General features: G+C 46.2%; 1 protein-coding gene across 1 annotated transcript; it reads left to right on the forward strand.

The window, feature by feature from the left end:
* The first annotated feature begins 18,134 nt into the window (after positions 1-18,134).
* On the forward strand, positions 18,135-60,609 carry LOC138520839 (interleukin-20-like). Its single transcript, XM_069633192.1, has 6 exons — positions 18,135-18,214; positions 22,959-23,138; positions 40,089-40,151; positions 41,257-41,409; positions 56,370-56,444; positions 57,256-60,609. Exons 2-6 carry the CDS (start codon positions 22,980-22,982, stop codon positions 57,328-57,330), a joined length of 525 nt encoding a protein of 174 aa, XP_069489293.1. The 5' UTR covers positions 18,135-18,214; positions 22,959-22,979; the 3' UTR covers positions 57,331-60,609.
* Positions 60,610-72,089: the final 11,480 nt, after the last annotated feature.

Raw genomic sequence — 72,089 nt, forward strand, 5'->3', positions numbered from 1 at the left:
TCAGCACATTGGGAAACTCAGGACCGGCTTATATATTATAAGAGAAGGAAATTACCATGCCATACAAAATGGCATTATGGGTGATATGGCATTATGGGGAGATCAAAGGGAACGTGCTGAGTTACGCCGGTCCTAAGTTTCCCAATGCGCTGAATTTCAAGGGTTTTGTTGCGTTAAGTTTACTCACCTTAACTGCATTCCTTTTTTTTTTTTTTTTTCAACTTTGTTTTATTAGCATTTTCATAATATAACAAAAGGGCGCAAAACATTTTCACAAATTGTGCAAGTAACAGGCCCAAACCCCCCCTCACCCACCCCAAACGCACCCACCCCCCTCCCCCCCCAAAAAGGGAAAAACCAAAAAACTTAGTTCTCATAGAAACGTTTTGCTGGGGAGCCGCTATGTAAGCTCCGAAAGTCTGGAGCTCTAGGAAGAGCGGAGAGCGTTGACTATTAGAATGGCTGATGAACTACCATCGTCCCCCGGGCCAAGGGCCCTGTCCACTCCTTGTCCCCTCTGAGGATCAATGCACATCCCAGCCCCATGTCTGCTGTGCCCCGTACCAGTTTGCATGGAAAGAGTCCAACTCATTGTTCATCATTGCCGTCAGTTTATCCATCAGGTACATGTTTTTTACCTTTTTTAGCCAGTCCTCCTTCGATGGGGTCTCCAGGCTCTTCCATTTCTGGGCCAGTGCAACCCTTCCCGCCCTTAACATTGTCTCCCACATCCTAGGGTATCGGGGTATGTCCGTGTCCTCTGGGGGGAGGCATTGTCAGGGGGTTATGGGGGAGAAGCTCATCAGAAACTTCGGCGATCCAGCCCCTCACCTTCTCCCAGTATGCCTGGGCTTTCGGGCAGTGCCACCACATGTGCCCTCTCATACCGACCTGGCCACATCCCCTTGGGCATGCGGGGGACACTCCTGTGTACATTTTAGCCAACTTCACTGGATCTCTGTGCCACCCCTGTAAGATCTTGAAGTTGTGTTCCATGTCCGCCGTGAATAAGTTGCCATGGAAGGCTATTTTAAATATTCTCGACCAGGCGTCCTCCGAGATCTCATCCCCCGCTAAGTCATTCCAGAACGAGCGGAACCCCCTTCTCTCCCCTAGGTTAACCATGTTCAGTAGCTTGTACATCCCTGATACCGCACCCTTCCTGGAGGTTGCCGAGTCCAGTAGTTTCTCGAAGGGGGTCAGCTGTCTTTTCAGGTTCTGGCCCCAGGCCTGGTCACATAGAATTCCCTTCAGGCGGATGTATTCAAATATGGAGAGGGACCCCTGTCCGAGGGCGTCCCTCAGTTCCTCATATGGCCGGAATTCTCCTTCCCTGAACATCTGCCCCGCCCACTCCATTCCCAAGTCAGACCACGACTGGGCATTGCGGAACCCCCTGCTTCCCAATTTGAGGGGGTGACCCCAAAGGGAGGACATCGGTGATGGCCACGATGTTAGGTGTGCCTTCTGGGGGCCCTCCCTCCAGATCGTCCAGAGGACTCCCAGGGTTGGGTGGGATTTGAGTCTGTTCGGAATAAACTTGCTAGGGGCCCAAAGGAGGTCTCAAATCTTCAGTGGGTGAGCGTCAATGTCCTCCAGGTATGACCAGTAAGTGCCCATCCCCTCTTTCATGTGTTCTAGGAGGATGCGTAGCTGGACGGCCCGGAAATAGAGTTGAAAGTCTGGTAACCCAAACCCTCCCTCCTCCCTCGGTAAGGTCAGGACCCTATTGGCAGTTCTCGGGATCTTACCCTGCCATATGAACTCCTGCACCGCATTCTGAAGGACTCTGAAGGTCCGGTCAGGGACTACAGATGGGAGGGCGGTGAAAAGATATAGTAGTCGCGGGAGAATGTTCATTTTCACCGCCATCATGCGGCCGTACCAAGACAGAATCATCGACCTCCACCTCCTCAAATCTGCAGTGATTCCTGACACAACGGGGTCATAGTTAGCAGGGGCTAGATTGGTTAGGTCCCGAGTGAGGAGGGCTCCCAGGTATCGAATGGAGGCCTTCCCCACCGTTATTCCTTCCAGGCTGGCGAGAGCGTCCAAGCCCGGGTCCCGGGTTCTCATAGGGAGCAGGACTGATTTGGACGCATTGATCCTGAGACCAGAGAAACGCCCGAAGGTAGCCATCAGGGAGAGGAGCGGGGGGAGCGAGGATCTCGGGTCTACTAAGTAACCCAGGATGTCATCTGCGAACAGGGAGAGCTTAAATTCCACCTCCCCCCTCTTAATCCCCTTAATCTCTGAGTGAGCTCTGACTGCTATGGCTAGGGGTTCCATGGAGAGGACATAGATTAGAGGGGAGAGTGGGCATCCCTGTCTTGTCCCCCGCGACAGGGGGAAGGGCTCCGACAACCCGCCATTGACCTGGACCCTGGCCCTAGGGGCCCTGTATAAAGCCGCCACCCAGTCCCTGATGTGTGGACCAAAGCCCATTTTCTGGAGGGTAAGTTCCATGAATCTCCACTCCACCGTGTCGAACGCCTTTTCCAAATCTAGGGACAGGACGCTCGCGTCCAAGTCTGACCTCTGGGCATAGTGCATCAGGTCTATAGTCTTCCGGATGTTGTCTGAGCCCTGTCTCCCCCTAATGAATCCTACCTGGTCGCCGTGGACCAGCTTCGGCAAAACCTCCTCCAACCGTCCCCCAAGCACCTTGGCCAAAATCTTCACAATAACATTCAACAGGGAGATGGGTCGGTAGGAGGAGCAATCCCTAGGGTCCCTGCCGTCCTTGGGGAGCACCATAATAATTGCCTCCATCATGAAGTCCGGAAGGGACCCCCCCTCCAGCACCGCGTTGAACACTTTTACCAAGTGGGGGGAAAGGGTCGAGCGGAACCTTTTGTAAAAGTAGACCGAGTACCCGTCCTCGCCCGGGGAAGTGCCCACCTTCATCCCTCCAATCGCACGCTCTACCTCGTTCTCGGTCACCGGGCCCTCCAACCCCTCTGCCATCTCCCTGGTCAGGGCCGGGATCTGGATTGAATTCAGGAACCCCACCATATCTGCCTCCTCCCCATTGTACTCGGACGAATATAGATTCTCATAATATCGGCGGAAGGCATCGCCAATGTGGGGTGTGTCGTAGCCTACCTTTCCCACCTCGTTCTTGACCTCTTTCACTAATCGGCTTCTCTGCACCTCCCTCAGTTTCCAAGCCAGAATCCTATCCGCCCTGTCCCCTTTTTCATAGTACTTTTGTTTGACCAGTTGGAGACTCCTCTCCGTCTTGTGGAGAAGGAGATCCTTCAATTGGAGTCTGTAGTCGTCCAATGCGGTCACCTGATCGCGGTCTAGGAGAACCGTGGGGGGACCCCCAGGTTGGAGTAGGGCGATTTTCTCCCTGAGGTACCTTTCCTGGCCCTCCCTTTGCCTTTTTCTCTGGGCTCCCATTTTAATCAGGGTTCCCCGTAAGGTCGCCTTAAAGGCGTCCCAGAGGGTATGTGAACCCACCTCCCCGTTGTCATTAAGTTCAAAGAATTCCGTGATGGCCTCGAGGACCTCCTGGGATAGGACTTCGTCCTTTAACAGGGAGTCGTTGCACTTCCATCTCCCTCTGCGTTCGTGTAGACCTCCCCTTGCTATTGTAACTCGGACCAAGTCGTGGTCCGACCAGGGGACGGGGTCTACCCTGTGGCCCGAGGCAAATGGACGTAGGGTCTCGTCTACCAGGATGTAGTCTATCCTGGAGAACGACGTGTGGATGGCTGAATAATATGTAAAGGAGGGGGAGTCTGTTCTGGGGACGGGGATCGTGTCCGACAGGCCCAGTTCTAGGTTGACTTTTTGGAAGGTGCGCGCCATGATCTCGTCCGCAGCCCTGGAGGACTGCGGGCCTGCACGTTTCCTGTCCAGGATGGGGTCCAGAACCATGTTGAAGTCCCCCCCCACCACCACCGTGCCATGGATGAAGTATTTGAGTTTGTCCCCCACCTCCTCCCAGAATTGGGCTTGGCCTTCGTTTGGGGCATAGATGGCAGCTAGGGTCAATGGGGCCCCCTGCAGGGACCCCCGCACCAGCAGGTAACGGCCCCCAGGGTCTTTCAGCGTGGCTTCATTCTCAAAGCCCACATGTTTTGCTACTAGGATGGCGACCCCTCTCTTTTTGAACTTGTGGGATGCACTGTGGACCTCGCCAATTCCCCCTCCCCACATTTTGGGCTCCTTCCCCAGTGGCCAGTGAGTCTCTTGAACGAAGAGAAAATCCAGGTGTGCCCTTCTAAATTCCCTGCAAAGCAGGGACCTCTTGGTGGGGGTATTTAAGCCACGGACATTAAGTGAGCCCACCCCCAGGGCGGGCAGCCCGTCAGCCATGGTCACTGTGTTCCTCTCTCTCGGTCAACTTCTCCCCTGCGCTCCTCCCCGTGTGCTCCGTTGTATCAACTCTGTGTTCCCCTTTTCCCCCCACCCCCTCCCCCCGGGTGGGCCTAAGACAAAACCCCAACTGCCCCCCTTCCCCGAACCGCAACTGAACTTCCCCAACTCCCTCGTTCCCCCCCACCCCCCGCCCCGGCGTCCAGCCAAGTAGTTCTGCCATCGCTGGCTTTTGGCCTAACCACCAGCCTGCCCGCCTCGGCCAGGCAATCTGCATTAGAAGCTCACCTCCTTGAGCCCCCTAAGATCCCCCGCGTCTGTGATCCCTCTGCGAACCCCACCTACTTGCAGGTCGTAGGGACGTTGTTAGTAGTGAATCCTCTGAGTCTGCGTCCCTCCGACCAGGGCACACCAGGGTGCCCGCGTGCTCAGTCCTCGGAGTCGTTAAGTTCTCCGTCCTTTGATGGTGAGGGGGTGTTCATTTTCCTGAATTTCCTCGCGCCGGTGCGCTTCCTCCTCTCGCCGGACGGACCTGGGCCGCCGGGTCTCCCGTGCTCCAGCCCCGATGGGCCCCTCCGGGGGTTCGTGTCCACTGCATATTCTTGTATGGCTCCCCTTATGTCCTCTTCCGTGATCAGGGTCGATCTTTGGCCCATGTATTCGAAAGTCAGGGAGAAGGGGCAGCCCCATCTTTAGCGCACTCCCTTTTCCTTGAGAACTTGAGTGAGAGGGCGGCACATCCTACGCCTGGCCAGCGTGTAGGCGGAGATATCTTGGTATATAGAAACTTGGGCGTTGTTGTAGGTGATTTCCCTAGCCTTTCTGGCCTCCTCCAACACCTTTGTCTTCTCTGAGTAGTAGTGAAACCGGGCCAGAATCGACCGGGGGGCCCCGGCCCTGCCCCCCGCCCTGTGCACCCTGTCGAAAGTTGGCTCGGTTGTCATTTCCTCCGTGAACAAGAGAGTGATGATGTCTCGTACTGCTCGGGTGACGTCCCTCTCCGTTTCCCCCTCCATTTCGGGCACCCCAAAGATTCTGAGGTTGTTCCTCCTCTCCCTGTTCTCAAAATCGTCCATCTGCTGGGCCCTCTCCTCGTCCCTCCTCTCCAGGGCCTCCAGCCTCATGCTATATTGTACGTCTTGGACTGCTGTGGAGGATTGGTTGGATTCGACCTGTAGCAGCCTGTCCTCAATCGTGTCCACCCTCCGGTCCATTTTTTTAAATTTCTGGGCAATGTCGGAGCGCATGTCCCTTATTTCCTGCAGGATCGAGGCAAAGCCCCTTTCCATTGCCGCCGAGGAGGGGGAAGCGTCCCCAGATTGGGCCATGGTCCCTTCGCAGGTTAAGCCTTTGTCACCTCTTACACCCCCCCGGAAGCAGTATCTCTGCAAGGCTTCCCTCCAGCTCATGTGATTCTTTCCTGTGTCCTGTCGTCTGGATCCCCGCGGACCCGACGGGGGGCGGGGGGTCCCCTGCTGGCCCGTCCTTCCTTACTTAGGTTGTGCGCTCCACAGGTGTTCCAAATGGGGTGACAAAGTCCGGGGGGGACGGGCACACGCCCCGCCTGTTCCCAGGCAGGGGCCTCACACCCTTTTCCAGTGCCTTGTGGTCTTCTGGGGCCTCCTCCAGTCTCCTGGAGGGGGGGGATGTTGGTTCAAGGGGGCCCGACCTTCCAGTCCAAGGGGGGGAGGATGTTGTGGCTCGCTCCGTGAGTCCTGGGGGGGGCACCCCCGGGCGGGCACACACCCCACCAACTGCTGGCTGGGGCCTCGCACCCTGGTCACCCCCGCTTCAGGCCGTGCTGTCTCCGGGGGGGGGCCCTGGACCACAGACCCCACCTTTGGTCTTCCTGCTCTTGGGGTTCCGCCTGTGGGGGGCGGGTCCCCAGCCCACCGGGGCTCCCCCTGCTCTGCTGCACTGGGCTCCGGCGGTGATAACTCCCGAGGGGGGGGGGACCGCCCCACTCCTTTCTTTCACTCCCGGGGGGAGAACTCTGAGTCCCCGGGGGCGCCGCTCCAGGCCCCCGGGTGCCGCCTCCTTGGCTGCCCTGGCCTCCAGCGGGCCGTGAACGCCTGCGTTGCTGTCCCTGGGGGGGGGGCCGCCCCGCTCCTTCTCCTCACTCTCGGGGGGGGGGCGGATGCCGACTCCCCAGGGGCGCTGCTCCAGTCCCCCTGATGCCGCCTTTCGCCGCGTGGGCCGCGCGGGCCGCCCCGGCCGCGCGGGCCGCCCCGGCGCTCTGTGTTCTGGTTCGGGCCGCGGGGGGAGGGGCGGAGAGGCCCGATCCGCGGCCGCATCCCCGAAGTCCGAAGTCCCGAAGTCCCGGAGGCCCGGACCCCGGCCAGGTCGTTCCCCACACCCTGAGGGGGGGGCTGCTGATGGGGGGAGTGAGGGCTAGTCGGGCTGGGGTGCCGTGTGCGCCCGGGGTGAGACCGCCTCGCTCGCGGTCCCGAGGCCGCTCCTGTCCTGCTGCGTTACCCGCCCAGGCGCCGCGGGTCGCGTACTCCGGCTCCCCAGGGAGCTCGAGCTCCGTTCTTTCGCTCGTCGGGGGGCCGGGGGCGCGCCGAGTCGGCCTCCTAAGTTGCGCTCGCAGGGGGTCTTGGAGGGGGCTCAATCCCCTCAGATTCCCGGGCCTCGGCGGGAGCTGTGCACTCAGGCAGCCATTGCCTGTGCGCCCCCTGGTGGCCTCCCTTAACTGCACTCCTAGTGAAGATTCTCCTTGAAAATATATATATGTATATATATAGGTACTATAGTTATCTGTATATATATGCCTCTCGGCACAGCACATATCCCCTATGCACATCTCCCATACCTATTGGTACATATTCTCTCTTCTTTGTCCACTGGCATGAAATTCTCTTCCCCCGACATCTGTCATACAGTCCACACGGATTTGTTCAAAATCAAACTGAAAGCCCACCTCCTCGCCTCCAAGTTACCCTCTTAGCCTACCTCTCATCTGCCTTCCCGCAAACATTGTTCCCATGCCTCAAACCTCCCTCTGTCCCTCACATCCTCTGCCTCCACTCCAACACTTCATCCAACATGGTCACATCACAAGCACAGATGACTGTACCACCTACCTGCACTTAAAAATGCCTAATGTTGGCTGTCCTTAACCTATTTATGACCACTTAAGTGTTGTCCTCAGTGACTGTCCCATTTACTCCCCATCCACAACCTGCTCAGAATGTCCCTCAAACTCACCCCATTGTAAGAAATGCACCCCCATCAAATCTGATTTCATATGTATTGTATGTTCTTTTGTGATCAAATGAGCACTGATCCTCCCTGTGCATAAATAAATTAATAAATACATATTATGAAAATCTCTCTCTCTTTCTCTCTCTCTCTCTCTCTCTCTCTCTCTCTCTCTCTCTCTCTCTCTTTTTATACCCCCCCCTCACCCCCCGCCCTCCTCAATATCTCATGATGCCCTCGGTAATTTTCCACTGTTGCAGAAAAGGGACCAGGACTGTGTCTTAAATGATGTCACACTGTGTACAAGGAGGAAGGCAGGGCAGAAGATGCGTGCTTTCAGAGTGATGAGTCCAAGACAGGGTGCTTACCCCCTAAGCTCTCACAGCTGATTGGCCACTTCACTCCCATCAGTTAAGTAGAGAAGTGCACTCATGTAATGGAAGAAAACGGAGAGAATGGGGTATTTTCGGTTCAGAAATACCTTCACGACTGATTAAGGAAGTACCAAAGATGTTTCAGGCTGAAAAAATTCCACCGGCCAAGCTCCTCCCTGACAGGCAGGTGAGGTGGAGGATGTGCGAGGCGCGTGCCTGCCAATTTAAGAGCATCCCTCCCTGCCCTCCAGAACAGGACCAACTGGGTGTCAGAAGAAGCAAGAGAGCACCCCCCAAAACAGGAGTCTGCACTGACTCCTGGGGAAACACGCTGAAAATCCTTTCCATGTTGTTCTGAGCATCCTTGTTCCTGGGTCCCCAACGCCCGGCAAGCTAGCCCCATGTCTACATTTGCTGGTAATACGAGCTCCGCGTCACCAACGACAAAGTGTCTAGGAGCTACAAACATGGTCGTTGTGCAATCTCAACACACTACTGCACTTCTGGTCCTTTGATGCTTTTCAGAAATTAGTCCTTATGCGCCGGACGTTCGCACAACTGGAGTTGCAAAAAGCATCCTTCATCCCTCTATGCTCCCCCTCCCCCTGCACCCTCGCTCACCCCAATGTCCCTAGGCTGCTTTATCTGGGGGGCACCTTGATAACCTTTCCCACTCCCCCTGCCCCCACAATGCTCAGTATGCCTAATCCAGGGTATAACCCCATAACCCCTGCCACTTCCCCTCACACCGCACTACCCCCGTTACTTCCCCAGTCTGCCCCCCTCCCTGCCCGGCTCCACTGTCCTGGTCCAGCCCCTATGCTCAGGACGCATTGCAGAAATTACATATTGCACTGGAAACATGCTAAGTCCTTTTCTCTAAAATGTGCACTGGGGGGCACCCTCCCAGGGACGTCATTTAGGGGTCGCCAGAGGTCGGAACTGCCACCTCTAAATAAAAATTCCAAAAAAGGATTTTTTTTTTGTGTAATTCAAGCTCCTGTGCTGTGGCCAGCACCATATGGCTCTTCACTTCTGGAGTGGCTGGCTTTCTTATTCAGGCCCCTTAAAGAAAATAAGAAAAATAAGAACAGGAGTGCCACAAGTCTAATACTTTCAGCACTGACCCTAAATAAGAAAGAATAGGAATGCCAAATAATGTGTCTTTCTGGAATTCTATCCAATAATTGCAAGACTCATTAAAGGTTTATTTCAGGCACACTTCAGGGGGTGAGTCACTGATTTAGTCTGTTCTTAAACGCCTCAACTCAGCCTTTCATCCTTCTGAGGTCGATAAATGAGTACCAACACAGGTTGGGTGAAATTGGGTGTATATTTTTCTATATAAAGCGCTTAAGCATAAGTGCTATATAATAACACATCAGTATCATTTGGTCCTGGATGTCTGCTTGCATTCACAGAGATTTGGTAATATGATACATATGGCGATCCATTCTTGTATGAAATGTACATCACATTATATTGATATCTTAACCATATTTTTCGTAGTGTACAATGCTATGTGATGCCACTTCCTGTTTTGTCAACGGGAAAAAGGTTGTGTTCCATCTCTTCTTGCGATATCACTTTGGGGTGGGGTCAAATGACATCACTTCCTGTGATGTCATCAGGGTCAAGGGTCGTGTGATGTCACTTCTGCTACCCCTGGCATTCTGGTGAAATGACGTCCCTGCACCCTCCTGCCTTATAAATCCTCCCGGTAATCAGAGCCTCAGGTACTTGCACGGCCAACCTCCTTAAAGACCCAATTCCTATCCTACCCCCTACGCAGACTTTGCAATTCCTATCCTACCCCTATGCAGACTTTGCAATTCCTATCCTACCCCTACGCAGACTCTGCAATTCCTTTCCTACCCCTATGCAGACATTGCAATTCCTATTCTACCCCTACACAGATTTTGCAATTCCTATCCTACCCCTACGCAGATTTTGCAATTCCTATCCTACCCCCTGCACAGACTTTGCAATTCCTACCCTACCCCTACACAGACTTTGCAATTCCTATCCTACCCCCTACACAGACTTTGCAATTCCTATTCTACCCCTATGTAGACTTTGCAATTCCTATCCATGATTGGGGCCCATGCCAGCTACCCATAAAAGCATAAGGTTGACATCACTTCTGAAAAAGCTGATGCACAGTCCTGTCAAACTTCAGAGCTATAGCAAAGTTTGTTTCTTGATATGAATGAAGACATCTTGAACTCTTTTTAAACCAGGTAATCGGCCATCTTGGTATTGTGCGATCTGTCTGTGGAATATGACTCCCAGACTAGACCATCAAACAGAATCAGCTGCAGCAGCTTCTGGGTATTGAAGGTATTGCTTTCACTGGAAAGCCTCCAACTTTGAGGACCATTCTACAAAGTTCAGTGTAGACAATTTTCTGATCTAACATTTGATTCAATCATGTGGGTTCCTGTGAAGATTTTGATTATCTGCACAGTGGGTGTGAGTTCGCCTGAATGATGGTAGATCAACCTCCGGAAAAATGTGTGGGACTACTCCGCACACATTTTCCTATGCTCACTGCACAACATCCGCATAGACCCGTGTACCCTGGGTGGACACAGCCTACAGGCACAGTCCCCTCTGTCATATTTACTTGGGATATGACAGGAGGAGTACACAATGCATCTCCAGAAGGGGAAGGGCCAAACCTTCTCCCTGCCATGGCCAACCTAATTAACTAACAACGGCTCCATTAATCCGCCCTGTCCTTTTGTTGCCCCTGCAACTGGATGAAGCGATTAACATAATCAACATACTAATAGAGTCTACTTCAAACAGGCCCACATGGGGAATGCCTGTAGAGGATAACAAAGGGGACAGGAAACCGCAACAGCCTTTCATATGCACTGTGTTATCCTGTAGCCAGATCCCGCCCTCAGTATTGATTGACAGTGAACTGTCATGTTTGGGACGGTGTGTTTACAGTAGTTCACCCCGCAGGGGGACCCCATACATACGGTACAAGAATGTGGTTTGCAGGGACCAGAGAGTCTGGTCTTGCCGCAGCTTCAAGGGAGACCTGCCCCTTTAATCAGAGAGCTCCATTAACCAGGAAGACCCTTTGATGCACAACAGAAAGGAAGATGGGTTGGACTTGGTATCATATGTTTTCACCCCTTTACCATTTTTGTTGCAAAGCACTCTGGTGATGACCTCACACATACAGTAGATTGTTGGTGGGGACCCCAGGATTGGTTTATTAGGGTAGGCTTAGCCTTCACCAATCCCTGTGGTCCATTTGGCTTTAAAAGAGGGCAGAGACCCTCTTTTGGCAGATCATCTGATGGCTTCACCAGAAGCAGAAGGAATAACTCATCATTGGACCCTGGCTGAAGGTCCAGTCTGCCTCATATCTTCTGCCAGTGAAGGAAGGCCAGGACCTCCAAGAGGGATGCACGATCCAATCCCCTAAACATCTCCCAGGGCAACGAGGGAGATAATGAATCCAGAGGACCCTCCAGCAGCTCTACACCCTGCCTACTACTTAGGCAACTCAACCCCTTGAATGATGCCCACTGCCACTACAAAAACCACCATAGGTTGAAGCCAGATCCCACCATCAGTATTGATTGACAGTGAACTGTTATGTTTGGGACTGCGTTTTTACAGCAGTTCACCCCGCAGGGGCAACCCATTCATACGGTATGAGAATGTAGTTTGCAGGAGCCAGAGAGTCTGGTCTTGCTGCAGCTTCAAGGGAGACCTGCTGCTTTAATCAGGAACCACAGAGAGCTCCATTAACCAGGAAGACCCTTTGATGCACAACAGAAAGGAAGATGGGTTGGACTTGGTATCACAAGTTTTCACCCCTTTACCGTTTCTGTTGCAAAGTAAAAATTAAAATAATAAAAAAGGTACTCTGGTTCTGACCTCACGCATACAAGAGATTGTTGGTGGGAACCCAGGATTGGTTCATTAAGGTACACTTAGCCTACACCAATCCCTGTGGTCCATTTGGCTTTAAAAGAGGGCAGAGCCCCTCTTTTGGCAGATCAGAAGGCTTCACCAGAAGCAGAACAAATAACTCATCATTGGACCCTGGCTGAAGGTCCCGTCTGCCTTAGATCTTCTGCCAGTGAAGGAAGGCCAGGACCGCCAAGAGGGATGCAAGATCCACTCCCCTAAACATCTCACAGGGAACAGAGGGAGATACTGAATGCAGAGGACCCTACAGCAGCTCGAGAACTGGTTAGCAGCCAGCACACAACGTACCCTGCTAGGCTCTCCAGCAAGCTTCCTAGGAGGGAAGTGCTCCAGAGTCTAAGAACTAAAAAACCAGGACATGGTAGTTGCCTGGAACACACTGCTCTGCTTTGGGCCATCCTTCTTAAGGGATGACAGAAGTCCAGTGAAGAAGCTAGTAGAAGTGTATCGATGAGCATATACCGACGTTCGCCCCAAGGGACATTTTCGAGCCAGTCGAGTCCCTTGAGCTGCAACCGACTGCAACGCTGACCATTGTTATGCTGCAGTCGCTTAAAGATTTCTGAGACACCTCAACCAGTACTTCAGAACTGCAGACCAGCACTTAGACAATTCCTGACCCTGAGCCGCTGTGTAGGCCAGCCTACATCTGTCCATCCAGCATCACTCGCCAAACTGTTTGCCGCCTGATCCCTGCAGCTGTATCCCGTTTTGAACTCTGTTGCAGAAGCTGCAAAGCACCCTGAAACCGACTCAAGCATACTTGAACTGTTGCCATTATTTACTGTACCGACTACCCTCCTGTCAGTATCCAGAGTGCATCCCTTTCCTTCATGAAACTGTCTGTCCTCTGCATTCCTTTACAGGGTGGGTTGTATTTTGTAGTATGCTAGAACTGTCTGTTGTGATAATACTAAAGTAGATATTTGTATTCAACAGTGACTGGACTGTCCCTTTTATCATTGGGTTATAATTGTATTTTCGCTCTGTTGCAACTAACCAACAATCCACGACCTTGTGGGGATAAGCCTGCCGTTCCATCCACGTTACCAAATTTGGACAAAGAGGTTTATAATCTGCTTGTGTTTCCAATCTGTTTGGATCCCTTCTGGTGTACTATAGGTGTGGGGCTGATTGATGGTTTAGAAACCGATATTCAACCCTGGACCACTGGTGCTCGGAAGTTGATTCGTCACAGTTCCTTCAAGGCTCCTCCCTCTCTCTCACCCGGGGTTTCCCATGTCTACTGAGACATGTACACCAATGACTTTCAGGTGATGTTTCCCCTGTGGAAAGATGACACTCACCAATCACCACTATCAAACTAATAAACTACTTTGCTCATCAAAATGGTAACAATTCCATTGTACAATCATGGATGCCAACCTTACCTTTGCCCCCGAAATGAAAGATTTGAAACTGGAAATTCAACCTACAACTTCACATCCTAGCGAAAGATCTTTCTACTGCTCAGTGTCATCCCTATGAGAGGAATTATGAGAGAAATATCCTAGTGAAAGATCTTTCTACTGCTCAGTGTCATCCCTATGAGAGGAATTATGAGAGAAATATCCTAGTGAAAGATCTTTCTACTGCTCAGTGTCCTCCCTATGAGAGGGATTATGAGAGAAATATCCTAGCGAAAGATCTTTCTACTGCTCAGTGTCATCCCTATGAGAGGAATTATGAGAGAAATATCGTAGCGAAAGATCTTTCTACTGCTCAGTGTCCTCCCTATGAGAGGGATTATGAGAGAAATATCCTAGCGAAAGATCTTTCTACTGCTGAGAGGAATTATGAGAGAAATAAGACTATTGTAACAGCATACATTGGGGGGGGGTCTCCAGAAGAAGGATATTGAAGTACTTCAACAGATCCAGCACGAGATGCCCACCCCCAATCCTAGGCCTGGATGTACTGGATCACGCCCCCCACAACTTGCAGTCTCTACTGCGTCTATCAGCCCGACAGCGTATCATTTCTAAAATGATCCTCGTCGTTCTCTGGCACACACTATCTCACCAATAAGCAAAGGTCTAAACAAGCCACAGAAGAACTGGGGGAGTAACACTCTGCATATGATGGCCAGGACTATGCAGCAAACCCCCAAAAGCTGTCAGGCATAAACTGGACTATTCCAAATGTATTTAAAAGGTGTTTATTTCCTATTTCCCAGGCGGCCTTCTCATGCTGATGACCTATCTGATCAGACCTTTCTTTTTTGCTACCTACGTTGAAAACATATATTGTTCATGGGTCCAGAATGCAAGGTCATTGCCCGCTAGGAGAGATACCCACCTGTTTATTTGTGTTACCTTTTCCCATCATCCAGAGAATTCCCCATTATTTCCCCTCTACCCCCCCTTTATCCTTGGTGCAGTGCTGTGACTTCCAGACGGATAAATAAATGTTTGCAGTGATGCAGTTTAGGGTGGGTTTCCCTATGTTGACACACCCCATAGTGCTCTGCACCCTGCCTACTACTTAGGCAACCCAATCCCTGGAATGATGCCCACCGCCACTGCAAAAACCACTATAGGTTGCACCCCAAGGATTTAAAATAGGAAACAAACAACCGATGACAGATACTTCTCCACCAGTCCCTATAAGGATCCAAAAGCTTCCATGACAGATTTCCCTTTGCATAATGTAGTACGAGAAGACCCTCCCACCATAGACTGTTTAGCTTTAGTAGAGGAAACTAATGGTACCTTGCCCTCATTCTCCACACTTACATGTGGCAAAACACAAATAAAGATACTAAAGTAATGGGGAAGTGTTGGTGGCAACTCCTGAATATTGCAACTACAAGGACCAGAATTCCCCAGCAATGATGTGAGATTAACCAATCATCAACACTGCCTTCCTGAGGACCATGATACCTGAAGGCACCAGAAGGAGAGCAATATTAGGGTTGCCAGGTGCACTGTTGGGAACTGGATAGTGCGCCCAAATCTTACTCTCTGTGTTACTATATTATATTTATATCCACTGAAATAAACCTGATTTAATGTGCAGTTAAATTGTTCAGATTTAACGCAACAAAACCGTTGAAATACAGGGATGAGGGAATTCATAACTCGGCGCGCTCCTGGGCCTTGCAACAGAGACACGCTGAGTTTAGCTGGACATGACTTGTCACATCCGCTGAATTTCAAGGATTTTGTTGCGTTCAATCTGCACAATTGAACTGCACTTTTGTTAAGGTTTTTTAGAGTGATTTGCAAGTGTTTTGTTATACCATAGTTTTCTTACAGGCCACTACCCATGGCCTTCGGCTGTGTCCACTCTACATGTTCCCCCAATAAGTTTATTTTGGACCCATTAAGTGGTCACGGCCTTTGGCTGTGGCCACTTGTCTTTTGGGCCCACTAGCCAGGACCTTCGGCCCTGGACAGTGAGCATGGCCTATTAACTGTATCTTTTAAAAAACAACCTTTCTTTCCCACTCACTAGTCTTAGCCTTCGCCCATGACCATTGGCAGCAGCCTTTGGCCGTGGCCCCTTTACATGTTACCTCTAAAGCTTTTGTGATGAACCCCTAGATGCGTCACTGCTCGCCGAGTGGGAGCACCTTCCTATGAGGACAGGGAGGTGAGGTCAATACCTGATAGTCCCAGAGGTGTTGAACTCAGTGGGAGGATCTCATGGGGAGAGAATCCCCCTGTAGGGACAAGGAGGACCATTTAGGGAGAATGCAGTATGACACCCCTCACCCAACATCCACATAGATCCTAAGCACTAAAACCATTCCACACACCTCACCTCTATACCACGGACATCCATGTGTCTCTACAAAACCCAGTAATTAACTTTGAAAAGGATGAGGAAGAGTATGGACTATCCAAGAGACACATCCTTGACTCATACTGGGATAAAGAAGAGCAACGACTACCCGAAACGAATACAATGTTTGTGTGTTTTGTTTGTTTGTTTGTTTATTAATTTGTAGGGTGCACCGAACCAGTAGGTAGCTTGACACAACAGAGTACAAAGGATACTTAAAGCTTAGTTACATAGTGGAGAGGGTAGAATAAGGTACATACATTCATTGCATAACCAGAGGGAAAAATGAGGTTCATATATACATAAGTACAAAAGTCAGGATAGAATACAGTAGGGGACCGGGTACAAGCAAATGCAGGAGAAGATTCAGAGGGTAGTGCCAGGTAGGTTAGTTGTGCTGGTCGTTGGATCGTAGCCAGTTAATAGTGTTCTGTCTGAAACTATAGTAGGACTGGTCTATTTTGAGATCAAGTGGGAGTGCATTCCAGTACTGGGCAGCTTTTACCAGAAAGCTATTTCTACCAGTATTTTTTAACCTAAATCTAGGTATCTGTAGGCAGTCGAAGTTGGCCACTCTGGCGGGGCGGGTCGAAGTTTTTCTGACTATTCTTTCCATAAGGTAAGGTGGGGCTGCGTTATGAAGGCACTTGAAGGTTAGCAAGACTGTTTTGAGGAGGATCCTGTCACTTATTCTTAGCCAGTGATGATCTCTTCTCATATTTGATCATGTTCTCTGGTGGGTAAGTTCAGGGCTGTTCCTAGGGCATTATTTAGCAGTGTCTGGATTTTGTTAGTGATGTATTTATTGGCTCTCAAGTATAGGGCGTTGCAGTAATCTAGTTTTGGTAGTATTAGGGCATTGGCTAGGATAATGCAACTAGTTTGTGTTAGGAATGGTCTGCATGATCTAATAAGTTTGCAGGTATAGACGGTGGATGATGCCAGAGAGTTTACCTGTTTTCTCAAGGTCAGAGTGGAGGCAAGGTAAAATCCTAACGTTTTCACTTCTTTGGCTACTGTGATTATGTTGCCATCAATGTTAAATGCAGAGTAATTGGTGTCGGGTTTTTTTGAGAGTCGTGGCGGAACCAAAAATCAGGATCTCTGTTTTGTCGTCATTCAGGCAGAGGCCATGAGTTGCCATCCATGCCTGAATGAGGAGGTATATTTCATTTACCGAGACTGTATCATCGGCAAAATTGCCCGAAAGGGGAATGAGGATCTGGGTGTCATCTGCGTAATTCGTGTAGGTGACACCCAGTCCGTTCAATTTGTCAAATAGGGGCTTGGTTTCATAAACAAAATAATCAGGATGGGGAGATCCAAAACAGAGGCACAGAAGTGCTAAATGTGAATGTTTATTATATACTCACACAGGAAGTAGTAGGTAACTCCACAATTTACTTTACATTTCTTCCGATAAGCACGGAAGATAGTTGAAAGACACGAACAAGGTTGGTTATGCAGTGGTGACACGAATAGGTGTAGGCCTCTGGAATATAGAGGTCAGCACTACATTTAGATACATGTTTCCTCATATATCGAGGGGGTATAAGGACCCGCTGTTACACAAAACAGAAAGTGCACACAACATTCATTGAATTTTGGCAGGTGTGGGGTAGTGATGCAGTTGTGACACGTAGTTCGACACAGGGTGTGACACAGGGTGTGTTTCGGCCAAAGAAAGTGGCTTGGTTGTAGCCGTCTTTGTACTGGCCTTCGTCAGGAAAAGGCACCAGTGGTGGTGCTGTTCGTGGTATCTACTGCTAGGAGAGCAGGTGGGTGCTGTCGGGAAATCCACGAGGAGTGCGGGATAACCGGTGCTGGGTTAGCACTTAGTGGAAAGCTGCAGTTTCCTAAGGGCCGACGTGGTACACAGTCTCACGCTGCCAGAGTGGGACGTAAATGGACCCAAGTTGTGGTCATGGTGGTAAGCTGACGTGCTGGACGTGGACTGCTAGGAGCCGGATAAGTCGGACATCATAGAAGATGACGTCGGCCCTTAGGAAACTGCAGCTTTCCACTAAGTGCTAACCCAGCACCGGTTATCTCTCTCTCTCTCTCTCTCTCTCTCTCTCTCTCTCTCTCTCTCTCTCTCTCTCTATATATATATATATATATATATATATAATATATATGGTAACAACTACTCAGATGCCTTCAGTCATTTTCCACTGTTACTGAAAATGGGCCAGGACTGTATCTTAAATGATGTCACACCGTGTACAAGGGGGAAGGCAGGGCAGAAGATGCTGCTTTCAGAGTGATGAGTCCAACAGGGGATGCTTACCCCCTAAGCTCTCGCAGCTGATTGGCCACTGCACTCCCATCAGTGAGGTAGTGGAAGAAAACGGAGAGAATGGGGTATTTCTGGTCAGAAATACCTACACGGCTGCTTGAGGAAGTACCAAAGATGAAAAATTCCACCGGCCAAGCTCCTCCCTGACAGGCAGGTGAGGTGGTGGATGTGCGAGGCGCGTGCCTGCCTATTTAAGAGCATCCCTCGCTGCCCTCCAGAACAGGACCAAGTGAGAGTAAGGAGGCGCAAGAGAGCATCCCCCCAAGACAAGGTAAGGTGGGCACTCACTGCACCTGTGCCTTGCCGGTGCTGGGGTAGGGCAGTCACGGGCAGGCTGCTGGTTAAGCTGCGGTTCTCAGGTTTACAGCCCCCTAGCCAGACAGGGCCTAGCTCGGGTGGGACCAGTGGTGACCAGGGATGAGGAAATTGGTATTATGAGTCCCAAAGGCGAAATATCACGAAAAGAACACATATTGCCATTTTTAAAAAGCACATGCTAGGAATAGCTCAAGGGTACATTTTGAGACTAATGGTATTTTAAGAATTTGGCGGTACTGGTAACGTCTCTTGTTTTTTTACATAATGATAATGATGTGTTATTTATATAGCGCCTTAATCCGCACTTTACTGAGCACATATTTACATACACTATCACCCATCCGAAATTGGTGCTCATTTATCGATCTCGGAAGGATGACAGGCGGAGTTGGCTTTGCCAGGAGTCGAACCTGCGACCTGCAGAGCACGCTCAGCTCACAGTAGCGAGCGCTCAACTTGCTGAGCTATTTTACCGGCTACATAGTGCATGTTACGCCATTCCAGCAAATCCCGAGTGTCATCACTGAAACTCTTTCACTGCCTCCCCTTGTGTGGTGATAATTAGCTCCACAGAAAAGCAGCACCACCTCCAGCATTTACCGCATGCGGTAATCACCGAGTGCAGTAAATACGGAAAGACACGTGGAATTATGGGTCTCCAATAGAACAGTCCGCGTGACTCGAGATCATGCAGAACTGTCTGGGCACCTGACAATCACCGCATGCGGTAGCAGCAAATGAGCTTGGCGGTATTATCATACATCATACCGCCAAGTTCTCTATCAGGCCCTGGCTATGAGAGTGAGGTGAGGAAGGGCAGGTGTCCTGTGATGTTCTGTTTATCATCACTTTCTAATGGATATAAAGAAATTGGGTTTGCAAGAGAGGGTGCGCAATACAGGGCGTGCTGACGCAGAGGATGAGGCGGCCTTTGCAGTACACCCTCAGCCTCGGCGACACGTGATTCTGCCGTGTGCCGCCTCATCGGGGGCGTGCAGCACTTCTCCGGCACAAAAAACAAGAGGGTCCACTTCAAAATGAGACTTGCTCTCCTAGGGGGAAACACCAACCATTTCAACATGTATGGTTGACCCAAAATGGACAACCGCCTTCCCAGCAGTCTCAGCAGAGGGTCCAAGGACTGAATGGGGCCCTTGGAAGCGTGCAGCGATGGCCCTTTTAAGGGTAGAGGGGCGTGTACACGGTAATTAACTCATCCCTCTTAATTCTCTTCCGAAATATGGACTCATGGATTTAAAGATAGCGAGAGAGTTAGGTAGAGTGATAGATCGATGGATAGAAAAATTGAGAAAGAGAGAGAGACCACGAGGAAAGCAACAATTTTGAATGGGTTTAAACCATGTAAACTGTCTTTTTTGGGTGAAACTGTGCACAATAATTTAGCCTTGCGGCCCAGCTAGAGAAAGGGCTCACAGAAAACACGTCATGAAACTGAAAACGGTTGTAGGCTGATGCTGGCGAAGCGGAGATATCGAATGGTTTCAGGGCTGACCGGTGACCTTTGAACTGTAACTGGACGCCATATTGCTCCTGCGCCGGAAGTCGGTTTCCCTGCTGGCGGAAGGACTCGGAGAGTTGTACACTAGACTGTCATACCAATGCACGCAGCTCATATAAGGGCTTTATCGCCCGCCACCTAAACGATCCGGCAACTATAGAACCCTTCTGCTTTAAAAGGGCAGGACCGTTGAGAGAGGAGAGCCTGCTCCTCCAGTTTTGGAGAGGGAGAATACCTGCATTTCTGGGCAGCTCTGAAACATGCACATATAACGGGGCAGTCCCTTCCCCTCCTCGGCATGTCTATCACACTTGAGTCTGTGCTTCCTGATGTCTGAAGCACTCGGATTGCATAGGAATAGGCTCTGCACCTCTGTGGCAGTGCATAGAAACAGTCCTCTTACTGTTTATGACTTCACTTTTTAAATGTGGACACCCTAAACCGGGAGGGTAGCTCAGGGGCGACGCATTTGTCTTGGAAGCAAGACGGTGCATAGCAACACAGTTTCCAATCCCAGTCATGTGCTTAGAAAGCGGTCTCCTGTATTAAGCGTGTTGTAAAATAACTGTTATAATCTATGGACAAAATGCGCCATTCCTTTGGGTCATAGATGTGGACCTTTTTCCTCCAAATGCATTCAACATGTCCTACGTATGTACACATAAATGCCTGCACACACATACATGTGCATTCACACATACATGTGCAAATACATTCACACACCCATAGACATATGCACACATACAACATGTGCAAACACATATGCACACACCCAGAGACATGTAGGCACACATTCACACATATGAGTAGTCACACATATATTAGGCTGCTCGTTTGCAGGTGCAGCATCATCTTAAGTATTTTGCGATTCTCAGTGAAAGTCAGTCGATCCTCCGTGCATGGCACCGAGACTGCCCTGCTTGATCTTAAATATAACATGACTATTATTATTCATGGTGGTTGGTCATGCTGGCCTGTTAATGCTTTTGGATCTTTCAGCAGCATTCAGCATGGTCGACCATTCTATCTTGGTCGATCGGCTCATTGTGGGCGGCCAACGGTTCTCCTCTGTCATCGTGGGTTAAGTCCTTTCTTACTGACGGATCAGCCAGAGATTTATCTAAATCCTTTCTTACTGACAGATCAGCCAGAGTTTTCTCTAAGTCCTTTCATACTGACAGCCCAGCCAGAGTTTTCTCTAAGTCCTTTCTTACTGACAGCCCGGCCAGAGTTTTCTCTAAATCCTTTCTTACTGACAGCTCAGCCAGAGTTTTCCCTAAGTCCTTTCTTACTGACGGATCAGCCAGAGTTTTCTTTAAGTCCTTTCTTACTGACAGCCAGCCAGAGTTTTCTCTAAGTCCTTTCTTACTGACAGCTCAGCCAGAGTTTTCTCTAAATCCTTTCTTACTGACAGCTCAGCCAGAGTTTTCCCTAAGTCCTTTCTTACTGACGGATCAGCAAGAGTTTTCTCTAAGTCCTTTCTTACTGACAGCTCAGCCAGAGTTTTCTCTAAATCCTTTCTTACTGACAGCTCAGCCAGAGTTTTCTCTAAGTCCTTTCTTACTGCTGGATCAGCCAGAGTTTTCTCTAAGTCCTTTCTTACTGACAGCCCGGCCAGAGTTTTCTCTAAGTCCTTTCTTACTGACAGCTCAGCCAGAGTTTTCTCTAAGTCCTTTCTTACTGACAGCTCAGCCAGAGTTTTCTCTAAGTCCTTTCTTACTGACAGCTCAGCCAGAATTTTCTCTAAGTCCTTTCTTACTGACGGATCCGCCAGAGATTTCTCAGGGATTCACTCTTCTTCTCCAACCACTTTGACCTTTGCTGTGCCTCAGGGCATTTCGTTATCCCTTACCTTGTATAATGTCTTACGCTGGCCTTCTTTTTGACCTGTCGGATAAGCTTGTTGTCAAATATACAAACTATGCTGACACACAGATACCTCAACTGTCGGATGTTTATGAAGATGACTAGAGGGCTTTTAATTACATTTACCCGGTTATACGGGCATCAATAGTGCACAATGCATTGGCACTTAATGATTCTAAGACTGGGTTATTGACCATGGGTACTGGGACCCGTTTTAGAAACCAGGCCAACAAATATACTTCTTTCACTATTTCAAAGTGTGCCATTTTGGTGGCATCTCAGGTTCAGACCCAGGGAGTCATTTTTGATGTTGAATTGACTGTGAATCAGCACGTTAATGATCTCAGACCGGCTTGTGCATATTTTCTTAAACTTTTTCGGCACATTTTGCCTTATTTACCAGACAATACCTGTGCTATTCTAGCCCGTGCTATTATTGGGTCTAAGATCGAGTATTGTAATGGACTACTTGCTGGTACTTCACAGAACAACCATGTCAAAGCTTCGGGTCTTTCAGAATGATGCTGCGCGAGCTGCGGTTGGTCTCTCGCGTCGCGATTATGTCACTTGCTGCCTTTTGGCATTCCCTGCTAACCGCACTGCACTGTATCCCTCTAGATAGCTTCAAGGCGCCATAAAAACCTATCTATTTAATACATAGTCTGCTTCCTTCAAATTGAACTGGTACAGCTGCCTGTTTTATTGCTTTTCTGTGTTTTTTTATTTGTTCTTTCTTTTTTGTTATGTTTAGCACACTGAGGCCCATAGACATGCTGCGCCCTACAAGAAAGAAATAATAATAATAATAATAATAATAATAAACACACACATGCACACACACACGTACATGTTAAAACACATTCACACACTTGAACACACAACACACACATTCACAAATATCAATACACACACATGCATGTGCACACACACATTCACACATGAGCACACATGCACACACATAGATGTGCACACACACACATTCACACATATCAACACACATGCACACTCGTGTGCACATATTCACCCAAAAATATAAATAGTACTTATAATAAGACTAACAACAATAGTTCTCATAAATAGTATTAATAACATTTAAAATTGCATAAGAAGCTAATACTGTGAGACAGATAGGACGATGAATTGAATGGGGATGCTTTGTTATTGGGCATTGTTTCATTGATGCCGGGAGGGTAAGAGGGGACGTTTATCTGCCCGCTCCTGGAACCTGAGGATGGCACCGCAACCTCTGAACTCATTCCCATGTGCAATCCCCTCAGTAACTTATGCTCATCTTTGCTCTTTTTATTCCCAGCCTCTTATTCCGAGAATAAAAATGAAAGGTGGCGGCTTATACCTGGGCGTCCTTTCTGCGGTCATCATCTCATGCTGCCAGTTGGTGATGGCACACCGGAGGCTGCACCTGGGCCACTGCGAGTTGTCGGTGAATGTTCATGACATCAGAGAATGCTTCTCCAAAATCCGCAAAATTATCGTAAGTCCTTCCACCTGTAATCTTACTATTCGTATTAATAGCCGTTCTTCACTGCAACATAGTACTATCTATGCTGCTGTAAATCATGCTAGTACCTGTGCTGCTTTACAATACACTGCCATACTGGTATCTGTACACAGGTGCATCATATTAGTAACTGTGCTGCTTGACATTACACTGCCAGGCTGCTATCTATACACAGGTTCATCATATCCCCATATTATTACATATTAGTACCTGTGCTGCTGTCAATCATGCTAGTACCTGTGCTGCTTTACAATACACTGCCATACTGCTATCTATACACAGGTGCATCATATTAGTACCTGTGCTGCTTTACATTACACTGCCAGGCTGCTATCTATACACAGGTCCATCATATCCCCATGTTAGTACATATTAGTACCTGTGTTGCTGTCAATCATGCTAGTACCTGTGCTGCTTTGCAATACACTGCCATACTAGTATCTATACACAGGTCCATCATATCCCCATATTAGTACCTGTGCTGCTGTAAATCATGCTAGTACCTGTGCTGCTTTGCAATACACTGCCAGACTGGTATCTATACACAGGTCCATTATATCCTCATATTAGTACCTGTGCTGCTGTAAATCATGCTAGTACCTGTGCTGCTTTGCAATACACTGCCAGACTGGTATTTATACACAGGGCCATCATATCCCCATATTAGTACCTGTGCTGCTGTCAATCATGCTAGTACCTGTGCTGCTTTGCAATACACTGCCATACTGTTATCTATACACATGTCTATCATATCCTCATATTAGTACCTGTGCTGCTGTCAATCATGCTAGTACCTTTGCTGCTTTGCAATACACTGCCAGACTGTTATCTATACACAGGTCCATCATATCCTCATATTCGTACCTGTGCTGCTGTCAATAATGCTAGTACCTGTGCTGCTTTACAATACACTGCCAGACTGATATCTATACACAGGTGCATCATATAAGTACCTGTGCTGCTGTAAATCATGCTAGTACCTGTGCTGCTTTACAATACACTGCCAGATTGCTTTCTATACACAGGTCCATCATATCCCCATATTAGTACCTGTGCTGCTGTCAATCATGCTAGTACCTGTGCTGCTTTACAATACACTGCCATACTGTTATCTATACACAGGTCCATCATATCCTCATATTAGTACCTGTGCTGCTGTCAATCATGCTAGTACCTGTGCTGCTTTGCAATACACTGCCATACTGGTACATATACACAGGTCCATCATATCCCCATATTAGTACCTGTGCTGCTGTAAATCATGCTAATACCTGTGCTGCTTTGCAATACACTGCCATATTGATATCTATACACAGATGCATCATATTAGTACCTGTGCTGCTGTAAATCATGCTTGTACCTGTGCTGCTTTGCAATACACTGCCATACTGGTATCTATACACAGGTCCATCATATCCTCATATTAGTACCTGTGCTGCTGTCAATCATGCTAGTACCTGTGCTGCTTTGCAATACACTGCCAGACTGTTATCTATACACAGGTCCATCATATCCTCATATTAGTATCTGTGCTGCTGTAAATCATGCTAGTGCCTGTGCTGCTTTGCAATACACTGCCAGACTGGTATCGATACACAGGTCCATCATATCCTCATATTAGTACCTGTGCTGCTGTCAATCATGCTAGTACCTGTGCTGCTTTACAATACACTGCCAGACTGATATCTACAGACAGGTGCATCATATTAGTACCAGTGCTGCTGTAATTCAGGCTAGTACCTGTGCTGCTTTACATTACACTGCCAGACTTGTATCTATACACAGGTCCATCATATCCCCATATTAGTACATATTAGTACCTGTGCTGCTGTATATCGTGCTAGTACCTATGCTGCTTTGCAATACACTGCCATAATGGTATCTATACACAGGTCCATCATATTCCCATATTGGTACCTGTGCTGCTGTAAATCATGCTAGTACCTGTGCTGCTTTGCAATACACTGCCATACTGTTATCTATACACAGGTCCTTCATATCCCCATATTACTACCTGTGCTGCTGTAAATCATGCTAGTACCTGTGCTGCTTTACAATACACTGCCATACTGCTATCTATACACAGGTGCATCATATTAGTACCTGTGCTGCTTTACATTACACTGCCAGGCTGCTATCTATACACAGGTCCATCATATCCCCATGTTAGTACATATTAGTACCTGTGCTGCTGTCAATCATGCTAGTACCTGTGCTGCTTTGCAATACACTGCCATACTGGTATCTATACACAGGTCCACCATATCCCCATATTAGTACCTGTGCTGCTGTAAATCATGCTAGTACCTGTGCTGCTTTGCAATACACTGCCAGACTGGTATCCATACACAGGTCCATTATATCCTCATATTAGTACCTGTGCTGCTGTAAATCATGCTAGTACCTGTGCTGCTTTGCAATACACTGCCAGACTGGTATTTATACACAGGGCCATCATATCCCCATATTAGTACCTGTGCTGCTGTCAATCATGCTAGTACCTGTGCTGCTTTGCAATACACTGCCATACTGTTATCTATACACATGTCTATCATATCCTCATATTAGTACCTGTGCTGCTGTCAATCATGCTAGTACCTTTGCTGCTTTGCAATACACTGCGATACTGTTATCTATACACAGGTCCATCATATCCTCATATTAGTACCTGTGCTGCTGTCAATAATGCTAGTACCTGTGCTGCTTTACAATACACTGCCAGACTGATATCTATACACAGGTGCATCATATTAGTACCTGTGCTGCTGTAAATCATGCTAGTACCTGTGCTGCTTTACAATACACTGCCAGATTGCTATCTATACACAGGTCCATCATATCCCCATATTAGCACCTGTGCTGCTGTCAATCATGCTAGTACCTGTGCTGCTTTACAATACACTGCCATACTGTTATCTATACACAGGTCCATCATATCCTCATATTAGTACCTGTGCTGCTGTCAATCATGCTAGTACCTGTGCTGCTTTGCAATACACTGCCATACTGGTACATATACACAGGTCCATCATATCCCCATATTAGTACCTGTGCTGCTGTAAATCATGCTAATACCTGTGCTGCTTTGCAATACACTGCCATATTGATATCTATACACAGATGCATCATATTAGTACCTGTGCTGCTGTAAATCATGCTTGTACCTGTGCTGCTTTGCAATACACTGCCATACTGGTATCTATACACAGGTCCATCATATCCTCATATTAGTACCTGTGCTGCTGTCAATCATGCTAGTACCTGTGCTGCTTTGCAATACACTGCCAGACTGTTATCTATACACAGGTCCATCATATCCTCATATTAGTATCTATGCTGCTGTAAATCATGCTAGTGCCTGTGCTGCTTTGCAATACACTGCCAGACTGGTATCGATACACAGGTCCATCATATCCTCATATTAGTACCTGTGCTGCTGTCAATCATGCTAGTACCTGTGCTGCTTTACAATACACTGCCAGACTGATATCTACAGACAGGTGCATCATATTAGTACCAGTGCTGCTGTAATTCAGGCTAGTACCTGTGCTGCTTTACATTACACTGCCAGACTGGTATCTATACACAGGTCCATCATATCCCCATATTAGTACATATTAGTACCTGTGCTGCTGTATATCGTGCTAGTACCTGTGCTGCTTTGCAATACACTGCCATAATGGTATCTATACACAGGTCCATCATATTCCCATATTGGTACCTGTGCTGCTGTAAATCATGCTAGTACCTGTGCTGCTTTGCAATACACTGCCATACTGTTATCTATACACAGGTCCTTCATATCCCCATATTACTACCTGTGCTGCTGTAAATCATGCTAGTACCTGTGCTGCTTTACAATACACTGCCATACTGCTATCTATACACAGGTGCATCATATTAGTACCTGTGCTGCTTTACATTACACTGCCAGGCTGCTATCTATACACAGGTCCATCATATCCCCATGTTAGTACATATTAGTACCTGTGCTGCTGTCAATCATGCTAGTACCTGTGCTGCTTTGCAATACATTGCCATACTGGTATCTATACACAGGTCCATCAAATCCCCATATTAGTACCTGTGCTGCTGTAAACCATGCTAGTACCTGTGCTGCTTTGCAATACACTGCCAGACTGGTATCTATACACAGGTCCATCATATCCTCATATTAGTACCTGTGCTGCTGTAAATCATGCTAGTACCTGTGCTGCTTTACAATACACTGACAGATTGCTATCTATACACAGGTCCATCATATCCCCATATTAGTACCTAGCTGCTGTCAATCATGCTAGTACCTGTGCTGCTTTACAATACACTGCCATACTGTTATCTATACACAGGTCCATCATATCCTCATATTAGTACCTGTGCTGCAGTCAATCATGCTAGTACCTGTGCTGCTTTGCAATACACTGCCATACTGGTACATATACACAGGTCCATCATATCCCCATATTAGAACCTGTGCTGGTGTAAATCATGCTAATACCTGTGCTGCTTTGCAATACACTGCCATACTGTTATCTATGCACAGGTCCATCATATCCCCATATTAGTACCTGTGCTGCTGTAAATCATGCGAGTACCTGTGCTGCTTTGCAATACACTGCCATACTGTTATCTATACACAGGTCCATCATATCCACATATTAGTACCTGTGCTGCTGTAAATCATGCTAGTACCTGTGCTGCTTTACAATACACTGCCATATTGATATCTATACACAGATGCATCCTATTAGTACCTGTGCTGCTGTAAATCATGCTAGTACCTGTGCTGCTTTGCAATACACTGCCATACTGGTATCTATACACAGGTCCATCATATCCTCATATTAGTACCTGTGCTGCTGTCAATCATGCTAGTACCTGTGCTGCTTTGCAATACACTGCCAGACTGTTATGTATACACAGGTCCATCATATCCTCATATTAGTACCTGTGCTGCTGTAAATCATGCTAGTGCCTGTGCTACTTTGCAATACACTGCCAGACTGGTATCGATACACAGGTCCATCATATCCTCATATTAGTACCTGTGCTGCTGTCAATCATGCTAGTACCTGTGCTGCTTTACAATAAACTGCCAGACTGATATCTACAGACAGGTGCATCATATTAGTACCTGTGCTGCTGTAATTCAGGCTAGTACCTGTGCTGCTTTACATTACACTGCCAGACTGGTATCTATACACAGGTCCATCATATCCCCATATTAGTACATATTAGTACCTGTGCTGCTGTATATTGTGCTAGTACATGTGCTGCTTTGCAATACACTGCCATAATGGTATCTATACACAGGTCCATCATATTCCCATATTGGTACCTGTGCTGCTGTAAATCATGCTAGTACCTGTGCTGCTTTGCAATACACTGCCATACTGTTATCTATACACTGGTCCATCATATCCCCATATTAGTACCTGTGTTGCTGTAAATCATGCTAGTACCTGTGCTGATTTACAATACACTGCCATACTGGTATCTATACACAGGTCCATCATATCCCCATATTAGTACATATTAGTACCTGTGCTGCTGTATATCATGCTAGAACATGTGCTGATTTACAATACACTGCCAGATTGATATCTATACACAGGTGCATCATATTAGTACCTGTGCTGCTGTCAATCATGCTAGTACCTGTGCTGCTTTGCAATACACTGCCATACTGGTATCTATACACAGGTCCATCATATCCCCATATTAGTACATATTAGTACCTGTGCTGCTGTATATCATGCTAGAACCTGTGCTGATTTACAATACACTGCCAGATTGATATCTATACACAGGCGCATCATATTAGTACCTGTGCTGCTGTAAATCATGCTAGTACCTGTGCTGCTTTGCAATACACTGCCAGACTGGTATCTATACACAGGTCCATCATATCTCCATATTGGTACCTGTGCTGCTGTAAATCATGCTAGTACCTGTGCTGCTTTGCAATACACTGCCAGACTGGTATCTATACACAGGTCCATTATATCCTCATATTAGTACCTGTGCTGCTGTAAATCATGCTAGTACCTGTGCTGCTTTGCAATACACTGCCAGACTGGTATTTATACACAGGGCCATCATATCCCCATATTAGTACCTGTGCTTCTGTCAATCATGCTAGTACCTGTGCTGCTTTGCAATACACTGCCATACTGTTATCTATACACATGTCTATCATATCCTCATATTAGTACCTGTGCTGCTGTCAATCATGCTAGTACCTTTGCTGCTTTGCAATACACTGCCATACTGTTATCTATACACAGGTCCATCATATCCTCATATTCGTACCTGTGCTGCTGTCAATAATGCTAGTACCTGTGCTGCTTTACAATACACTGCCAGACTGATATCTATACACAGGTGCATCATATTAGTACCTGTGCTGCTGTAAATCATGCTAGTACCTGTGCTGCTTTACAATACACTGCCAGATTGCTATCTATACACAGGTCCATCATATCCCCATATTAGTACCTGTGCTGCTGTCAATCATGCTAGTACCTGTGCTGCTTTACAATACACTGCCATACTGTTATCTATACACAGGTCCATCATATCCTCATATTAGTACCTGTGCTGCTGTCAATCATGCTAGTACCTGTGCTGCTTTGCAATACACTGCCATACTGGTACATATACACAGGTCCATCATATCCCCATATTAGTACCTGTGCTGCTGTAAATCATGCTAATACCTGTGCTGCTTTGCAATACACTGCCATATTGATATCTATACACAGATGCATCATATTAGTACCTGTGCTGCTGTAAATCATGCTTGTACCTGTGCTGCATTGCAATACACTGCCATACTGGTATCTATACACAGGTCCATCATATCCTCATATTAGTACCTGTGCTGCTGTCAATCATGCTAGTACCTGTGCTGCTTTGCAATACACTGCCAGACTGTTATCTATACACAGGTCCATCATATCCTCATATTAGTATCTGTGCTGCTGTAAATCATGCTAGTGCCTGTGCTGCTTTGCAATACACTGCCAGACTGGTATCGATACACAGGTCCATCATATCCTCATATTAGTACCTGTGCTGCTGTCAATCATGCTAGTACCTGTGCTGCTTTACAATACACTGCAAGACTGATATCTACAGACAGGTGCATCATATTAGTACCAGTGCTGCTGTAATTCAGGCTAGTACCTGTGCTGCTTTACATTACACTGCCAGACTTGTATCTATACACAGGTCCATCATATCCCCATATTAGTACATATTAGTACCTGTGCTGCTGTATATCGTGCTAGTACCTATGCTGCTTTGCAATACACTGCCATAATGGTATCTATACACAGGTCCATCATATTCCCATATTGGTACCTGTGCTGCTGTAAATCATGCTAGTACCTGTGCTGCTTTGCAATACACTGCCATACTGTTATCTATACACAGGTCCTTCATATCCCCATATTACTACCTGTGCTGCTGTAAATCATGCTAGTACCTGTGCTGCTTTACAATACACTGCCATACTGCTATCTATACACAGGTGCATCATATTAGTACCTGTGCTGCTTTACATTACACTGCCAGGCTGCTATCTATACACAGGTCCATCATATCCCCATGTTAGTACATATTAGTACCTGTGCTGCTGTCAATCATGCTAGTACCTGTGCTGCTTTGCAATACACTGCCATACTGGTATCTATACACAGGTCCATCATATCCCCATATTAGTACCTGTGCTGCTGTAAATCATGCTAGTACCTGTGCTGCTTTGCAATACACTGCCAGACTGGTATCCATACACAGGTCCATTATATCCTCATATTAGTACCTGTGCTGCTGTAAATCATGCTAGTACCTGTGCTGCTTTGCAATACACTGCCAGACTGGTATTTATACACAGGGCCATCATATCCCCATATTAGTACCTGTGCTGCTGTCAATCATGCTAGTACCTGTGCTGCTTTGCAATACACTGCCATACTGTTATCTATACACATGTCGATCATATCCTCATATTAGTACCTGTGCTGCTGTCAATCATGCTAGTACCTTTGCTGCTTTGCAATACACTGCGATACTGTTATCTATACACAGGTCCATCATATCCTCATATTAGTACCTGTGCTGCTGTCAATAATGCTAGTACCTGTGCTGCTTTACAATACACTGCCAGACTGATATCTATACACAGGTGCATCATATTAGTACCTGTGCTGCTGTAAATCATGCTAGTACCTGTGCTGCTTTACAATACACTGCCAGATTGCTATCTATACACAGGTCCATCATATCCCCATATTAGCACCTGTGCTGCTGTCAATCATGCTAGTACCTGTGCTGCTTTACAATACACTGCCATACTGTTATCTATACACAGGTCCATCATATCCTCATATTAGTACCTGTGCTGCTGTCAATCATGCTAGTACCTGTGCTGCTTTGCAATACACTGCCATACTGGTACATATACACAGGTCCATCATATCCCCATATTAGTACCTGTGCTGCTGTAAATCATGCTAATACCTGTGCTGCTTTGCAATACACTGCCATATTGATATCTATACACAGATGCATCATATTAGTACCTGTGCTGCTGTAAATCATGCTTGTACCTGTGCTGCTTTGCAATACACTGCCATACTGGTATCTATACACAGGTCCATCATATCCTCATATTAGTACCTGTGCTGCTGTCAATCATGCTAGTACCTGTGCTGCTTTGCAATACACTGCCAGACTGTTATCTATACACAGGTCCATCATATCCTCATATTAGTATCTATGCTGCTGTAAATCATGCTAGTGCCTGTGCTGCTTTGCAATACACTGCCAGACTGGTATCGATACACAGGTCCATCATATCCTCATATTAGTACCTGTGCTGCTGTCAATCATGCTAGTACCTGTGCTGCTTTACAATACACTGCCAGCCTGATATCTACAGACAGGTGCATCATATTAGTACCAGTGCTGCTGTAATTCAGGCTAGTACCTGTGCTGCTTTACATTACACTGCCAGACTGGTATCTATACACAGGTCCATCATATCCCCATATTAGTACATATTAGTACCTGTGCTGCTGTATATCGTGCTAGTACCTGTGCTGCTTTGCAATACACTGCCATAATGGTATCTATACACAGGTCCATCATATTCCCATATTGGTACCTGTGCTGCTGTAAATCATGCTAGTACCTGTGCTGCTTTGCAATACACTGCCATACTGTTATCTATACACAGGTCCTTCATATCCCCATATTACTACCTGTGCTGCTGTAAATCATGCTAGTACCTGTGCTGCTTTACAATACACTGCCATACTGCTATCTATACACAGGTGCATCATATTAGTACCTGTGCTGCTTTACATTACACTGCCAGGCTGCTATCTATACACAGGTCCATCATATCCCCATGTTAGTACATATTAGTACCTGTGCTGCTGTCAATCATGCTAGTACCTGTGCTGCTTTGCAATACATTGCCATACTGGTATCTATACACAGGTCCATCAAATCCCCATATTAGTACCTGTGCTGCTGTAAACCATGCTAGTACCTGTGCTGCTTTGCAATACACTGCCAGACTGGTATCTATACACAGGTCCATCATATCCTCATATTAGTACCTGTGCTGCTGTAAATCATGCTAGTACCTGTGCTGCTTTACAATACACTGCCAGATTGCTATCTATACACATGTCCATCATATCCCCATATTAGTAGCTAGCTGCTGTCAATCATGCTAGTACCTGTGCTGCTTTACAATACACTGCCATACTGTTATCTATACACAGGTCCATCATATCCTCATATTAGTACCTGTGCTGCAGTCAATCATGCTAGTACCTGTGCTGCTTTGCAATACACTGCCATACTGGTACATATACACAGGTCCATCATATACCCATATTAGAACCTGTGCTGGTGTAAATCATGCTAATACCTGTGCTGCTTTGCAATACACTGCCATACTGTTATCTATGCACAGGTCCATCATATCCCCATATTAGTACCTGTGCTGCTGTAAATCATGCGAGTACCTGTGCTGCTTTGCAATACACTGCCATACTGGTATCTATACACAGGTCCATCATATCCTCATATTAGTACCTGTGCTGCTGTCAATCATGCTAGTACCTGTGCTGCTTTGCAATACACTGCCAGACTGTTATGTATACACAGGTCCATCATATCCTCATATTAGTACCTGTGCTGCTGTAAATCATGCTAGTGCCTGTGCTACTTTGCAATACACTGCCAGACTGGTATCGATACACAGGTCCATCATATCCTCATATTAGTACCTGTGCTGCTGTCAATCATGCTAGTACCTGTGCTGCTTTACAATAAACTGCCAGACTGATATCTACAGACAGGTGCATCATATTAGTACCTGTGCTGCTGTAATTCAGGCTAGTACCTGTGCTGCTTTACATTACACTGCCAGACTGGTATCTATACACAGGTCCATCATATCCCCATATTAGTACATATTAGTACCTGTGCTGCTGTATATTGTGCTAGTACCTGTGCTGCTTTGCAATACACTGCCATAATGGTATCTATACACAGGTCCATCATATTCCCATATTGGTACCTGTGCTGCTGTAAATCATGCTAGTACCTGTGCTGCTTTGCAATACACTGCCATACTGTTATCTATACACTGGTCCATCATATCCCCATATTAGTACCTGTGTTGCTGTAAATCATGCTAGTACCTGTGCTGATTTACAATACACTGCCATACTGGTATCTATACACAGGTTCATCATATCCCCATATTAGTACATATTAGTACCTGTGCTGCTGTATATCATGCTAGAACCTGTGCTGATTTACAATACACTGCCAGATTGATATCTATACACAGGCGCATCATATTAGTACCTGTGCTGCTGTAAATCATGCTAGTACCTGTGCTGCTTTGCAATACACTGCCATACTGGTATCTATACACAGGTCCATCATATCCCCATATTAGTACATATTAGTACCTGTGCTGCTGTATATCATGCTAGAACCTGTGCTGATTTACAATACACTGCCAGATTGATATCTATACACAGGCGCATCATATTAGTACCTGTGCTGCTGTAAATCATGCTAGTACCTGTGCTGCTTTGCAATACACTGCCAGACTGGTATCTATACACAGGTCCATCATATCCCCATATTGGTACCTGTGCTGCTGTAAATCATGCTAGTACCTGTGCTGCTTTGCAATACACTGCCATACTGTTATCTATACACAGGTCCATCATATCCCCATATTAGTACCTGTGCTGCTGTAAATCATGCTAGTACCTGCGCTGCTTTACAATACACTGCCATACTGTTATCTATACACAGGTCCATCATATCCTCATATTAGTACCTGTGCTGCAGTCAATCATGCTAGTACCTGTGCTGCTTTGCAATACACTGCCATACTGGTACATATACACAGGTCCATCATATACCCATATTAGAACCTGTGCTGGTGTAAATCATGCTAATACCTGTGCTGCTTTGCAATACACTGCCATACTGTTATCTATGCACAGGTCCATCATATCCCCATATTAGTACCTGTGCTGCTGTAAATCATGCGAGTACCTGTGCTGCTTTGCAATACACTGCCATACTGGTATCTATACACAGGTCCATCATATCCTCATATTAGTACCTGTGCTGCTGTCAATCATGCTAGTACCTGTGCTGCTTTGCAATACACTGCCAGACTGTTATGTATACACAGGTCCATCATATCCTCATATTAGTACCTGTGCTGCTGTAAATCATGCTAGTGCCTGTGCTACTTTGCAATACACTGCCAGACTGGTATCGATACACAGGTCCATCATATCCTCATATTAGTACCTGTGCTGCTGTCAATCATGCTAGTACCTGTGCTGCTTTACAATAAACTGCCAGACTGATATCTACAGACAGGTGCATCATATTAGTACCCGTGCTGCTGTAATTCAGGCTAGTACCTGTGCTGCTTTACATTACACTGCCAGACTGGTATCTATACACAGGTCCATCATATCCCCATATTAGTACATATTAGTACCTGTGCTGCTGTATATTGTGCTAGTACCTGTGCTGCTTTGCAATACACTGCCATAATGGTATCTATACACAGGTCCATCATATTCCCATATTGGTACCTGTGCTGCTGTAAATCATGCTAGTACCTGTGCTGCTTTGCAATACACTGCCATACTGTTATCTATACACTGGTCCATCATATCCCCATATTAGTACCTGTGTTGCTGTAAATCATGCTAGTACCTGTGCTGATTTACAATACACTGCCATACTGGTATCTATACACAGGTCCATCATATCCCCATATTAGTACATATTAGTACCTGTGCTGCTGTATATCATGCTAGAACCTGTGCTGATTTACAATACACTGCCAGATTGATATCTATACACAGGCGCATCATATTAGTACCTGTGCTGCTGTAAATCATGCTAGTACCTGTGCTGCTTTGCAATACACTGCCATACTGGTATCTATACACAGGTCCATCATATCCCCATATTAGTACATATTAGTACCTGTGCTGCTGTATATCATGCTAGAACCTGTGCTGATTTACAATACACTGCCAGATTGATATCTATACACAGGCGCATCATATTAGTACCTGTGCTGCTGTAAATCATGCTAGTACCTGTGCTGCTTTGCAATACACTGCCAGACTGGTATCTATACACAGGTCCATCATATCCCCATATTGGTACCTGTGCTGCTGTAAATCATGCTAGTACCTGTGCTGCTTTGCAATACACTGCCATACTGTTATCTATACACAGGTCCATCATATCCCCATATTAGTACCTGTGCTGCTGTAAATCATGCTAGTACCTGCGCTGCTTTACAATACACTGCCAGATTGATATCTATACACAGGTGCATCATATTAGTACCTGTGCTGCTGTAAATCATGCTAGTACATGTGCTGCTTTGCAATACACTGCCATACTGGTATCTATACACAGGTCCATCATATCCCCATATTAGTACATATTAGTACCTGTGCTGCTGTATATCATGCTAGTACCTGTGCTGATTTACAATACACTGCCAGATTTATATCTATACACAGGTGCATCATATTAGTACCTGTGCTGCTGTAAATCATGCTAGTACCTGTGCTGCTTTGCAATACACTGCCAGACTGGTATCTATACACAGGTCCATCATATCCCCATATTGGTACCTGTGCTGCTGTAAATCATGCTAGTACCTGTGCTGATTTGCAATACACTGCCAGACTGATATCTATGCACAGGTGCATCATATTAGTACCTGTGCTGCTGTCAATCATGCTAGTACCTGTGCTGCTGTAAATCATGCTAGTGCCTGCACCTCATGTAATGTCCATAATACTGTTATAGTCTCTGCACTACAGTACATCACACACACCTATGCTGCTGAAAATCATACCAGTGGCTGTGCTGCAGTCCATCACGCTAATATAGTGTTTGCACTGCAGTACATCACACTCACTTTAGCTGCAAAAAATCATACTAGTGTCTGTGCTGCAGTCCATCATACTATTATAGTGTATACACTGCTGTACATCACACTAACCTATGCTGCAGAAAATCATACTAGTGTGTGTGCTGCAGTCCACAACGCTAATATAGTGTATACACTGCAGTACATCACACATACCTATGCTGCAGAAAAACATACTAGTGTCTGTGCTGCAGTCCATCATAGTATTATAGTACCTGCACTGCAGTACATCACACTCACATACGCTGCAAAAAATCATAGCAGGGTGTGTGCTGCAGTACATCATACTATTATAGTGTATACACTGCAGTACATCACACTAACCTATGCTGCAGAAAATCGTACTAGTGTCAGCGCTGCAGTCCAGCACGCTAATATAGTGTTTGCACTGCAGTACATCACACTAACCTATGCTGCAGAAAAGCATACTAGAGTCTATGCTGCAGTCCACCATACTATTGCAGTATCTGCACTGCAGCACACCACACGCACCTATGCTGCAAAAAATCATACTAGTGTCTGTGCTGCAGTCCATCATACTATTATAGTATCTGCACTGCAATACATCACACTAACCTATGCTGCAGAAAATCATACTAGTGTGTGCTGCAGTTCATCAGACTATTATAGTTTTTGCACTGCAGTACATCACACTAACCTATGCTGCAGAAAAGCATACTAGAGTCTGTACTGCAGTCCACCACACTATTCTAGTATCTGCACTTCAGTACATCACACTCATCTATGCTGCAGAAAAACACACCAGTGGCTGTGCTGCAGTCCATCATACTATTATAGTATCTGCACTGCAGTACATCACACACACCTATGATGCAGAAAATCATACTAGTGTGTATGCTGCAGTCCATCATACTATTATAGTGTATACACTGCAGTACATCACACACACCTATGCTGCAGAAAATCATATTAGTGTGTGTGCTGCAGTCCACAACGCTAATATAGTGTATACACTGCAGTACATCAGATACAATTATGCTGCAGAAAATCATACTAGTGGCTGTGCTGCAGTCCATCACGCTAATATAGTGTTTGCACTGCAGTACATCACACTCACCTATGCTGCAAAAAATCATACTAGTTTCTGTGCTGCAGTCCATCACGCTAATATAGTGTTTGCACTGCAGTACATCACACTAACCTATGCTGCAGAAAAGCATACCAGTGTCTGTGCTGCAGTCCATCATACTATTATAGTATCTGCACTGCAGTACATCACACTCACCTATGCTGAAAAAAATCATACTTGTGTGTGTGCTGCAGTCCATCATACTATTATAGTGTTTGTGCTGCAGTACATCACACTAACCTATGCTGCAGAAAATCATACTAGTGTGTGTGCTGCAGTCCATCATACTATTATAGTGTTTGCGCTGCAGTACATCACACTAACCTATGCTGCAGAAAATCATACTAGTATGTGTGCTGCAGTCCATCATACTATTATAGTGTTTGCGCTGCAGTACATCACACACACCTATGATGCAGAAAAGCATACTAGTGTCTGTGCTGCAGTCCATCATAGCATTATAGTGTCTGCACTGCAGTACATCACACTCACCTATGCTGCAGAAAATCAAACTAGTGTGTGTACTGCAGTCAATCATACTATTATAGTGTATACACTGCTTTACATCACACACACATATGCTGCAGAAAATCATACTGGTGTGTGTGTTGCAGTCCATCATACTAGTATAGTGTATACACTGCAGTACATCACACCCACCTATTCTGCAGAAAATCAAACTAGTGTGTGTACTGCAGTCAATCATACTATTATAGTGTATACACTGCTTTACATCACACACACATATGCTGCAGAAAATCATACTAGTGTGTGTGTTGCAGTCCATCATACTAGTATAGTGTTTGCACTGCAGTACATCACACTCACCTATGCTGCAACAAATCGTATTGGTGTATGTGCTGCAGTCCATCATACTATTATAGTGTATACACTGCAGTACATCACACACACCTATGCTGCAGAAAATCCTAAAAATCATACTAGTTTGTGTGCTGCAGTCCACAACGGTAATATAGTGTTTGCATAGCAGTACACCACACTCACCTATGTTGCAGAAAATCGTACTAGTCTCCGTGCTGCAGTCCATCATACTATTATAGTGTACACACTGAAGTACATCACACAACTAAGCTGCAGAAAATCATACTAGTGTGTGTGCTGCAGTCCACAACGCTAATATAGTGTTTGCATTGCAGTACATCACACTCACCTATGCTGCAACAAATCATACTAGTGTCTGTGCTGCAGTCCATCATACTATTATAGTGTATACACTGCAGTAGATCACACTACCCTATGCTGCAGAAAAGCATACTAGTGTCTGTGCGGCAGTCCATCATACTATTATAGTATCTGCACTGCAGTACATGACACTCACCTATGCTGCAAAAATCATACTAGTGTGTGTGCTGCAGTCCATCATACTATTATAGTATCTGCACTGCAGTACATCACACTCACCTATGCTGCAGAAAATCATACTAGTGTCTGTGCTGCAGTCCATCATACTATTACAGTGTATACACTGCAGTAGATCACACTAACCTATGCTGCAGAAAAGCATACTAGTGTCTGTGCGGCAGTCCATCATACTATTATAGTATCTGCACTGCAGTACATGACACTCACCTATGCTGCAAAAATCATACTAGTGTCTGTGCTGCAGTCCATCATACTATTATAGTATCTGCACTGCAGTACATGACACTCACCTATGCTGCATCAAATCATACTTGTGTCTGTGCTGCAGTCCATCATACTATTATTGTGTTTGCACTGCAGTGCATGACACTCACCTATGCTTCAAAAATCACACTAGTATCTGTGCTGCAGTCCATCATACTATTATAGTATCTGCACTGCAGTACATCACACTCACCTATGCTGCATCAAATCATACTTGTGTCTGTGCTGCAGTCCATCATACTATTATTGTGTTTGCACTGCAGTACATCACACTCACCTATGCTGCATCAAATCATACTTGTGTCTGTGCTGCAGTCCATCATACTATTATTCTGTTTGCACTGCATTACATGATACTCACAGAATGTGTGCCCCACTGCTTGAGAATTGCAGTGCGATTAACCATGATATTGCAGTGGGATTGCAGTATTTGCCTGCCTTTGTTATGGAATTCTAAACGGTAAATGGAAACTGAGATGTTGGTGTCAGGGTTGTGGATATCGTGTGTGACAATGGGTGGTCGTTGAGGAGTATCTGCAGAGCTGGATAAGTTCATTCAGCTTCTACTGCTACTCGGAGTGGGTAACTGTCCCGTCACTGCACCGAGCCTCGTGGCACTGCCATGACACTAACATGTCCCTTTGTCTTTCTCCGCCCCCAGCAATCACAAGATGAAAACGATGACCTGAGAATTGTGGAGAAGTCGTCTCTGCAGGAAGTCAGGGTATGTTTCTGCAATTAAAAAAAATAAAAAAAATAAACACTTGTTCGACAACTTTGAAGTTTTGAAAACATTTTTTAGTTCAAAATTATGCACAAACCAAATTCACTGATCTCTAGGCAGAAATTAAATAAGGGCCTGCATTTCATCACTTTAACCACCAACACATCACTTATTGTCCATGGTTCCTACACTTTTCCATGACTATGAAGCTTCATGCAAAGGCATAGAACTTCGCCACTCATTTCTCTGCTGGCCAATAAGATCCACCTGTTATTACAACAGTCTTTTGTCTGTGAAAGTTTCTTTGCCAGACATGTTTTCGTCTGAGTATCCAATTTGTTCGCAAGTGCTTTGCAAACTTTTATTTGCAGAGTTTGCAAAGTTCGAGCCAGTTTGCATCTATTCTGACCTCTGAGACAAGGCAGGAGACCCCAAAATGTTATTTTGAAAAAGAAGAGATGACTCCCGGCTGACCCAGTCATACTTTAAGAAATGTGTGCACTAATCTTTCATTTAGAAAAGCAAGTTTATAGAAGCCGCCTTTCACATTGTGTCTCTCTTCAAACATGTATAACATTGTCAACGACCTTTCAAATGTTAACTTGGCTGCCCACATGCCTTTCACTACAGGGACTACACTGCAAAGCAAATTATTATTTTTGTAAATAAATGTGATTTGTTTTACACATTTCGCCAAAGCAATTGCACTCTTTGCAGTGTAGTGCCATTTGGGTTGAAAAGCAGTTCACATGAACACATACTATTTTAGCCCCACAAATACAATATGGAATGCAAGTTGACAATACGGCTCAGAGTTTCACAAGCCAAGGTGTAGCGTCCTTTGGCCCATAGGGGGCGGTAAGACTGCAGGGAGGAGAAGGTGCAGCCATCTTCTGACAGGGGACTTAGGCTGCTGATCCTCAAGGCATTAAGAGATTACATTATGTGTTGGTTGGGGGCGGGGTTGGCTGTCTCAAAAGAACACTAGAGCGCCTGGCCTGCAGCTTTGCACCATGTTATGCTTGAAGGCAATATTGCCCACCCATGTGGGGAGTAAGACTGCATGTGGGACGTCACCCTTGTAACATGGCCTTGCCTCTTTCAGCCCGAGGAGCGGTGCTGCCTCCTGCGACACCTGCTGCGGTTCTACATGCATCAGGTCTTCAGAAACTGCAACTCGAACGACCACCACCTGCGCCGGACGGTCAGCCATATTGCCAACAGCTTCCTCAGCATGAAGAAGGACTTGAGCCTCTGTGTGAGTACAAGAGCGGTGGCGCTGCTGCCGCAAACTGTGGGATCCAGACCCCCAAATTAGGGTGGAAGAAAAGAGAGCTGAGTGACTCAGAATGAATGAACTGCAGGCGTTACCGCAAGCTATGGATGGGTGCTAGGAACCAAACGTGGTTACACAAAGATACAGCAAGCTTTGGAGTCAGTTCACCTCAAAGCAGTCTAGATTTGCAAGCAAAATGTGCCCACCTTTAGCAAAAAACAACATGTCTTACTACTTGCCTGGCATACCACCTTTATCAAAAGACAACATTTGTTACTACTTGCCCGGCATACCACCTCTAGAAACGATAACATTTTTACTATTTGTCTGGCAAACCACCTCTAGCAAGACACAGCATTTCTTACTACTTGCCTAGCATACCTCCTTAAGCAAGGGACATCATTTCTTAATACTTGCCTGGTATACTTCCTCTAGCAAAAGACAACATTTTTTTTACTACTTGTCTGGCATACCAACTCTAGCAAGATACATTTCTTAACACTTGTTGGGCATACCACCTCTAGCAAGGGCCAACATTACTTACTACTTGGCTGACATACCACTGCTATCATAAGACAACATTTCCTACTACTCGCCTGGCATACCACCTCTAGCAAAAGTCAACATGTTTTACTACTCGCCTGGCATACCATCTTTATTAAAAGACAACATTTCTTACTCCTTGCCTGGCATACTACCTCTAGCAAACGACATTTCTTACTACTTGCCTGACATTACATCTCTAGCAAGAGACAACATTTCTTACCACTTGCCTGCATTGCCACCTCTAGCAAGGGACAACATGTCTTACGACTAGCCTGGCATGCTAGGCCTAGAAAAATACATCATTTCTTACTACTTGCCTGGCATACCACCTCTAGCAAGGGACAACGGCCCTCATTACGACCCTGGCGGAAATCGAAAAACGATGGCGGAAATGCAATACCGCCATCGAATAGCGCTCGGTGCGACTATGACCCGTCACCGCAAAGTACGAAGCCATTAGCGACACCGTAGTGAACGCCAACGCTAACTGCACCAAGCACGCGCGCGCGCGCCATGCCAAACCGCAAACACCACCATGGTGCAACGGTACGCCAATTCCGACCCTAGCGGACATGTACCTAACGCCATCAGGCATGGCGGAATGTACCATTCCGCCATGGCGAGAAGTACGGCATCGCGAATCAACCGTAAACGGCCCCACTGAGTGCCTGTACACCGCTCCCTGCCCACAAAGTACAACTCCCCGTAGGTGCAATGAAGCCACAATGCAACCATTGAAATGTACAAGTCACCCATGCATGCCAACGAACAAAATAAACACAAGAGGGGCCAATGGGAGCTGCAGGGCACAGATGGCACGAATACAGAAGCCATCCCAATGGACATGACCACAGTCCCCCACCAAGAAACGCACGCAAACACAGGCACCTGTGACCAGCAATATTCCGAAAACCACATCATTCAACCAGTCCACCTGGCTGACCGGCATCTGTTACACAAAACCCAATCCCCCGCCCCTGAGCATGACAACATTCAAACTGGCATATTGGCAGCCCCCATCCCTGACCTCACTGGGCTTCGTAGGCAAACGCGCACAGCACAGTACCACGCAACTAAACCCCGAAGCTGGAACCCAATGCAGATCTCCTCACAATACATCGCCCCCCAAATAGGCATATGCCACATCACTTGCAAAGAAAAACGCTACACGGGCCAAATCAGAATAGAAATTTTATGCACATCAAAATCACAAAGCACATACAGCCATCAGGCCATGAACTCCAAAACACTAATCACCATTGTGGGCTGCTTCCGCAAGAAATGACCAGCCACTACCTGTGTGTCGCCCTGTTCCCCCATGGTACACAGAGCCACATTCACGTACGAAAAGGCAACATGGAAGCGCACAGAACCGCAGGGCCGTCCCAATGGGGAGGCACTAGTCCAGCTGAAAGGCCGAAATGTTGCTCCGAGCCACCAGTACTGCGTAAGGGCATGTGGCCCATTGGCGATCGTCCCATAAGATCGTAATGCTGCTCCACTGATTAACACGAAGCAGCAGGTGTCGGGAGTAAAATCCATCTGCAGGAGTGGCATACAGATGGCAGTGGCAAAAGGGGAGGAGATACCTGTCAACCAAAAGAAAAGAAAAAGAACAGAATGGCCATCAGAACTACATACCAACAACTCACTTCAATGATCACACGAAATCCACAGCCATATGCATGCTAGCCCACTCCAAAGGAACATCACCACCCCAAAACCACTTGCGACTCATAACCATCTATATCGAGGTGCAAACACCATCACAAACGAGTGTCTGAGGGCGCCTCGAGACAGGGAGGGCTCAACAAGGCCAGATGGACGATGGTCCCACTATGGCAGCCCTGCATCACATAGCGTAGGGGAGGCGGATAGATCCCAAGAAGCCCTGTACATGGCAAACTCTGTATCAAATCACCTGCCCATGCATCCATCCATCATTCCCTCATCCCGGGATCAAAATGCCTGAATAATTACTCACATAACATTAGAAACATCCATTGAGTCTGTGCGTTATGCAGCCTGCTAAATCCACAGTGCCCCAGCCCGTAATTCCAGTGTTGTGAAGTAACATGTATTTGGGAACGGACGGCCTCATCGCCCACGTAGCTATTGCGCATCCCAAACTATTCATATCAATCATTGCTCCCTCGCCATGGGCCCTGTCTCAAGGACATAGAACAATAGAACGTTACATTTGCAGTCAGACCTGTGGGCATCTCCTCGCCGCTAGCTGGAAACCGAAAGCGCCGCCCTTCGAATTCCTCATTTGCAACATCACGTCGAAAAGGCATCTGTGGCCGTTTGAAATCACTAATTATTCCATCGAGTGCGGCTGTGTGTGAAAATGGCAACTGCCTTCACCCACGAATGGGACGCCCCGCCCGTCGTTGCAACTCGGTACAGTGATGCATGAGGGCCCACCGTTACTCGAGTACTACGTCCCACTGACCCCTCACAAGTCTGTTCGCGACTGCACAGATAGTATGTGAAACAATGGGACCACAGCAGAATGAACATATCAACCAATCTTACACGGCCATCGGGTACAAATACATGATTGCAATAGCAAGATACAATTCCCCGAATTGCAGCGTTGTGCGCGGGACGTGCTCGGCCAAAGGGGAGAGCAGTTTGCACAGGTGGAATCAATCACCACAGGTGGAGGCCATACAGCCTGAAAACACATAAATTGCACAGCCAGTCTCCTCCCACAACCACACCGAAATGCTACCGGCAGGACTCGCGATGTTGGCCCTGGGGGACCTGATAGCACTGCAAGTGCTCCGACTCCAAGAAGTAGACGAACACCAACTACAACCAGCCGCACGGAGGAGACGCAGGAGGAGGAGGAGGCCAAGGCAGGGCCAGCAAGGCCCACCAGCACAGCCACTACCACCACGCAGGCAGCCCGCAATTCAACGCCTCCGAGCACATCCGTTCAACCTCACTGATGAGCAGATCCACACCCTCTACCGTCTGGACCGGGACACCATAGCCGCCATTGTGGACATGACACAGGCTGACCTTGTCAGCATGATAGATAGCCTAACCGCCATCCCACCCCTACTGAAGGTGGTGTCTGTACTCCACTTCCTGGCCACAGGCACCTACCAGCACACAGTCGGACAGTTGCATGGCATTTCTCAGCCACTGTTCTCACGGACACTATTGCAAGTGCTCGATGCCCTCCTGAAGCACGCAGACGACTACATCTCTCTACCACGCTCGGAGCAGGAAATAACCAACACAAAAGTGGGATTCCATGCACTTGCCGGCATACCGGGTTGCATTGGTGCCATCGACTGCACCCATGTTGAATTGGTCGTCCCACATGCCATGGAGGCCCAGTACCGCAACCGAAAACAATTTCATTCCCTGAATGTACAGATGGTGTGTGACTCCAACAGGATCATTACACATTGTTGTGCCCGATTCCCTGGATCAACCCATGATTCTATGGTCTTGAGGAACTCTACAATACCACGCTACATGGAGCGACACGCAGGGAACAGATCCTGGCTACTCGGTGAGTCTCATTACATGCATGATGATGTGGGGTATGTGAATTGTCAATGACCTGCCAGGAAGGGGGGGGGGTGTGCGTACGTATCAATGGCATTCCACATCATACGTTTCTCGTCCACATACAGGTGATGCTGGATATCCACTGAAGAGATGGCTCCTCACACCAGTCCGGAACCCACGGGACCAGCATGAGGAGGACTACAACCATGCCCACTCACGTACCCGTGTAGTCATTGAACAGGCATTCGGCCTACTGAAGACCCGTTTCCGCTGCCTCAGCAGGTCTGGCGGGGCACTCCTGTACCGCCATGAGAAGGTTGCAAAGATGGTGATGGCATGTGTCATGCTCCACAACATGTGCGTACGTAGAAATGTGCCCATGCCCCCTGACGCAGAACTGCAAGCACCTGATGATGGTCATGATGAGGGTGGGGATGTGGCAGCACCTCATGGAGTCTGCGAGGCACCGGAGGCCCGTGACATTCGTCAGCATCTCATTGATGTATGCTTCTAGCACTCACGCCTGGTGGCTGATACATGGACACGGGACTCGTGGCACTGCGTGTGTCTGGGACATGCACAATATGGACTGTACGCCTATGATGGCCTAGTACACAAAGATCAATGTCCACACTTCTCATTGGTTGATCGTGCACTTTTTATGGCATATGTGATATCATGTTGAACACCCTATCGACCCGCCACCCAAGTGAGCCCAACACACCCCCTCCACCCTCCTACCTCCCCCCCGAACACCAGTGTCCAAAGATGCTCATTGTCAGTGGGCTGTCGCTATTGCATGCCCCCTCTGCGGGTATCAGGGGCACCCCTGCCTGTGGAGCGCAGGTTCCTTCCAGATCTACGTTGGGGGCTGCCCTGGACGGAACTTGCAACGGATGATGTGTCTGCCTGCTCACGTCCATGCATGTCCCTAAGGGTTTGCGAGAGCTCAGTGAGCACACGGCGCACTGCGGCAAGTTCGGCACATACGTCTTTGGACGTCGCATGCAGTTCCCCCCTCAGGCTCTCGGTGCTACTCTCCATTTGGACTCTCAGGCTCTCGGTGCTACTCTCAATTTGTGCCCTTAGCGTCTCTGTACCTCTCTCCATTTCTGCCCTAAGTGTCTCTGTTGATGTTTCTATGTCTGCCTTGGTGCCCCCACATTCATCGGCATGGCCCTTGAGGAGTGTGGCCATTTGCTGCTGTTGGACGATTAACTTGTCGAGGGACTGTTGCCTCTGCTGGGCCATGGCCATTTGCGGTGGTGTCACAGAGGGGCTGTTGTCCTCATGTTGCCTTGCCACAGGGCTTGTGGGGGATGGCCAGTCGTCGTCTTGTGGCTGCACCTGCGTGGTATCCTCATGTTGTACGGGATGGGACAGACAGGGGGATTGGGACAGGTCATGGATGGATCTGACCTCGACATCCCCGTCTTCTGTGTCCGAGCATGCTGCCATCAATGGGGTGTCACCTATGGTGCTGCTGCCATCAGAGGCAGTGCCTTCTGTGGCATCCATTGGGGGGACCTGTGGTGGTGGTGTTGTGGCCATGCTGGCTGCTGGGGTGCCTGTTGATGTTCCCTCCTCTGTGCTGCCACCTGATTTGTGCTGCTGCCGTGTCTTGATGCGTGCAGCTGAGGTGGAGGGTCTCTGGCCGTTGGTCTTGGCCCTCTTTGCAGGTGTGCTGGTAGGGGTGTCCTGTAGCTCGTCGTTTGGATCGGACCCTGTGGTGGAGTAAAGGAGGGCGAGGGTTATTGATGGGTCAGTGGGAATTGGAATGGCATTGTATCACATGCATTGGGGTGGTACCTGAGGGTGATTTGGGTCGGGGTCTTGGAGGTGCTTTGATTTGTGTGTGGAGTGAGGGTGCAGTTGTTTGGCAGCCTGCAGTTAGGGTGTGCCTGCTGCACGTGTAGTGCGTGTATTAGGGGTTTTTAATTATTTATGTATTTATTGTGGGTTTTGACGTGCGCTTTCAGGCCGATGTGTGTGGACGTTCTCCTGGACATGTGTTTCTGTTGCACTATGTGGACGCATGGTACTTCACATGGATGGACTGTGTGGATTTGGCATTGTTTTATCTGGCCCACCTACCTGAATCTTCGGATGTCTGCACTCCTTTCTCCATCCCTCCGACTCCCTCTATGCTCTCCATTCCGATGGTGGAGGCACAGATTTCTTCCCAGGGGGTCAACTTGATGGGTGATTCAGGACCTCCCCCGGTGGCTGTGGCAATGTTGCGGTTGGCAGAGAGTATGCTGCGGACGCGTATCCGCAGGTCGTCCCATCGCTTGCGGCATTGCTGTGGGGTGCGGGGTGCGGTCCCCACCGCACTTACCCGCTGTGCCACCAGAGCCCATATGGCCTTCTTGTTTGCAAGTGCCGTCCTGGTCATTTGCGTGGAGAAGACGACGGCAGCATTCTCCTGGAGGGTCTCTGTTAGCACGGTGAGTTCCTCACGGGAGAAGTGGACCTGCCGCTTGCGGTCGCACGCTTTCTTCGCTACTTTTCCCATTTTTCTTGGTTTCGCTAGGGTGGTTGACGGGTTGGGGTGTGTTTCAGGGTAGTGATTTTAGTGGTTGTGTGGTTTTGGTGTTTTTATAGGTGTACGCCGGGATGTTTCCCGTTCCGGGCCCATGTTTTAACTTCCGTTTCCGTATATTTCCGGGCACCGTACTTTCCGGTAGGCGCACACTGCGGTGACCGCTAAGAGGGGTGGCGGTATTGCACCTAGGGCGCCGTACGGCGGCGGTGTGGGCCGTTTTGGGGTCATTTCCGCCATCGCGGACTTTGCACTTCCGCCGTGGCGTGGTGCTCGTGCCCGATGGGTCGGAATGGGCCGCACTTTGCTCCTTCGTACAATGGCGGAAACGCTATTTACGCTGTGGCGCTCCGGTCAGTCGCTTTCCGCCAGGGTCGTAATGAGGGCCAACATGTCTTACGACTAGCCTGGCATGCTAGGCCTAGAAAAATACATCATTTCTTACTACTTGCCTGGCATACCACCTCTAGCGAAATACAACCTTTCTTACTACTTTCCTGGCATATTGGTATCCATGGTACCAAGACATGATTGGTCAATTGAAATCACATGATCTTGATCATGCTCTCAAAATCATTGTTTCAAGCTGAATGGCTGGCTTGATGTGTTAATGTGCCTTGTTCGGCCAGGGGGTTGCAAGTTTGAATAGCTGCAAATAAAATCAAGCTTTTTTATTTTTCTGAATTTAATATGAATATTTATTTATTTATGTATGTACTGTTGAGTTTGGAACCAAAATGCACAGGGCTCTAAGCACGGCCGGGTAGGCAGCTCCCTATACCCAGCACAGCCTTGCCATATCTGCCAATCAGCCAAATGTCACCTCTATAGTACTGGCTCGGTGCTAACTATTCTGAGTCTGTGAATTTGTTCTGGGTCTCTTGTGGATTTTGGGACAATGTGGTTCTTTTCCAAATAAGTGGTTTTCCCACTACCAAAACGGCCAGCATTGAAGGCTGTTGAACAGACTGCACCTGCACCTCCTTTGTCCCAGGGGCAGGGGTCAGGAAACTCTTAAAGAAAGTCCACACCGGGCAGAATTTCCACACACCGGTACTCACAGAACCTGTTAGTCAAGGTTTAAGATGCATGTGTGAATAGAGGTAGCTTATGTTTACTTCCGTTGGAAGCCGCCTTTTGTCAGGCTAGGTAATCGGTAATACCCATCTCTCGATGTGCCGGCAATCCCCTAACCTGTTGTGTACGTAGTACACAGTATGCGCATGCGCGTCGTGTACGCCGCGCATGCGTAGTTGATAATAAAGGCGGCGCCCGGCAGTTGGGGCCGGAGCGCCGGGACGAGCAGTCGCCTCCGTGTCTGTTCCTGCGCGGCGTTGCTGCGCGCAGGGCCTGTACGCCATAGGGGCCCGCATGACACCGGCGGCCCACCCGATCATCACACTGGCGACGAGGAGGAGCCACGGCCCACTCCCGTGCCCGGCTGCAACGCTGTGTTAAGCCCGCCGCGTCACGGACTAACGATGCACCGGCGGCCATTTTTTTTTCTTCGATCCGCTCCCCGTCACGTGCGGCGACCGTGGTTGCGGCCCAACAGGGTGCTCGTGCGCCACTCGCCGACGGCGCTAGCAGAGAGGAAAAAAAAAAAAAAAACAATTTTTGGAACACCCACAGTCTTGCTGGTGCAAGGCTGTGGCACACAAGAAGAAAGAAGAGGATTTCGCTCCCACCACTACCACACAAGGCCACATCTACCACCTGTGAGTACCTAGCAAAAGAAAATGGGTGACGGCGCAGACGATGAGGGTGCCGCAGCCCCGATTCCCCGCAGAGCCCGCAGCTCCCTAGCCCCCATGCCAGAGTTTGATGCCACTGACCCCCTTCCAAGCTAGGACCGAGGTGGATGCTGTGGGTTAAAAGACTGGACATGTTCTTCAGGGCAGCAGGGGTTAACGACGATGATGAAAAGGTTGCGACCATGATCTATTCAGCAGGCGCAGAAGTCCACAAGATCTATGACTCCCTGACCATCCCCGTGGTCACTTATGACGCCGTCAAGCAGGCACTTAAAGACCATTTCTTACCCATGGCCAATGTGGATTTTGACAGGTTCGTCATGGGCGCTGAGAAACAGTTAGACGATGAACCCCTGGACAAATTCTGCGCCCGCCTGAGACACCTGGCGACCTCTTGCAGATGGGCCGACGAAGAGGAGATGGTCCGCAACCAATTACTACAGGGGTGCAGCTCCAGTAAACTTCGGAGGCAAGTGTTGAGGGAGCCTGGCCTAACCCTCCAGCAGATCCTGGACCTGGGCAGAGCACACGAACTAGCAGAGGCCAGAGGCGCGAAAATGGACGCTGCCTCGCGACCAGGGCACAACGAAGACGCATTTGCAGTAGGACGGTCGGCTGCGAACAGGTCAAGGTGGGTGCCGAGAAAGCCCGACACCGCGTCCGCTCCAAGCACCGCCCCATCGTGCTCGAACTGTGGGTATGACCTCCCCCACAGCGGTGACTGCCCAGCCAAGTCAAGAACATGCGCCCGGTGCGGCATACCGGGTCACTTTGCCAGAACGTGCCGTGCGGCTGCCCCTGTCACAACGACGAGAGGACCGGAGAGAGTGGGGCGAAGCAGTTCCCGCAGAGTGAGAGGCATCTCCTCCATTGATCAAGGCCTGCAAGACCTAGATCTCGCAGAAGAAGAAGAGGAGGAAGAGGAAGAAGTCTTCTTCATCTCCAGCATCGCGAGATGTTCCAGCACAAAACGCCAACCCAAATGCACCGTCGACATCAAGGGCACTCCCACCCCCATCCTCATCGACACCGGGGCTTCAGTCTGCGTGCTAGCCACCAAACACTACGTAGCCCTGCCAGGCCCACCAGAACTGTCGACATCAACAGCGAGGATATATGCATTCGGTGGCGACACCCCCTTACCCATCCAAGGTGCATTTATTGCCCCAGTATCGCATGGACAGAACTCCATCAAGGCAAGATTCTTCGTCACCGACGTCAGCCCCCATTCGCTGCTAAGCTGTGCGGCGTCAGAAGCGCTCGACATCGTGCATTTCACATTTGGGGTATACCATGCAGATCTTAAGAGCATGCTACACAAGTTCGCGAGTCTCTTCAAGGGTATCGGCAAGCTGAACGCAGACCCCATTCGCTTGCACATCGACAAATCCGTAAGGCCGACAGCCCTCAAGCACCGCCGAATTCCATTTCACCTGAGGGCACAAGTGGAGGCGGAACTGCAACAGCTAATGGACCGAGACATCATCGAACGGGTAGAAGGGCCCACCCCGTGGGTTTCACCCATCGTAGTGGCCCCGAAGCAACCAGGGGCTGTACGCATCTGCGTAGACATGAGGCTACCCAATGCTGCCATCAAAAGAGAGCGCCACCTCACGCCCACCCTGGACGATATCGTTGGAGAACTCCAAGGCGCCAAGGTCTTCTCCAAACTAGACCTCAGATCCGGCTACCATCAACTGGAACTGCACCCCGAGTCGAGGTACATCACTACGTTCACAACGCACGAAGGATTGTACCAATACAAGAGACTCAACTTCGGGATCTCATCCGCGGCTGAGGTCTTCCAGAACGCAATAAGAGGAGCGTTGTCCGGCCTGAGGGGTGTCATTAACATGTCCGACGACATTCTGGTCTTCGCCAAGTCAGAGAGCGAACACCTTAAAAGGCTGGAACGCACGTTTGAGAGACTCCAGGCGGTAGGTCTTACACTACACCAAGAAAAGTGCGAATTCCTGAAAGATCGGCTGGAATTCTTTGGGTTCACCTTCCATGCGAACGGCATTTCACCTGACCCCGGCAAGGTAAAAGACATAAGAGATGCGCCTCCGCCCACATCTCCTGCAGAAGTTCGGAGCTTCCTGGGGATGGTCAATTACTGTGGCAGATTCATCAAAGACCTAGCCTCCCTATCAGAACCATTGAGAGCACTCACCAGGAATGACGTACCGTGGCAATGGACAGCGGCAGAACAAAGATCATTCAATGCCATCAAAGAGGCCCTGTCAGAGCAGGAGACGATGGCCTACTTCCACCCCAGCCGGGAATCAGAGATCGTGGTTGACGCCAGCCCCGTAGGTCTAGGGGCAGTCCTCATGCAGGCCGACGAACTGGGAGCGATGAGACCCATTGCCTACGCTAGCAAGGCCCTCACCGACACGGAAAGGCGCTACTCGCAAATCGAGAGAGAGGCCCTTGCCATCCTGTGGGGATGCAAACACTTCAGGATATATATCCTCGGCAAACCCGTCGTCGTGGTCACTGACCATAAACCCCTGATTCCCATCCTGTCAGGCACCTCCTCAAAGCCGCCTCCCCGGATCGAAAGATGGATGCTATCGCTCATCGAATACAGCGTCAAGCTGGTGTACCGCCCGGGCACCCACAACCCCGCAGACTACCTGTCCCGCCACCCCGGTACGAGGGACGCCCAGAATCCGGTAGAGCTATCTGACGCAGCGGACGCCGTGCATCTCGTCGTCGAGTCAGCCCTGCCAGTGGCCCTGTCGAGGGAGAACATTGCAGATGACTCGAACTCTGACGAAGCATTCTTGCGAGTGAAAAGAGCGGTTGCCACAGGGGAATGGCGAGACGTCCTCCTGAACAACGCCAGAAGACACCCAGAGACGCAGAGGGACCTGCAACTGTTGTGGAAGGCTCGACATGAGCTCTCAGTGTCCACGGATGGCCTACTGCTACGAGGTGACCAGATCGTGATCCCCAGATCCCTGGTCACAAGGGTTCTCCAGCTAGCCCACACAGGACATCAAGGCATGGCCAAGATGAAGGCGCGCCTGAGGCTGAAAGTCTGGTTCCCCGACCTGGAACACCGAGTGACCGAGTTCGTAAAGGCATGCATCCCTTGCCAAGCCGCGAGTCCGGCTGAAAAGAGCCCGCCCATCCAAGCCATGCCACGGAGCGACGTGCCGTGGGGTACTGTCCACGCAGACTTCGGCTCGACCGGCAGAGGCCTACACTTCGTAGTGGTAACAGACCAGTGGTCAAGGTACCCGGAGGTGGAGCTAGTAGAATCCACCGCCAGCGATCACACCATCCTGGCCATGGACAAAATCTTCGCCACCCACGGCTTCCCGCTCGAGATCTGTTCAGACAACGGCGCTCCATTCCAAGGGCAGCGTTTCGCCAGATACTGCGCAGAACGAGGCATCAAACACCGTAAAGTGACACCACTGTGGCCAAGAGCCAATGGAGAGGTTGAACGGTTCATGCGGACCCTTAACAAAATTTTTCGCATCTCCATCAATGGAGGGGAAGACCTGCGCCATAATCTGATCGAATTCCTCCGTGAGTACCGGTCCACCCCACATCAGTCCACCGGAATCGCGCCCGCCGAAGCACTATTCAAGCGCATACCCAGAGGGCTGATACCGGAAGCGGGAGAGCGACGCCCGGGGGTGATTGATGACACACAGGTGGCAGCGGACAGGGCCGCGAGGAACGAAAAGGAGACAGTGAGGCGGAGGCTGCCGGAAAAAGAAATAGCGGTAGGAGACACCGTCCTGGTCTGAAACAGGAGGCCAGAGGGGAAACTCTCAATGACATATGAAACACACCCGATGGGTGTTACCCACGTCAAGGGATCCATGGTCACAGCGGCGAACGCGCGTGGGACAGTGACCAGAAATGTGTCCTTCTTCAAACGCATAGGACCAGTAACCTCTGAAGAAGAACTGGACCCTGGCCAAAGGCAGGCGGCAGAAGCACCACCAGAGGACGTCGACACGCCCGGAGACCCTGCGGAGCCAGAGAATGTCGAACGGGGACCGCCCAGGTACCCCCGCAGAGAGGGGCGCCGCCCTCCACAAAGGTTCCAAGACTTTATTATGGACTCAGCGACCTGAGCAACAAAAGTCTGTTAAGTATACAATGTTTGAGCCACGTTGGCCCCATGTTTGATGGTTTGTTGTTTGGGGGGAAAAGGAGGGATGTTGTGTACGTAGTACACAGTATGCGCATGCGCGTCGTGTACGCCGCGCATGCGTAGTTGATAATAAAGGCGGCGCCCGGCAGTTGGGGCCGGAGCGCCGGGACGAGCAGTCGCCTCCGTGTCTGTTCCTGCGCGGCGTTGCTGCGCGCAGGGCCTGTACGCCATAGGGGCCCGCATGACACCGGCGGCCCCCCCGATCATCACATAACCGGTCCAGCCGGTTTAGCATGTACCGTGGCATAAGAGAAACACCTAATTACGAAACGGCAACTCTTGTGCACTGCCGCCTCATTTCCTCCGTGATACCTGTGAGGCTTTCTGCAGAGCTTACGATTTGGGTTTGGATTGGCTCTAAGAGAGAGAGACCAGGAGATTTATGGTGCTAGATTGAGAGGAACGGAGCCAGTTGCTAGCCTCACCGACACGGGCGCAATGTGCCACCTTGACCAGCACTCGAGGCAGGATACATGGCTGCACTTGCAGGCAGAAAAGAATATTTCATATTTCCAGGGTTCTGCAACCTGGGACTCTCTAAGTATTTTAGACTACGACTCCCAAGATCACTCACCATTTACTAAGCTGGCTCAATTTGACAGGAGCTGTAGTCCAAAACATCTAGGTTGCCCACCCCTGCATTAAGGTAGAAACCAGATGTTGTGCTGAAATGTGATTCATGGGAAAATGGTGGAGAGCAAAAGGACCTGTCTTTTCGACACGCTACTGTTGAGACCAGCACCAAAACCTAAACTTGTGTGAACTTCACACCAATGTAATGTATTTATTTTTTTTTTTTTTTTTTATTTGTATTTGTAAAGCGGAAAAATGCCCGTAGGCATTGAGGCGCTGTTACATAGAGCTTGAAAAACAGTGTTGCCTTAGTTACAAGTGGAGAGGTTGGTACAGGAGAATGCAATAGCTGGTGGTTGTAGAGAGCATCAGTCAGGCAAGCTGATGGAGGGCTCAGGAGATGGTAATGCACCCCTTAAATTATAGGAAATTACAGACATGCAGGGTAACTTGGAAAAATGACAACTTGGGTTGGATCCCCGCAAAACCAAAATGAAATTCAAAGTAATAATCGTTTCCCTGTTTGGTGCCAATTACCTGGCGAGATGGCACCCAATATTTCCTCTGCACCCTCTACTGCAGGGACATCACTTCACCAAAATGCCAGGGGTAGCGGAAGTGACATCACACGACCCCTGACCTCTGGTGACATCACAGGAAGTGGTGTCATTTGACCCCACCCTGAATTAACAGTACGTGACGTCCCTGCTCTACTTGTATTCTTGATTAGCCTACTCCCCTTTTCCTCTAATGTACCAACTCCCTTCAAAAATCTGCTACCACATTACAGTGCAGACCCAAATCCTCCATGCACGGCCTATGGGTTATCACATCTACATTAATCAAGAAGTGATTAAGCTGTGATCTTGATAATGTCCAGCCCTATTACCCCACCCCACACCACAGCTGCTAACCAGTCAAATATGTTTTAACCAATCCGCTCTTGGACACCCCCCCTCCCCCCCTTTCGGATAACATATTCTCAAGTATCTCAAGCAAATCAATAGAAGCAGAACAGCTTTCAGACCTCTGGTACTTCCAACCTGCACCCATCAACACCAGAGGTTTCACATCTGCCTCTCCCGCTACCTGACTACCAACACCCCCCTCTGTCCTTTCTGAACAGAGAGGCCAACCACAGTATCAGAAGGACACGATGTGAGAGCCCTTTACATGACATTTCAAGGTGACCGGAGAAATTACACACCGATTAAAGTGGACCTTTTCAGCAATTTACAAAACATGCACATACTTGGAGCACAATAAAGTTACACCTGAACATTCAAGGTGTTGAAAGAGGTGTGAAAGTGTGCACCTTTGAAGGACATGTGAAGCTAGAAGGGTCATGCAGTGGTAAAAATGTTTTGGACAGAGAAGACAATGTTAATCACATTCCTTAGTAGAGGCACTCCATGTCAGAGCACCAATTATGGGTGTATGGTAGCCTCTTTCGATGACTGAAATGCAACTTAATGCACTTTCGAAGAGCATTGATTTAAAGATAATTCCTTAAAGAATTGTGAATCACCCAACATTAATGTAACATATGGCTAGCATAAAATATATGCCAAAAACAAGATACTTCATGACTCAGTCAATATGTTGTTTAGAATATGGAAACATCTGTAATGCACACATGTTTCCTGATAAAATAAAAGGAGAAGTCTGGTGGTGGGGAGAAGGAGAAATATGGGGTTGCCGATGATACAGGGTGGTCTACAGCGGAGACAATTTACCTCTCTGTGATTTCATTATAAAGATGTGTTTCATGTTGGTGACGGATCTTCTCTAAAGTGCTTCCATCCTCTTTTCCCAGCACGACCACATGACTTGCAACTGCGCAGAAACTTCCAGAATCAAATACGAAGCGATCCTAAACAATTTTGATAAAGTAAGTTTCATTGTGCACTCTAATGTGCGCAACGGGATCATTTAAGGGGTTTTAATTGGTAGACATTAGTGAGAGGAAAGCCTCAATGGGTTTGTGGCTAACTTGATGCGGTTGGCTTGTGAGGGTATCTGTTTTATTTCTCTGGCATGTACAGCCGATGGCGCATTACCACCACATTCGACCATGATCACCCCTGTCCCATGTGTCCTTCTTGTCCCACGCGTACTATCTAGGTTTCCAGCACACATCATCCCGGCCAATCAATGCACCCACTTGTCTAGTCTATCTATAGCTGATTTCCTGTGTTTCCATACTATAAGCAACAATATCCTGTGAAACAAAGGGCTGAAATGACGCAGTGTTATACCTGTATACCACTAACTTCGTGGTAGAGGTTTGGGATAGCAATCCTTTCCCTGGTAGTGTTTCCTTCTCCTGATGAAGGCTTTTATTTCTGAGCCGAAACCATGTAGTTGTCGACCACACTTCATTCAGAAATAAATCATGTCCTGATTTGCTATGTTTACACGTTCGATTGATTTAATGCCTAGTGTCACCCTAGGGGGCCCTAATATATAAATATGCTAATTTACGTGGACTATAGCTGTGAAATCAATACTCTTCACATTCATTAGTCAGACAAAAATGGTTTCAAATTTCATTCAGTTCTATGCTCGGAGCACTGCTTTGTGTGTTCTTTTATGGTACCATTTTCTGTTCATGAGTTGACCGATGCACTTAAATCACAAAGTATTCTTATGTAACCATTTTATTATAAGCATTGTTAACAAATCAGTTATTTCATTCCCAGGTGGATCATAGCCTGGCTGCCACCAAAGCCCTGGGCGAACTGGATGTCCTCCTCGACTGGCTAGACAGACTTTAATAGGAAGCATCAGACGTCCATAGCGCCTTCGCCACTTGGAGATCTGGCAGTCCGGGATACCGTGCAGAAAGTGCAAGTGCCTATGATGAACATCATTGAATACATTTGTTATTCAACTGCAAAGCTGCCTGCCCAAAACACATACATGTATTTATTTATTTATTTATTTATTTAAGTAGAACAATATATTCCTGATAAAACTTTACAGATCACACCACCACAACTCTAACAATCCCCCAAGTCTTTTATGTAGTCACAGAAACCAACTATCAAGACATTTAATGGGGCATGAAGTCTGTTCAGCTTCTGGCTGAATAATTCTCAAGCACAAGGTCATGAAAAGGTCATCAAAGACGAACATAACTTTGAAAAGGGGGTGTGTAACTTAGTTGTGCAGAAATAGTATATTACGCTAAAAGGGAATTGTTACACTGGGCCGTCCCCCTTATTCCCTGTGGAAACTCCATACACTTTGAGGGGTCCATGTCTAAAATTGAACACATGCACAATGCAAATATGTGACCTGCTCATGCCACATATGCATACGTGTGCACTCACTTGCACATACACACACATACTCAACCATGTGTGATCTTGGGTTTTCTTTGGAATGTGAGGTAGGCATACCTGTATTTTGTCATGAATGCGTAGGTACCGCTAAACTCACACATCACCAAGATTTAGAAATATATGTATTTATTCGTGAAGATGCCATTCTGTGGACATTACTGTGTTGTTATATTATCTCCTGACACTCTAAGTTATTATGTGAGATTATGCTGTGCATATGTCGAAAGTTTCACAGTTCAGTGCTTGGGAAGTTAAAATGTTTATGTTTGTTTTTTATTTATATGTTTTGTGAAGTTTACAGTTTTTATTCACTGTGTGTGTACCATGTTTACAGCGATTTAATTTGGGAATTAAGGTTTAAGAATATATTATTCCTACCCTATACATAAACAGGATATTGTGGAGCCGCTTTGGGGTTCCCAACATGGATATAGGCGCTTGACCTATGTCTCTTAAACAGTCACGAACCACTTGGTTGACTCACATTATCATTGTTATGTAAAGGTAGGAGCACTTAATTGTATATATATATATATTTTTTTTAACATTTTGAATGGTTTGTAATATGCTTGTTTTGTGACTTTGGAAAATGGTGTCCATGTAGTTAAACTACATTGTGTATCATTTTGGAAGGATTTTTTTATACATTGCATTTTTGTGAATTTTTCAGTGTTTTCTAACTGTGTATTTATCCTGTTTACAATGTTTGGGAAGGGATTTTAAGAGTTTGGAACACGATGACCCACACCTGCATTCAATCTCAGTATATGTATCATGTTTGCAACTATTGGGAGGAGATATTATTGTTTAGGAAGAAAATGCTCTAATTCTGTACACAAGTTTACCTCCTCTCAGTGTCTGACTACATAGTAATGACACTAGGTCTATATCAGCTGTCAAGTCGCGCAAATTGTACTTGTGTTGTCTTGGTTGCATACAGTTGGAAGCACTTTTGACCATTTACAACAATATTTATTGTCGTGTCCATTTATTTTAATAATATGATATTATTTTGGGGCTCATGGAAATTATGCTTGTTAAGTTATTTTATAAAGAATGTATTTTTTTAAGGAATTTTAATATGTTGAAAATTTGCCAATAGACCAGCCTGTATTTCAAATATATTTATCATATTAATGACCAGAGAGAGGGGCGCAGGAATCAGAAACTAGCCACTGAACAGTTAATCTAGAAATATCAAGTCACTTCAGCATACAGCAACACATTTAAAGACACGTGACCTTTAATCTCTGTATGTTGGGCCGAGAGGATAGCTCAGGACAAAGAGCAACACAGGTTCAATCACAGTCTGTGTTTAGAGACTGGTCCCTGGTAGTAAGCACATTATAAAAGATTAATTAATTAACCTTCTTGAAGAAATGGTGGATTATATAATCTGTATTAAATTGTTCTGGGTGCATCTTTCCCTCTATCTAAAGATATTTAAGGGAGAGCAATTTAAGAGTCCCTTCACGATGTGCATGCTACAGAAGATACATGTGTCTTGTATATTCTAATTCTTTTGGTAAAGGAGGCTCAGTTCAGTGCTTTGAAAGTTTAATGATTCACTATATTATTTTGATACATGTTTAATCCTTTTTTGGGGAGGTTTGTAAACGAACCTTGACGATAAATATGTATTGCATATGCTATAAAGATTTGCAGTGCTACAACATGAAACTAAGCAATATCTATTAAACTAATCCTAGCCCTTTACATAATAACATATTGTGAGTCCTGTTGGAGCCCTTGCCTTATAAAGACGCTCTATCTTTGAAGACTAATATGGAAATAAAATCCCCGGGGATTTACAATATTTGAATGCAGGCTGGTTGAGTGCTTTAGCTCATGTATGAAAACCAATGAGTGACTTGTCAATGAGAAGTATTTTTTGAAATAGATTTTATTATAAAAAATGTTATCTTGTAATGTATATTATAACTTATATGCAATCCTAAATTTCAAATAGGACACAGTTAATTGGGATTCAATCATACACAACATTTTATACAAATATTTTATTATATTACTTTTTAAATGTTCTTTTCTGTATTGTCTGTAAATGCATGACACCTTGTGACTACTGGAATATTGATGAAAGAATAACAAAAATGTATGTTGAACCTAATACATAATTAAGATATGGCATATCACATGGCATTATAGACTCGCTCGACCTGTGGCATGAATTATATGAAGAGACACCTTGGTGACATGCCATGTCTTTATTACGTATGATTCAATGCAATATTCCTAATCCTCCTTACCAAGGGATTTATTGACCAGTGAATGAAGAATTGCTATGAATACATTTTTAGTTATCATTTTATAATTATTGTAATAAGGTCTGCTATTGCACAGTGCAATTTTGTGTTTGAAGTGTTTTAAAATTTTGTTTTTCAAGTGTTTTACATATTTAACATTTATTTGTATTCTGTAATGCCATATTTAACTATGTTCACTGTATATTGCCTTTGTATGTAATATTTTACTATATTCTTGAATGTGTATCAAAAGATACTTATTGCACCTTTGCCATTATTTAAACCCCTTGCACTTCATAATTATAAGATCCCTTAACTTATATTTGTTTTATTTTTACTATTGTTCAGACATCTGTGAGATGATGAATTATACATTTAAATTGTATTACATATTTTATAAGAATAAATATGTTTTCTATATTACTACTGCCAAACCACCCACAGTAAGAAGAGTTGTTTAGCGTTCTCTATGGTTTGGGCTAAAATCATATTGCACTAGATAAAATAAATAAAAATTAAAATAATAACCTTTGGCTTTGGCTTATTTATTTACACTTTTGCTGGAATGAGACACTGTATGACAACTTGTTTTTTTCAATGTACAAAGTGTTATTATGCAATAAAGTTTTCAATTTACTAATGCTTTTCTTAAGTAAAATTTACAAGCCCTAAAAAAGCAAGTAGCGTGCAAACACTGCATGAAAAAACAACTGGAATTAGAACGTTCTGGGCATGTACATGCCAATAAACAATGTATGTTAGACAAGGAACACACATTAAAATGGTATTAGCATAATTGACCTGAAAACATTTGACCTAAAACATTTGATCACATTTTTCTGACCTTTTTTCAGCCAATTGTAATTAAATATATAAATGAGGTGGGTAAGGGTATAGATTAAGTTGAGGAGGAGTGGGGGGCTGCAGGGGTCTCCCCCTGCATTTTAGACTGAAAAAAGGTCAAATAAATGTGATCAAATGTGATTACGTCAAATAGACCCAAACCGTTAAAATTAGTTGTGGATATTTTACATCATACCATGTCTTTTTTAATTGGGTTGATGACAATTTCAAATGTTTGATTTTTTGTGTCCCTGAGAACTTTTCATTGTGATGCTTCTATCCTACTATGCACAAAGGTTTGTTTCCCCCATAACTCTTGAAGGCTATTGCTAATGTGGTGAACATTTACTTCACAACTTTCACTCGGATTCATTGCCTCTAGTGGAGGCTCACAATCATGTATTGGACTCTATTTGCATCCTTCAGAAAGAACCCTGTAAGATTTTGCAATTGTGAGAGGGTCGAAGTAGAATCCTTAAAATCGTTAAACAAATATTTTCACTTTGGTCAAACTTGGACCTGTGGAATAGACAATTATGGAATGTCTTTCGTATGATTTATTTGCGGCAGCGTGATCCTCTTTAAGTTTTGAAACCTCAAGTTTGGGACTTCCTTTGTAAAATATGCTTTATAGGATCAAAATACAAATACATCAATGACAAATTACCAGTGTTGCACTGGTTTGACAAACTGGCATGTCATAAGGCTGAAAGGAAAGGTTCCCCTATGCTGGTCCAATAGCACAGCGAGTAGAGTGCTTGTTTTCAGATCCGTGAGGTTGATAAATGAGCACCACACACCGTGGGTAATTATAAGCAGCGCTCAGCTACCTGAGGGTTCGTGGCGCTATGTATAAATGCTGAATTATTATTATTATTATCCCCAATCATTCAGCAACACCAGTTTTAAACATAAGAATTTATAGCGCCAGAAAACAAAAAACACTAATTTGAGGGTCAGTTTGGAGAATGCTTCCCTGAGCTCATTAATATTCCAGGAGTGTTATCCAAACAGTCCATCCTGAGCTCTTGACTGCCTTGTATATAGTGGGGAAGAATACAGGCCCCTTTGTTTAAATAAAGTACATAAAAATTGGTCGAGCCCGGTTGAGGAAGACTAATTGACCAAGGGAAAGGGATCTGAGCCCGGCTGAGGGGGACCCAGGGCGAACGCCCAAATTGATTACTGGTAAAAAGGAAAAGAACATTTGCGTGTTGTTTTTGTGTACACCAGGCCCTCTCAGTCAAGAGACTTGCAAGGAGCAAAGAGACTTGGATATAAGAGGTCCTGAACTGTGACAATAGAACTGTACCCTTGTGCCATCAAAGCTAGAGTGTGCGTTTTGCCTGAGCAAACCGCCTTGTCCCCTGCTAAAAATGTGCAGAAAGGAGGCCTACAGCCTGAACATCCTGAAATATCATTTTGAGAATATTTCTTTCTTTTTAATGAACTTCACCCCAGACTATTCGTAAATTAGTGTTAAGGATTGGCATAGTTTTTTTTTATTATAGGCCCTTTTTGATTTGACAAGACTCCCTAGGACTGCATTATTATTATTTGATGCTCGTAGCTTGCTCCCTTCTTAGATTTAGGTTTAGATGGGCATTCATCAGCCCCTTGCAAAAGTTCAATACACACCCTTGGTCACTTGTGTCGGTCTTACTACTGCCACCATCTGTTTGTTACATATGGTGTTAGGAGTGTGATGTGACTCAATAGTAACAAATTGGGGAACCCCACAATTCCAGAAGCTTAGTCATAGAGCCTCCAACCCCTCTGTTTCTACAAAATAATCAATAGGCTTCGATATCTGTAGCATTAGATGAGCTACTAAGCCCTCCTGGGAAAAGAGGAATCATTTTTGCAGACTTCGTTTTTATACCCCCTACTGAGTGTTATATAAGATTGGCCCCAAAATCTGGCCTGGCCTGGAAGTTTGGTATAGACATTCTAGCAGGCACCATCGATCCCGACTTCTCGGGAGGCATGAGGGTTCTCTAACAGAACATGGCGAAATCCCATTTGAAGTACATCGTGGAGACAAAATCGCCCAAGGGATTCTTGAAAAAAACTATAAGTTTCCCCATTTTAGAGAAAGTGAACCAGAAGACACACAGAGAGGTACCTTAGGCTTTGGGGAAGTTGATGAACCACCAAGCACTGAAGAGAATAGGGGAGAAGAGCCTACCATCCATCCCAACCTAGCCTTTGCCCAGCAAAATGACCTAGCCCTCACTGAGGCTTTTTTGCAAGCAATTCCTGATGGTTAGGGTGTAGAGAAGGTATCCCTTGCTTCTTCTTAAAGCAAGGATTCCTATATAGAAAAGAAATGTCCACAGAAGGCTTGAGTAAACCCCAGTTAGTAATCCCCAAAACCCACCGAAAAATCGTGCTTGAGATTGCACATTCTCATCTGACCGGGGGACACTTAGGACAATCCAAAACCCAGGCGCACATCAGCAGGAAGTTCTACTGGACAGGTATCCATGCTGATATAAAAACCTTTGTTCAGATGTGTGAGAAATGTCAGAAAACCAGTACTCACATCCCATTGCCTGCCCCTCTGAATCCTTTGCCAATCATACAAGTCCCCTTTTCAAGAATTGGGATGGACATCATTGGACATTTAGAAACATCTAGACTGGGCATCAAATATGTTCTCGTACTTGTCAACTACGCGACCAGATACCCTGAGGCATTCCCATGCGGAACAACACCACTCACCAAATTATAAAGCACCTCCTACCGTATTTTTCCAGGGTTGGTTTTCCTAAGGAAACCCTAATGGATCAAGGCTCAAATTTTATGAGCAAGCTTAAGGGGGCTGTCAAGGAACCACTACATATTACCACCTTACGAACTTCCGTGTATCATCCTCAAACAGATGGTTTGGTAGAGAGATTCAATAAAACGCTTACAATGATCCAAAGAAAGTTGGTAGATGAGGATGGGAAGGACTGAGACCGTATGATCCCCTGGGCACTGCTTGCAGTGAGAAAACCCCTCAGGCATCTCCCGGACATGCTCCAGGAGACTTGGGAAGAACGAGAAGAGGCACCCATTGCCCTTTCGCAGATGGCTACCAGACTGCAAGAACATATGAAACTTGTTTGAAATCTAGCTTATACTCATATGCAAAAGGCCCAAATCCAGCAAAAGTATTCATATGACAAAAAGGTGAGCTTCAGATAGTTTTTCGTAGAACAAAAAGCATTGGTCATCTTGCCTACCTCGGAAAACAAGCTTGTCTCTAAGCTGCATGGGCCATATTAAATACTGGAACCCAAAAAGGAACCTGTACTTATAAGGTAACACAACCTTACAGGCAACAGAAGGTCCATCTATATCATGTAAATCTCTTAAACGAGTGGAAGGAAAACCCGTCTGTCACAAATGCCACGATACTAGCCTGTTTGGTGCCAGAAGACGTAGACAACTTTGAATTAATTCCTCAAGAGCTATCTAGTCAACAAGAAGAAGATTTAAAATATTGAATTGCCTCATTCCCCGATGTATTCTCGGAGAAACCCGGAAGTGTGAAAGGCACCTATCACTGCATTAAAACACCTAAGGGAAAAGTGGTTCATCTGAAACCATATAGATTCCCGGAAGCCCACAAACAGATAGTGGTTGAGGAAGTTAATAAAATGTTAAGAGCAAACTTTATCGAATCCTCTTCAAGCCCATGTCCTCCCCTGTTGTATTGGTCACCAAACCTGACCATTCCTGGAGGTTTTGCATAGATTTCCACCAAGTAAATGACATTTCCAACTTTGATGCTTATCCCATGCCATACATCGATGACCTAATTGATAAACTAAGAAACTCCATCTTTCTATCAACCCTAGACTTAACAAAAGGGTGCTGGCAGGTCCCAGTGTATGGACTGATAATTAGAAGACAGCTTTCTCGACACCCCTAGGACTGTTTCAGTTCAAAGTCCTCCCTTTTGACTTACACAGGGCTCCTGCCATTTCCCAACGGCTTATGGACCAAATATTACAACCGTACTCTGATTTCTGTGGAGCTTATATTGACAATATCGTCATTTCAAGTAAAATTTGGGAAGACCACCTTTTCCATCTCTTTACTATTATGAGAGCTCTCAGAGAAGCTGTCCAAACTGTCAATCCATCTAAACACAGACTGGCCAAATCAGCCATGAAATACCTCGCTTTCTTTGTAGGGAATGGTAGTGTGCAACCCCAACTCGAGAAAGTGAAAGCTGTACTAGATATGATATGATATATTTTATTTGTATAGAGCTCATAAACAAGTGTTTCAGAGCGCGACTAAGCAAGGGAGGGGAACATGGGAGAACACAACACAACAACTATCTTACTAGGCCCAGTGACATTGAGAAAGCGCAAGTGCATGGGAAGGGGAAAAGGGAAAAAGTGCATGGAGGCGGGAGAGTGGAAAGTGCGGAGCAGAGGAAAGCAGATAAATAATAATAAATACTAATAAATAAAAAAATAAATAGAAAATGGGGGCAATAAACAGTGGTAGTGCAGCCAGCAAGTGGCAAGTGCTGTGTTTAAGGCAGCAGACTGGGTAAGTCTGATAAGCGCAGAAAAAGAAGAAAAATGGGGGGTACAGATACAGTCCCCAGTGCACGGAGTGGCCGGGAGGCAGTGCAGGAGGGTGGCAGGGAGAGCAGGTACCTGGGCCCATCGGACATGGCCGAAGGCCATGCACCCAAGACCAAAGTTATAAGCACTGCACTTATAAATACACCCGTAGTATTGCATATCGATCAGGTAGCTGTGGGGAGGGCCTAGAGTCTTGGTTGCATGGCCAAAGGCCATGCACCTAAGATCAGATTTATATGCAGAGAAATTATACCCCAATATGGGTGCGATATGCTGTGTTAGGTGTCGCCAGTACGTAGAGTCTTGGGTGCAAGGCCGAAGGCCCATGCACCTAAGACCAAAGTTATAAGCACTGCAGTTATAAGGCTACATGGGTTTTATATAGTGCAGTGGTTGTAGGCAGGACATAGATTTTTGGATGCATGGGCGAAGGCCATGCACCCAAGAACAAAGTTATAAGCACTGGAGTTATAAGCCACTATGGTTTTTATATACTGCACACCCATACATGTTTGTTTGTTGGTTGGTTTTATTATTTGTAAAGCGCACCTAACCCGTGGGTAGCAGAGCGCAAAGCAACAGGGGGAGTGTAAAACTTAAGTTACAGAGCACGCAGTAAATTAATCCAACTGGGTTACAGTGTTGGAAGAATCAAACATTTGTACCAGAACATCAAAGGATACATTAGGTGAATATACATAATTTACAAGTTGTAGATATATCTAGTCATAGAGGTGAGGGGATATACAATTTATACACAATTTACAGTAGGCACGGCAGTGGAAGAGATTAGATGTCATGTTCCTTGATCCAGCGGATGGTATTGTATCTGAATTGTGGGTGGGGAAGGTCTTCCCTAAGATAAGGTGGTAAGGAATTCCATAATTGTGCTGCTTTGACAGGAAAGCTATTCCCTCCAGACATAGTACGTTTGAATCTTGGGACAAGGAGGGGGTTTGAGTTGGCCTTTCTAGAGGGGCGGCAGGAAGTCGGTCTGGTGAATCTCGTTATCAAATATCGAGGGGCCATTTGGTGTAAGCATTTATGGGTCAGAGAGACCGATTTAAGGATAATGTTATCTTTTGTAGAAAGCCAATTGTGCAATCTTCTAGTCTCTGAGATGTGTGCTTTCCTCGGGAGGCTTAGGGCTGCTCTTAAGGCATTGTTTTGTAGGATTTGAATTTTATTTGTAATGTATTTGTTGCTGCCTGCGTAAAGTGAGTTGCAATAATCCAACTTGGATAGAATCAGTGCTCTGGCAAGAGTGCTACAGTTGTTTGGTGAGAGGAACGGTTTGGATGCCCTAATTAAGTTTACATCTATAAGATGTAGCGGAAGCCATGGCATTGACTTGTTTTTTGAAGGTGAGCGTTGAGTCTAAATAGAATCCTAAGGTTTTAACCTCCTTAGCTACAGTGATGATATTATTGTAAATGACAAGAGAGGAGTCATTTTGGCCTAATTTATTTACGTTAGGTGCGGTGACTAGGATGAGGAGTTCAGTCTTATCATCATTAAGGCATAGACCATGAGAGGCCATCCATGCCTGGACGATGAGGTACACTTGATTTACAAAGGCCAAATCCTTGTCATAATCCCCCGTCAGTGGGATGTGGATCTGGGTATCATCAGTATAGTTCGTGTAGGTGATACCCAGACCATCTAGATCATCGAAAAGGGGCTTCAAATATCTATGGCCTTACACCCAAGACTCTAGCCTCTGGCCACATCCACTGTAGCATATCACAGCTATAGGTATACCCGTAGTATCAAACATCAATCAGGTGGTTGTGGGGAGGGCCTAGAGTCTTGGGTGCATGGCCAAAGGCCATGCACCCGCAACCAAATGTATACGTAGTGAAGTTACAAGCCACAATCGGTGCGATATGGTGTGTTGGTTCTGGGCAGGAGCTAGAGTCTTGGGTGCATGGCCAAAGGCCATGCACCCAAGAACAAGGTTATAAGCACTGAAGTTATAAGACAACATGGGTGTTATATAGTGCGGTGGTTGTGGGCAGGATGTAGACTTTTGGGTGCATGGCTGCAGGCTGTAGGCCATACATCCAAGAGTGTAGACCCTGCCCACAACTACTGCAGCATATCACATTCATACATCACACCCATACAATCAATTATGTATCTGGTAGGTGTGGGAGGGCCTAGAGTTCTGGGTGCAAATTGAGTACATGCTGCAGTTACAATGTTTCATTCTATGGGTGTGCTAATGATTTATAAGCAACCACGGGTGTAATATGCTGCAGTGTTTGTGGCCAGGGCCTAGAGTCTTGGCTGCATGGCCGTAGGCCATACTTCCAAGACTCTAGGCCCTGGCCACAACCACTGCAGCATATCACAGCAATGGATACACCTTTAGTATTGCTTATCGATCAGATGGTTGTGGGGAGCGTGTACAGTCTTAGGTGCATGGCCTAAGGCATGGCCTAAGGCCATGCACCCAAGAACAAAGTTATAAGCACTGGAGTTATAAGCCACTGCACACCCATACATTCAAATATCTATGGACATACACTTAAGACTCTAGGCCCTGGCCACAACCACTGCAGCATATCACAGCTATAGATACACACGTAGAATGGAACATCACTCAGGTGGTTGTGGGGAGGGCATGCAGTCTTGGCCATGCACCTGAAACCAAATTTATACGTAGTGAAGTTATAAACCACAATGGGTGCGATATGCTGTGGTGGTTCTGGCCATGACCGAGAGTCTTGGGTGCATGTCCTTAGGCCATGCACCCAAGACTGAAGTCATAAGCAGTGAGGTTATAAGTCAGCATGGGTGTGCTGTGGTGCGGTGGTTGTGTGCACGGACTAGAGTCTTAGGTACATGGCCGCAGACCATGCACCCAAGAGTAAACTTATAAGTAGTGAAATTATAAGCACCATGGTTTTGATATGCTGCGATGGTTGTGGGTAGGACCTATAGTCTTGGTTGCTTGGCCGCAGGGTGTAGGTGGTAGGTTATACATCCAAGACGCTAGGCCCTGCCTACAGCCACTGCACCATATTAATGCCATAGATTAGACATATAGATTTGAATATGTACGACATGTGTGAAATTATACTTAATGTTTACTTTATTGCGATTCCATATATTTCTTACATGACTTTAGTACTTGGCGGATATATCCTTTTTTAATTTCTATGATAAAAGAAAAGATCATGTTAGTGTTTATATTTTATAAAGACTTATCACATTGTATAATAGGCATTTTAGTTTTTTTTTACCCTCATATTTAGTTTACAAACCAGTGTACTGTGCATTTTGCTCAGTTTCTGTGTTTGCTTGTCAAATCCCTGGGTTTGGGGAAAAAAATCCTTGTCGGATTAAAAAAAAACGTTCTTTGCTATGCTACAAACTAGTTATTTGTTTCCTTTGAGTGTTTACTTGTTGTTTCTGATTAATGTTATGTCTTTTGGCTTGTTGCAGATTTTTTAAAAGCGTTAGATGCCTGTTGGCGTATTGTAACTGTGCATTATTTGTTACGGATCTGTGGTATTCATTTATCTGTGTGGTTGTTATACACCTGTTGGCGTATTCTAACTCTTTATAGTCTTTTACTTGAATTTTTCTTAATGTTGAAGTACACATTAGTACTATTATTACATTTTGGCTTTAAGAAGATGAAATACACATTTGTAAGATTAGCTGGCAATCTCTGCTTTAGAGTAATGGTGCTATCATTACATTCAAACCATCCACATTTCTTTTTAATGTATGCAGTGTAGTGACCTGCATTGGTTGTAGCTCCTGCGTGGTAGATTATACCTATTGTTGTAAAGGTTTTCTTCCCAAGTGACACTTGACCGTGTGTGAATCCAGTCAGTTTGCAGTTGTTTTTGGTACCATCTGCACTGTAACGTAGAAGCATAAGTATTATGTAGGCACTATGTGATTGTATCAGTAAGGTGGAGTGATTATCTGAATTGCACATAGTACATAATCTTCCATGGTTTGCATTCTGTACCAGTTGCTGAAATGGAATGGATTCACAAATAGGTATGGATACACACACAAATCGCTCATTTGGGATTTGTTCCTGTATCACATTGCTACAGAGAGTGCATGTATGTTTCCACATGTATGAAATCTGGAAGATTTCAATAATAGGTATGCTTTTGTTTTCCAGTACTTGTAGTAAGTACATTAGAAATTTGTGTGGATCTTCTTGTGAGTTTATAGTGAATCTCACCATTCCAGTACAGTAGTCCAATTCTTGTCTTATTCCGTGAACACTGTATGTGTTGTCAGTATTGTTTGTTGGGTTTCTATGAAGGACTAACATTTGCAAACACAATTGGTCTGTACTGTGTAAGTAAATATTGTTAACAATTGGTGGCAATTGAAATAGAATATTCATTGCTACATTTGCATAGCAACTTACACCAGTTTAATTTGAAAATTTAAATGGACCAGCTAGTTCTGTCTCTGAGTACTTTTTTCAGAGTTTCTGTTCCTTCTTTGAAGAAGTACCTGATTTACTTTACCTAATAGGTTTTTCTTTGCTCGTGGTAATTGATGAACCTTTACCTTCCTTTGTTTTCTTTGAAGGATTTGCTGTGAGATTCTGTTACGTTTCTGTTTGAATTTGTTTTCTTTTACCACGTTTTACTTTTTCTGGAACAGGATATTGTTTCAGATGGGGGGTGTACAGTGAACGTAGTCTATTGTATTCTAAAATGCAATGAATATCAGCGTTTACTTTACTTGAATCAAAGTTGATTAGAAATAGACCCTCAAGTGTACGTAAGCGTGATAGTGCTACGTAGCTCATGCCTTCTTTAAAGACTGTGTTACCAATATCTATCAATGCTTTGTCTAGGGTAAAACCTTGGGACTTATGAGTGGTGACTGCTTATGCAAGAGTTAGAGAAAATTGTTCTCTACGTACATTCATGTCTTTGAAGACAAGGAATCGAGCAGTTGAGCGGCCTATCCTTTTCACATCTGAAAGTTTGTCAAAGCGAATATTGACAAACTGAATGTTGTTGTCACGTGGGTATGTTTTAAAGCCAACAACTGTACCCAGTGCCCCATTAACTAGCCCTTGCTCCACGTCAAGGTTACGTTTAAGCATTACTCTACAATTTAAGGATACTTTTAATATTTTTTCCAACCCAGCTGTGTTGGAGATTGAATTTTCTAAGGTATTTAGTCTTGTTGTGGCTTGCTCACACATGGGTAGTGTCATAACATGTACGTCTAGTTTGTCTGTGGTGCAAATTTCCATTACTGGTTGCATTTCTTTTTTTAACATTGTTTCATTGAATTTGAAACAGCTTGCAAGAGTTGGCATTAAGGCCATAGAATTGACATTTTTGTGCGCTAATTGTTCCATAACATCAGTAGCACATGCGTTATCGCCATAAAGTGCATGAATGTGCCGGTTTATCAATGTTGCTTGTGCTTCTTGAGATAGTACACCAACTCTAATACTTTTTAAAATGTTGGAGTAAGTGAGATCTGCAAATTGACGCATGTGTTCTGTTAATTCTCTGTATTGGAAATGTTGCCAAAGGTTGACATTTCCTTTGCTGCCAACAGTTTTACGGCAGAGTTTGTGTCCCAAGGTTTTAAAAATAGGTTCACCTTTCACTGGCGTCATTTGTAGAAGATATCCGAAAACGATAATGTGTTTCCCTGCAAAGAGTTATTCGTAGTTTGTTTTAAGTACTTCTTGCAATCTGAGGTGAATCAAAGCCAACATTAGGTTGGAGACCATGCTCACTTCATCCATTCGTAGCATTTTCATTTGTTTTAATACTCTGCGTGGTTCTATTGCAGCTTCTGCAGAAAGTTTGTAATAGTCTAATTTGTTTTGGTGTTCTACTGGAAGGAGTAGTAATCGGTGTAAAGTGACACCGCCTGTGTTGTAGGCAGCTAAACCTGTGGGGGCAGTTACAACAGCTGACAGTTTGTTGTTTGTCAGTTGTTGAAGGAACTTGCTGATGATTTTGATTAAGAATGTTTTTCCTGACCCAGTTTCACCACTGACGTACAGCAGTATAGGTTTGTAATTTTGGCAGGTACATTCTTTATTTTCGTGTTGTACACCATGTGCAATTTGTTTTGTTACTTCTTCAAAAATGGTGCACTGATCTTTGTTAAGTTTTGCTTGTATTACAGTTAAGTCTTCTATATCTTGTTCATAGTGACACATGGTGTTTTCCACTTCTGTCATAGCTAATCTGCCTCATTTGCTATTAGTGGCTGTCCTAGTGGTTCGCGGCTTCCTGTTACAGAAGGTTGACTACTGTTGGAAGTGTCCTTATCTAGTTGGGCCTGAAGTTCTTCTTCGTGTTGCTGTTCATTGTGCAACATTGTTTTGTACTGCGTAAAGTTCACATCGGTGATAGCGCTTTCATTTGCTTTGAAAGCATCTTCATACCAGTCATAGTTATCTAGTATCTCTTCCTCTTTTCTCCATGGTTTAAAAAGTTGTAGCAGACATGTAATATAGTTCTTTCTG

The sequence above is a fragment of the Ambystoma mexicanum genome, chromosome 13, assembly GCF_040938575.1.
Source record: "Ambystoma mexicanum isolate Mex_15411 chromosome 13, UKY_AmexF1_1, whole genome shotgun sequence".
Lineage (NCBI taxonomy): Eukaryota > Metazoa > Chordata > Amphibia > Caudata > Ambystomatidae > Ambystoma > Ambystoma mexicanum.

Excerpts from the sequence above, each read along its gene's own strand:
- LOC138520839 (XM_069633192.1), top strand. The coding sequence starts at position 22,980 with ATGAAAGGTGGCGGCTTATACCTGGGCGTCCTTTCTGCGGTCATCATC. Across the intron at positions 23,139-40,088 it reads CCAAAATCCGCAAAATTATC|CAATCACAAGATGAAAACGA; the intron begins GTAAGTCCTTCC and ends CTCCGCCCCCAG. Across the intron at positions 41,410-56,369 it reads AGAAGGACTTGAGCCTCTGT|CACGACCACATGACTTGCAA; the intron begins GTGAGTACAAGA and ends CTCTTTTCCCAG.